General features: G+C 33.4%; 1 protein-coding gene across 1 annotated transcript; it reads left to right on the forward strand.

Moving 5' to 3' along the window:
• Positions 1 to 4,087: 4,087 nt before the first annotated feature.
• On the forward strand, positions 4,088 to 9,282 carry LOC149216724 (L-gulonolactone oxidase 2-like). The gene is made up of 3 exons (XM_089391267.1): positions 4,088 to 4,851; positions 5,882 to 6,137; positions 8,444 to 9,282. Exons 1-3 carry the CDS (start codon positions 4,159 to 4,161, stop codon positions 9,259 to 9,261), a joined length of 1,767 nt encoding a protein of 588 aa, XP_089247393.1. The 5' UTR covers positions 4,088 to 4,158; the 3' UTR covers positions 9,262 to 9,282.
• Positions 9,283 to 72,089: the final 62,807 nt, after the last annotated feature.

Genomic DNA, 72,089 nt, shown 5'->3' on the forward strand with positions numbered 1-72,089 from the left:
AGACCATTGTGGGACACTAGTACCCAATAATGTCCATTGATTTCCATGAGCATGCTATAACTGATATGATGGATTTGAGGCAGGTATATGCCTTGGTTGTTTGATCTTTTGATGTGATGAATCCTTGCCAAGGGATGGATCACGCATGATATGGGATGTCAGGGAACTTGGAAGGTGAGTGATTGCATGAAAGGGGTGACCAGATTGCCCGAGGGACTGTGTAGCAGAGAAGGGAAAGTCGGGGATATATTTGTTTTATTCATGAGCATTTCCAGATGGAATCAGATGTACATTGGGAGTGCACCCTGAAACGATGAGTCGGTAATTGTTCACTGAGAGGACAAGTGGCGCAGGATTATAGCGCTAGATACTGGATCCAGATTGGACTTTGTAGTGGATTTTGAACTTCCTGGGAAGGAGGTGAATCATGGTATTACTTTAAGGGTGGAGGTGTGATCCTTTGGATTCCCTTGTCAATTGATATGAGAATCGTATTCTCTTATTTGTTGGTTTCGCAGATTTGCATATGTGTATATGTGGTTATTGTAAATACGTAATGAGTTGCGTTATAAATCTACAGTATGCGGTATGGTTGTCGTCTAGTCATGTTGTTATGTTTTAGCAGATGGTCATTGTAAATACTGCAACGAGTTGTGTTATAAAGCTCCATGGGCAGTATGTCTTGTTTTCAATGTTCTTATTAGTTATAGGGGTCATTGAACATCGATGGCGATGTTCCCCCAAGGGGGAGGGTTCTGTAACAACCCTGGTGAAAATTCCATGTAATAAAAGTTAAAAACAATAACCACGGTCGATGGGACACATATTCCAAGATGAATGTTGGGAAAGACATCCTAGTGTGGGTGTTCATTTGGTTGTTTATCACTAAGGAAATTGGCAAAGGAAATGGCTAAGGCTTTGGAAAGACATGAGGCATTTATTGGCATTTTATTTATGAAAATAATGGAAATTAGGAGACACGGAGGTGAAAGGTCACAGGTTTCATGTGAGGAGGAAAATGATGGAAAACAAGGGAAAATGAAGAAAATAGAGGCCTCATCCATAAAAAGGCTTTTGCGGATTAGTTGGTACCCTTTTGTCAGTTTAGCTTTGGAGCTCTCTCATTATTCTCTCTTTCTCACACTCTTGGACACTTAGAGTTTCTTGGAGCACTTTGGCATTGGTGCAAGAAAGGCAAAAAAGGCAAGATGAAGCAAAGATTAAGTAGGGAAAGGAAATATCAAGCAGCGACATCGGGTTTCATTGCAGGTATCGACATCGGGATTCATTGCAGGTATCGACTTGCATGTGTATTTTCCTTGCTAGATTTGGCATGCATGGGATTTCATGTGTTTCTTTTCTACCATGGCATGGGTTTTTCCATGTGTGACTATATGTTCATCCCAACCTTGAAATTTCATGATAGCTTTGATGAGATGGGTTCTCTCATACAGTTTATGTGGGATGGTCAGATTGGGTTTGAAGCTGGGTGGGGTGGATATTTGAATTGACAAACACATGGTCTAGTGGTCCCTCAACCAGACTGAGGATCACGAAGTCAGTGGCCTATTAACCCCTGAACTAGACTATTCGTTGCAGTAAAGTCAAATTGTGTGCCTCGGTGGGCCTAGGAATCCTTGTCGGTGAATGGTGAGATATACGGTAAAGCCAAGAGGTGGATTTTCTCTCTGTTGGGCCTAGTGATCCTAGGATGGGATGCATGGTAAAGCTTGGATAGTATGTCTTGGTGTAGGGCCTAGTGATCCCTGGATCAGACTGTGGATGTACGGTAAATCCTGAGAGACTAGGAGGCACTCAAATTCCTCGTGGCGTAGACGGAGAACTCTAGTGGAATCCATGTTGATTGGTGTTTTTGGTGTGTTCTATGGGTCCCACATTCATGCTTGGAATATGACACAGGGGTGATTAGCTAAGGAGAGACTTGGCTTAGCCAATCTATGGTCGGGTGGAAAATGGTAGTCCCATCTCTGGTTGGTTCATTGTATTCATTAATAAGAAATTAATTCCCTTGATTTTCACGTGTAAATGTATTGATGTATATGTAGATTGCATAAAAATTATAACTTACATTGGTCAATGATAAATTAAATAGTAATTCTACACATAAGGGTGGGAAGTAACTAGTGGTAAGTATATTTATTCACAAATTTTTCCATTTTTTATATAAAGACTTCTTAAATTATGGTGGGAAATATTTAATATAGACTCACTTAATATTATGGTGGGAAGTAATTGGTGGTAAATCTTTAATTTACCCGAGTATGGGTCATTTTCAAGGATTTTATTTTTGGATAAGCTTCTTGCAAAGCTTAAGAATAAAAGATCGGTAGACAAATATTTAAAAACCATGCATGAATATTGAAACCGCATCCATAATTAATGGCATAAAATATGTGAGATAGTTATCCACATAGCATTATATTGTGCAAAGGCTGCAATAAGACTTTCTAATTATCATCCAATTAAATTATTACAACAGGTTTTTAATAATATTGAAAAATAAATATATATTTTTCAAAGTTAACCTTAAAGTTATCATCTAATTAAATGATTGGAAAATAGTTTTTCAATAATATTGAAAAATAAATATATATTATCATCCAATTAAATGGTTGAAAAATAGCTTTTCAATAATATTGAAAAATAAATATATATTTTTCAATGTTAAGCATTCTAAATTGTATGACGCAGTACAATGCCAATCAATTCCCATGAAATAAAAAAATAAAATAAAATAAAAATCAATTATTAGTAAAGAAATATATTATCAAAATTTTTGGAATAATAAACATAGTGGGGAATTCTTATTTTATATATTTTTTTAAAGGATTTTAGATTTCATTTTTAATCATGTATATGATGATATTACTACACCTCGAAATGGTAAGATCATATCACTAAATTAATAATTTCAAATATATTATTACTATCTTAGATCCATTTTAATTTTGGATTTACTAAGTGCTAAATCTTTTTTCACTTTAAAAGAGATTTACATTTCAAGAAATTTTGTCCATCTCACTTGGTATATAAGGAATTAAAATAAATGTAATTGGTTTAATTTTCTCTTTTAAATAAACTATATTCCACATTAATACTATAAATCTTTATTTTTAAAAATAATTAAAAAAAATTAAACCTTATACTTTTATTTTTAGCAAACACTACTAAATTCCAAAATCTTTCATTCATAGAACAAAAATTCCTGGCCAGATACTGCTAAATTTAACGCTTTCCCTTTCTTCATAGGCAGCGATCCAAAAAATTCTTGAAAAATCATTTTATGATTTATATAACAAAAAAGTTTCTTTGGCAAACACTGCTAAATTCCAAAACACTCCTATCACTTAAGTAAAAGCAAAGTTTCCTTACCCAACACTCCTTAGTTTATTTTAAAATATCAAGCTTTTCCTTTCTTCATAGCCAGGGATCATAACCTCCACTACGACTATAGATCTTTGGGGGATATTTTAAGAAGCACTATGCTTTTTATTTTTCTTTGTCATGGTCCTCCTCGATCATGAGGCCACTACAGGGTAGGTTGAATCTTCACTAAATGCGGCTATAAATTTCATCAATGTCCATTTAGTTGACATTTTTCAAAGCTCACCCTTTTTCTTGGCCATATCTCTCGATCATGAGCTCCGGTTTGCAGATTGAAGGTTATAAATTATCTGCAGGTCCCCATTTTGTCTGGTGATTTCTTTAAAATCACTCCTCTTCCTTTCACTTCGTCATTGCCATCGATCATGGGCTCCACTACAAGCTGCGTCTTCATAATTCCACAAGTGATGAATTGCATTGCAGACACCGACGGATCCTTGTTGGACTTGGAGGAAAGTGCCTCCACAAGTGGAATTCATTGCAGACACCGACGGATCCTTGTTGGACTTGGAGGAAAGTGCCTACTTTTGGAGTATGGCGGTGCTCAGTAATGGGAGTGGCGTTTTCGTATTAGATAAGCTTCACTGACAACTGAGAACCATGGTGGCCCCAACTATACTAAAAAGACATTGCACTCTTCTCTATTTTCTACACATGATAGACTCATGCAGAGCCAATTTAGTGTTAGAACTTATTCCTGAACCCCATCTAACCAACCAGTGGAACATATTTTGTTTTCTTGGCGCTGAAGTTATGGATTCTATAGTCAGGCGTCATGGATGTTGTTTTTATATTTTTCTTCTTCTATGCTACATTCAGGAAACCGAAATCCGTGTAAGTTGCAGTCCTCCGGGTCCTGTGGTTATCTGTGCCAACGGATCCACCAACTGCACAGTCTCTAACGCGTATGGGGTATTTCCCGATCGAAGCACCTGCAGGGCTGCACAAGTTGTTTTTCCTTCCACCGAAGAGGAGCTTATTGCTTCGGTTGCCAATGCCACCAGCAAAAATCAGAAGATGCGAGTTGTCACCCGATACTCTCACAGTATTCCCAAACTGGTGTGCCCAGGCGGGGATTCGGGTCTCATAATCAGCACTCGGGATCTGAACCGCGTGATTTGGGTGAACGAATCGAGCATGAGAATGCATGTGGACAGTGGTTTGCCTCTCAAGGAACTCATCGACGCCGCTGCCAAAGTGGGGCTGGCGTTGCCTCATTCTCCATACTGGTTGGGTCTTACCGTTGGCGGCATGGTCGCCACCGGAGCTCACGGGAGTTCCCTCTTCCTTAAGGGCAGCGCAGTGCACGAGTACGTGGTTGGTATCAGATTAGTCGTTCCGGCCTCTCCAAGTGAGGGCTACGCTAAAGTTGTAAGTCTTACGGACGCCGACAACGATCTCAATGCGGTCAAAGTTTCTTTGGGAGTTCTCGGCGCCATTTCTCAGGTAACAGACTCACCAAAAATCACTAATGATATGATATAGTTTAATTATGTCTAGACCCAGCTGTCTACCGGACCTAAACTCCTCCCCAAATAAGATACCACAATTTCAAGTTTTCACAAAATTGGTAGTTTTGTCAAGTTTTGACCTAGGGAAGACCTGGGTCCCTAGTCAAATTTAACCGTTACCTTTGTTAATTGTTGGAGGATCTACTCATACTATTTAACAGGCAAAGATGGATCTGATTTTTCAACTTGTCTTGACGATGAACCACACTTGTTGGTTCGAAATGCGTCGACAAATGATTTATCTTGTGATTTATGCTGAAAAATTTCTCTTAAACTTAAGTTTCGCTCTCTCAAACAGTTTGTTCCAACTGTCCATTTTTAGACCACTTTCACACTGAATACCAATGTCTTCATAAGCTGGACATTCCATGATGATGTGCCACTAGGTTTCAACTTTCAACCTTTCTTGTTTTACAAAAAATACAAATTTTTGGTGAGATCGGGTCCTCAGCTGTGCTATTAAAATCTTAGCCTTTCCCTTGATTGCGACACTCAAATAAGTCTTTTCATCATGCAATTGTGACTGGTTGAAATTTTTGACATATAGCTTTTTTTTTTTTTCTTCCAACTTGTTTTTCCTACATAGTAGACCTGAATCGAACACGCAATTTTTTATCTCTTCTTTAGAATTAGGACAATCTTGCCAATTAGTTCTACATTTACTCATCCACTTGTCATTTTGCTTCCTCCAAATTTTCTTCCTACACTTCTCCTGTACAGCAATCATCTTAAGCCAACTTTTTTTCCACTTTTATTAAATAACTTAACAAACAAATGATCGTTGAAGCCTCACTTTTTCTTGGTTTTCCCGTCCTATAATTCTACTTTCCTGACTCTGTTTTATAAAAAAAATAAAACACTCTCCACCCCCTTCTTCTTTTAAATCCTTTAGTTCCCTTTGAATCCTTTTAGTTAAGAATGGCATGCAATGGAATCTAAATCTAAATGGTGTTTGTATGCGGTAGGTCACACTGGAGCTGGAACCGATGTTCAAGCGTTCCATCACAAATATGGAGAAAAATGATTCGGATTTAGAGGATAGAATAGTGCAATTTGGAATGGATCACGAGTTTGGCGATGTGACATGGTATCCTTCGCAGGCGACAGTAATCTACAGAGTGGACGATCGCGTTCCCTTGAACTCGTCTGGAGATGGCATCAATGACTTCATAGGATTTCGTTCCACGTTAACCGCTGTTTTAAGTGCTGTGAGGAGCCGAGGTAAATAATTTTTATGTTTGAAATTTATCTAATTTTATTAATTAGAATTTATTTTTATTTTATTTATTTATTTATATAGAAAAAGTATTTCTATTATATAATTTTATATTTGGTTTGAGGTAAATATATTATATATTACAAAGTTAATTCACTAATTGTTTTTTTTAACGAGAATATATGATTTTCCATAGAGGAGTAATAAAAAATAAAAAAGGAATTTTTTTTAAGTGAATACTTTATAAAAGTATTTTTAACAAAATATATAACATATAATGTTACTAGGGAATTTTTTTTAATAGACTTCATCCACCATTAGAGAATTGTAGTAGGTATGATTTAGGATGGAATATCTTCCTTAATTTTTCTTTTTCTTTTCATGATGTTTTCCATAGATTTCTTCTTTGGGAGAGAGTTTTTTATCAAATGATGTAGAATTAGGAGAGAATCTCCCATAATCATAAGTGTGTTCACTGGATGTTCTTTGGCTAACAAAAGTCCCTATTAAAAATCATATATATTTGCTTGATTATTTGTCATATGACCAAGATCCCATGAGTACTTGAACACTTTGTCCTCCTCTAAACCATAGAGTACTCTTCCCGTCCGGCCACTCCTAATTTATTTTTATTTTGTTAATAATGATAGTGATAGTGGAGATAACTATTGGTATTTAATGAAATCTTTTTTTTTTTTTAAATAATTTTAAATAATTATAATTTTAACTATTTAAAAGGTTAAGAAAATTACTAGAAAAAAAAAGATATTTTTTTAGGAAAAAAATATTTTAGAAAAAACAATATATATATATATAATATGTCACCAAAATGACAATTTTTTTGAAACTTTGTGCTTTAAGAATTTTCCAACTTCATATTTGATTATAAAGTTAGTAAGTGTTGATTTTTATTTTATTTGTATTGAATTTCCAATCAAAACAAAGATATAATTCTATTTTTTAATACCAATCTAGATCTATCTTAACTAGGGATCTACTTAGAAGGATCAACTCTCTTGAGTTAGAGTGAAAAGAGATTCGAACCCCTTCCGAATTTTGATAGATCCAAAGTTATATAAATATATTTTACTAAATAACAATATTTTAATTAATAACTATTTTATTTTATTTTTATATTGATGCAATATCACATAACATCAAATAAGATGATATCACAATGTCTTTTCCATATGCTTGGAAACACCTCTCCTCAAAATTCTAATTAATATCTTACTAATATTTTAATTTTAATTTTTATCCCATCATAATTTATCCATAAATTTACATATAATAATATTTATATATATTATTATTATTTTATAAATAATCTCTTTCTTTATTTAAAAATATTTAATTATAATAATTTTTATAATATAATATACTATTTATTTTTTAATTTAAATATATTTAATTATAATAATTTTTTAATATAATATAATAATTTTTTAATTTAAATACTTAAGTAACATAAAAATACCTAAATTTTTACTATGACACTTATAAATCCATTTCTTAGAATTGAAATTCTTTATATATTTTTTAATATTGTAATGAGTACTTTTATCGTCCTTGCTCACATCAATATATTAATTTCTTATGTTTATTCCAAATATTGTAATTTCTTATGTTTATTCCAAATATGGTAGGTCGAATGTTTTTATTTTTATTATTATATATGTTTGGTAAAGTTGGTTTGAAATTGTTAATATATGTTTGATAATTGTTGTGTGTGTTTTTTCAATTATGTTGATAGATATGTTTAATTCTTTTAATTATGTTGATAGATATGTTTAATGTGGAGAAAAAAAATTTGTTGAGTTTGGTAAATCTTATTTTTTCATTAGTTTATAAAGTAAATTTACACCATATAGATTGGCTAGGTGGCCTCAACTTGCCTAGTGGGAAACCAAACCTGTTGACCACCTATCCACATTGTATGCCATCCAGTAACAAAAGAGTTTCAGTCTTTCTATCCAAACTATATAAGTCTAAGTTTCATGTTCATACTCTAGATATCTACCTATACATATGCTTGCATAAGGAAATGTAAAAGCATTTAATTATTGATAATTATTAGATAGATATTAAAGATTTAAATTATATTAAATATCCATAAAATATTTTTTATAGTAATTTGTTTTTGTAGTAAACAAAATTTCATTAGATTATTCAAAACTTACATAGAGTATAGATATGTGGAGTTTTTTACATAGAGTATAGACATGTGGAGTTTTTAGGGGATTTAGATAGATTAATGATAATTCCATCATTCTTATAGTGTTTTTTAATGTGGGTTTAAATTTGTTTACAGAGGAGAATCAAGAAGCAAGCAAGAATGATAAATGGAAGTGTGTTTCATCAAAATTACAGGTATCGATTCTTGTGGATGTAGGAACGGGATTGAAAAACAATGAATTAGTATTTTCAAGTTACCCAGTGATTGGATATCAATACAAACTTCAAGCTTCTGGATCATGCTTAACAAGCATTGAGGATGCACTCTTGACTACATGTCCTTGGGATCCTCGGGTAAATGGAGAATTCTTCCACCAGACTACAATTAGTATTGGTATATCTAAGATAAGGCATTTTCTCTCAGATGTGAAAAAACTAAGAGACATGGTTCCAACAAGCCTTTGTGGAACTGAGATGTATAGTGGTATTTTGATGCGTTATGTGAAGGCTTCTAATGCTTACTTAGGAAAACAAGAGGATTCAGTGGATGTGGATATTACTTATTACCGTTCTCATGATCCAAACACCCCTCGACTATATGAAGATGTGTTAGAGGAGATTGAGCAGATGGTGTTGCTCAAATATGGAGGCCTCCCCCATTGGGGAAAGAATCGCAATCTTGCATTTGATGGTGTTATGAGTAAGTACAACAACTCTAAGGAGTTTTTAAAAGCAAGAGCCAAATATGATCCCAAGGGACTCTTCTCAAGTGAGTGGACTGATGCTTTTTTGGGAATAGGGAAAGAAGGAGTTGTTATAACAAAAGATGGTTGTGCTTTGGAAGGTCTATGCATATGTTCACAAGATGTTCATTGTGCTCCTACCAAGGGCTACTTTTGTAGATTAGGGAGAGTTTATATTGAAGCACATGTATGTAGAAAGGAAAACACTTAAACTCCTACTTATAGAGTATTAATGGTAATATATGCACATGATGCACTTGAAGTTGTATGAGTTAATGGCTATTAATTTAAAAACAAATGAATAATAATTATTTTATGTTAGAAAATATTAGAAGAAAATCAACTATTGGAATTGTTTCATTATGTCATTAATGAGAATTTGTTTTTATTTAAAGTACATTTTACTTTAAAACGTTTCATAAATGAAAAGAGAAAAAATGATACCAAATTAAAACTAGTGACTAATGTAAGCATGTGTGATATAATTTGATTAAATGTTTAAACTAAAATGTTTACTAAATTTTAAATTAAATAAAAATTTCAATTAAAAATAATGTTTTTGAAAATGGAATCAATGCATTTTAAAATAAGTAAAAAATTTAATTTAAGTGTTGTAGATTTATATCATTGTTCATTCTTGAGCCTCTATTGCCCAAGTTACTATTGTTCAACCACTCTGAGTTGTCATGTCACTTTCATTATCAACAAATATCTAAGTCGTATACTCGTAAAAGTATAGAAGGTCTCCATTGACTTCTTGTTCATAGATATGCTCTTATTGACTTTGACAAATTGGTCTGAGAATAGACCTAGCGTAGCACCTTGGCCCTATTACATTATAGATAGGTGACTTTGTGCCCAACATTGATTTTCATCATTAGTGTTTGACTAGATGGTTTTCATTATGTTTAATGTTAGCTACCATTATTACACATTGGGATTCATGTAGTGCTTTGGGTTCCATTTTTCCCATTGGACAAAATCCTCACCTCTATCAACAACATTCATTATTGGTTTTTATTCAAAAGGGTCTCCTCCTTATGCTATTCCATCTGGTATATGCAAGAGATGTACTCGTTGGTGGTCCATTCAATATTTTCATTTAAGTCCTTCCAAATCATTGTCCTTCTAGTTCCACCATACTACAATCAATATTGGTATATCTAAAATAAGGCATTTTCTCTTAAATGTGAAAAAATGAAGAGACATGGTACAAACAAGCCTCTGTGGCACTGAGTTGTATAATATTTTTTGATGTGTTATATGAAGGTTTCTAATGCTTACTTCAGAAAGTAAAAGGATTCAATGAATGTAGATATTACTTATTACCGTGCCCTTGATCTAGACACCCCTTGATTCTACAAAGATGTATTAGGGGAGATTGAGCAGATGACTTTGCTCGTATATGAAGGCCTCCCCCACTAGGGAAAGAATCACAATCTTACATTTGATAGTGTTATAAGTAAATACAAAATTCTAAAGAAATTAAAAAAAGAGAGTTAAATATGATTGAAGGGACACTTCTCAAGTGAGTGGATTGATGTTTTTACGAGAATAGGGTAAGGAGTTGTTATAAAAAAATATGGTTGTGCTTTGCAAGGTCTACATAAATGTTCACCAAAGGCTATTTTTGTAAATCAAGAAGATTTTATAATTAAACACATCCTAGAAATGAAAATACTTAAACTCTTACCTATAGAGTATTAATGATGATATGCACATGATGATCTTTAAGTTGTATGAGTTAATGCTTAATAATTAAAAAAAATTGTTGTTAAATATTAATTATTTAAGTTGGAAAAACTTAAAAGAAAATCATATTTTACTAACATTATTTTATTATTTATAATAAGAATTTGTTCTTATTTTAAGTTTATTTTACGTTCAAATGTTTTCATAAATGTAAAAAGAAATAAAAACATACAAAATTAAAATGAGTGATTAATCTAAAAACATGGGTGATATAATTTGATTAATGTTGAAAAATATATTTATGAAATATTAAATTAATTTATAGTTTCATTTAAAAATAATGTTTTTGAAATGATTTTTTTTTTCTTTAAGTTTGGTAGGATTACATTTTCATTATATCCAATATATCACCTCGATTGGGGCAAGGAATTGAACAGGTGACTTTACATCAATAAGTGCCTTAACAAAACACCTAATCACCACCTAATCACCGTTTATCCAAAATTATGTGAACATTTTTAAAATAAAATTTTAAAATAATTCAAAATTATAAATTAAAAAGATTTTTGAAATCAATTATTTTATATTTAAAAAAAATATAATTCATTACCTAATTTCTAAAAATAAAAATAAATAATAAATAATATTAATTAATTAATTAAAATTAAATAAATAAAATTAAAAAATGAGAAATCAATAAAAACAAAATAGGGGAATAGGTGAAATTATATCTAATTTTTATAATATTATCCATATAAATTATAAAGTAGATATATGTAAAACTTATAATATTATCAATTTAAATGGTTATAGGAATCTTATAGTTTTATTAATATAGTTTAGTTTGATCGAAAAGTTAGATATATTTGAAACTTTATAATATTATCTATTTAAATTGTTATATGAATCTTATAATTTTATTAAATTAATTGTTATATGAATTTTATAATTTTATTGAAAAGTTTTTTAAGAAAAAAATTGATCACTACTTTAAAAAAAAATAATATTCATTGCAAGCAACTAAATAGATTGATGATTTTTTTTTTTAATATCATAACACTGGTATAATAAATATAAAAATTAAAAATAGCTATCGATATGCTTACTAATCAACACGAATGAGGCATTGCTATATTAAATGTTAAGCCACTTTAACAATAAATAGTAATAAAGATTTTTCACATTTTAATTTTAAAAAATCATTATTTGGTTTGATGTCCAAGTAAATAATCATTCAACATTTTAAAACTTTATAATACTTTTATTTTAAATTTCAATTTGAGGGATATTTTTTCGGGAAAAGCAATTTGGTAATAGGGGATATTTATAATAATGGAAAGAAATATAAATAAAATATTAATATTTATTAATAATGAGTATGAAAATATATATAATTAATTTTAAATATAATAAATTTTATTTTATTTTCAAAATTATTAAAAAAAATAAAAATTAATTAAACAACACAATTTTAAATGAATTTTTGAATATAAAAGTAAAATGAATTTTTGAATATGTCTATGGGCTTTTGATTGATGGTGAATGGGTGCACTGTTAAGGTGCTCCTTGCGATTGGTCACTAGTTCAAATCCCCCGTGGGTGCTTACCTACCAAAAAAAATGAATTTTTGAATATAGAAGTAAAATTTGTCAATATGTTTTAAGTGTATTAAAGATAAAATTCTAAAATGAATTTTCTAATATACTAATAATACATTTTAATGATGTGATGAATTTTAATTTTGGAAATCATAATTATTTAACTATCTTGATTAATATTAAGAAAAAAATGAACATTGTTAAGATAAGAAGTAATTCTCATGAGTTTTATAGTGAAATTAGGTATTGGTATACTCCCAAAAGGCTATGGAAGAAAGAGTTTGTTACTTGTGTAATACTAAGAGGATTGAAGATGAAAAGAACTTTATCTTAGATTGCCCAAATTATAGTCAAATTCATTCTAATATTCAAAATATTTGTCACACTACCAACCTTCTTGACCTATTAAGGCAACAAAACTATGGTGATGTGGGAACACTTCTCTCACTTCTCTTCAAACATAGAGATAATATGTTAAATAATTTTGACTAATTTCCTACCTTCTTAAGGTCCAATAGACCATATTGGTCTTAGTGGACATTCATCATCATCATCAAATTCTAATTTATATAAATAAAAAAATATTATATTGTCATAGCTGAGAATTACACATTATTATCATAATAAATTTGTTTTGTTTTCAATATTTTATATAAGTCGATTTTTAATCAAATAATTGAATATGTGTGTGTTAAATGTGGGTTATCTTAATTGGTTGGGTGGAATGGTTGTTATCTTTTCCACTTGCCTTAGTAATATGAGAAGTTATAATGCCCTGACAAATATTGTCGTATTGACTTCATGCCTATGAATATTGTTATATTGTTTTTTAGCCTTGTGAACTTTATGAATATTGTTATATTGTTTTTTAGCCTTGTGAACTTTATGAATATTGTTATATTGTTTTTTAGCCTTGTGAACTTTATGAATATTGTTATATTGTTTTTTAGCCTTGTGAACTTTTAAGTAAGTATACATGTGGGTAGTCTGAACAACGTCATATTTATTTTCTCGAACAACCTCATTATTATTTTCTTAGAATGTGCGTGTTTGTGTGTGATACCCCTAATAAATTTGTCTCTTTTTATGGATTTTATATTAGACATGTGACTAAAAAGTGAAGTGGTGGAAAGAATATGTTATGGCAATGTAAATATTTGTTTTGATTAATGAAAAGAAAAAATGTTGTGCATTATTATTCTTGAAAATATGTTAAAGGCTGTCATATGTGAGATTAGACTCCTAACTATCAGGAAAACAATTGGAATCAATTATGCCCAAGAAGGGGGGCAGGAACAAAAAGAAAAATCCTCCATTTTTCCATATAATTGAACTGTTGGTTGAAACATACCACTAAATATTTCATGACTAGAAAAAATGTTATGGGAAAAAGTTGTGTAAAGAGGACTGTGGGAGATAAAGGAAGTCGGTCTTAAAAGAAAAGACCATTGGGAGAGAAACATTGGATCTGAACTCAGAAACTAGTAGGATGTTGCTAAAGGGTTAAGGAGGTGAAGCTAAAGAAGAGATCGTATGTTGTTTTCCTAACATGGCTGAGTAGAGCCCAAGGGGAACTACTCAGAAAAGTAGTTCGTGGTTAGGAGGAACATGATAGCCTTCGATCTATTTACAGGAAAAAAAATTAGATAAGTATATGAATGTCTAGAAAAATCTATGTTCAATATGTTACTTTTACTGTCCAGGATTATGAATGAATAATTAGGATCTTTATTATGATTGTAAGTGCCTCTGAGTATATTTAGGGAATGAACAAACCCTACTAACTTTTTGTGAATAAAATATATATTGTTGTATATGTATCTATGTGTTATGTGAAAGAAATTGATAGATACAAGTATGGAGTAAGCTTTCCATTGTTGGAGGAATAGGAGAAGGGAACATCTAGTCAAGAAAAACTAACCCTGGTATTTCCTATATAATTGGATGTGAAAATAGGAATGATAGGGTTAATTAAAACAAGGGTTTAACTAGGTAGAAATAGAAAAGGGAAATTTACAAATAAATGTATTTATACAATAACCTTCTTTATCACATAAAATTTAGTTCATTGTAGAATTTTGTAGAAGAGAACTATTGCAAAATAGTAAAGTAAATTTATGGCCATGTTAGGATACTATAGGCCAAAAGACTAGAATTTTTTTCGACTGGCCATGAGGCAAGCAGTACTGGGAAAGATAGTAATAGGGCCTAAAGAAGAACCTTATTAGACATCCATGACAAGAGTCCACCAGGGCACTATCCTAAGCTTGTGGTTTTCATTTTATTTTTTTAAAGAAGCTAAACAATAACCATATCATTCATGTGAATATGTATGTATAATTAAACAGAAATTGAAATGTACAGAGTCTACAGGGATACCCTGGCATGCATGCACAGAGCAAAAAAGAAAACAAAAATGAACAATACTATAAAGCCCTTGTTGCAATTACTATATCATGAACAATAAAAGAAATAAATTATATGAATTACCCTTCATGAAGTAGAAATAATGATTACATTGTCATGCTACAAGTCAGTTGTAACCCTATATCATAATATAAGAGTATCAAATAACAAGGAGGGGTAAAAACCCTTAATTATAAATCAATATACATGGCTCTATTTTGGTGCCTTTACTTCAACCATAACTTTTAATAAACCCTTAAGAGATTACATGACAATTATCATTGAATAAACCATGGCTAGATAAAGGGTTTTACTTCACACCCCAACTACAACAATTTCCATGTGGCCAACATCAAGCAGAAGCCGAAGTCGAGCTCAAAAACCCTATAAAATGGTACCACTGAATAAGTAACTAAAAGTCATAGCATGAATAAGAAACTTTTGCATGAAGTTAACCCCAAAATAATGCCACTTGACAAAACCCAACTGGATCATAGACTAACCTATGGACACAAGAAAGAAACCACTTAGTTAGGCTTGAAATTATTTAAATTATTTTACAAGAACATTGAAGAATTTTGTGATAATTAGAGTCTCACCTTAAGAAGACAAATGTAGACCTCCACTCCATTTCCCTTTTGCAATGGGAAAAAATATCAATCTCTTATATATAGATATATATATATATATATATAACCCTTTTAGGACGAAAATAAAGCTAGGGTTTAAACTCGGATTGGAATTTTGGTAAGAAAGAACTTACGTAAGAGGAACGCCATGAATGGTGGGTAACACTGTTAGTGGTTTTGAGAAAGAACAAACACCGCGATGGAACCCTTGGAGATAGTGAGCCTAACTTGTAATATAACACGAAACTACAAATTAGTAGACATAAATTACAATAATTTAACCTAAATGCACTGAATATGTATATTATAACAGAGAAACTGGATAAATAAACAAGAAGGTCGATTTCATAACCTGGTATGAAAACTTAGTCTCGGAAAGAAGGTAACCTCCATTTCTTATAAAAACACCAACATGATAATACTTCCAAGGCAGAAAAGAAACTTTGTTATTTTGCCTAAAGATCCATGGGTTGCGAACCTCGGTTCTCAACCTATGCAGAAGGGGGCCGAGTGTATGTAGTTACACTAACAGTGTTTTCATAATCCCCATCTTCGATCTAAACAAGCATATCGTCACTGTCAAAAAAGACACTTGGCTAGGATTCTATCATTCCTCATGGACCCCTTCCACGTAAAATCTCTTCACGTGGATAGCACGCCATCCAATATCCATGTGTATTCTAATGCCACGAGGACCTCAAATTTATTGTATGACCTCCCACGTGGGTTAACCTCTAAAGAGTGTATGTAATATATAATACACACAGACTTAGTGATATTCCAAGGTCGAACGTTATGTTATGTTATATTTTCAAGTTTAGGAAGAATTTGCAATGCAATGGAGAAGTGTGTAATAAAGATTAGTTCAATCTCTTAATATGAATAGGTAAGAGATCTATCCAATAAGAGTTGAAAATGTACTCGAATAGGTTGTCTATTTTCCTGTTCAACTTGAATAAGAATGTGTGGTGAGGTCGATTGGAAGGATGCACATAGAGAAAATGGAAAGAGTTGGGAGCAGGTAGTGACAAGTATGTTACTAAGATTCCAACCATCTCAGGAATGGGAGCTAGTAAAGAGATACAAGGGAACAGAGGAAGGACCCTGAAAGATGAGTTTTACCTATTTATAATAGAAACTTTTTCAACATTGCTATAGATCATGCAAGTTTGAATTATGGAGATTAAAATTAATAAAATGGACCTAAATCCCTCTCCTATTTTGAGTTGCAATATGTAATTATTATTTTGAAACAATCAATTTTGAATTATGGAGATTAGGAATAATAAAATGGACCTAAATCCCTCTCCTATTTTGAATTGCAATATGTAATTATTATTTTGAAACAATGACTAGTTAAAGTCATGGCAGTTCAAAAGGACTTGATTAGAAAGGATTGTTCAAACTACAAACTATGTCCTAGGAAAAAAATCAAAGAGTTGAAATATATCAAAGAAACATGTCAAAGGATTAATCATTATGCACAACTGCATGCCAAAGAATTCAATTTGAAACAAATACAACATCTTTAGGAACCACACACTACCTTCATTTATCTACAAAATATAGAAAGACACATGCAACTATTATTCGAATCACAAAAACTATCTAGGAGATTAAGAAAGTAAAATGAATCACAATTGTATTTTGAGCCATATCTAGTAACATAAACCTCTTCATCCACCAAAATCCACATACGTGGAGTTATAATGTCATCATCCTAGAGCCTGGTGTTATGTATAGTCCAAAAAACATAAAGGATAAAACTTCAACCAATTTTCAAGAACTATTGTTTGGTCAAGACATCAAAGCTTCAAAAGTAGCGAAGTTATCCTATTTTTTAAAGATATTGATATAAGTACAAAAAAGAAAATCAAAACAGTGACAAGTTTAATTCTTTCATAGATGATGCATAGGAACTAATTAAGTATATGACCTATAAGAACATTCAAAGTTGTGGAATCAAAGAATATATTAAAGCTCCAAGTAATAAAACCTATAGCAAGCCCACAAAATATCATGAGAAACAAAATATATTTAATTTAATTAGAGTACCCCTAAGAGGGGTCAATTATATACAAATGATATATTGTAGTTGTTGCACCAAAATTTTCTAGAATTCCTACTTTAAAGAAACCTGTTGTAGCCGCTACAACACCACCCAAATATTTTGGGTATCCCACTGCTTGCCCCAGGCTACTAGGGTTGAGATAAGGCATTCAACCGGTTACTCTCCCTGCGACCTTCCCTATCTAACCCCTTTGATGCGCCCACTCATGGTTCATACATTGCATCAACACATCATGCTTTATCTCATACATAGGCCTTAGGATCGCATTAGGGTTTCGAAGGTTAATAGCTTTATTGATGCATTAAGAGTCTCTCATGATTTTGAAGCTCATCCTCGCATGATATGCATCGCGATTAGTAGATGTCCCATATTTGAACAGGCATGCATTCAAGTTGGCTTCCATTACGATTGAAAATATTAGGGTTTGGGATTAACCCTAGATTGTCAAAAGCATGACCCCCTCCCTATTGTTACCAAATTCACATGCCTCTAGGGGTGCGTTCTCATTGGCATCACTTGGCATCATGGTGAGAGTCATTTCAGAACATTTTCCCCAGGTTCTTGGCAGATCCTTCACCTCAGCATGTGCATTAGGGTTTGTGAGGGTCATGACTTTCCCTTAGCATCTTTGTAACCCTAGGTGCATGTGATTGAAGGTACAAACCTGCTTTGAAATAATCCTCACCCTCTAGGGTTTATGGGAATACATTTTTTCGATGGCATTGCCTCACTATCATCCTCATCCCTTCCAAATGCATTTGGGTTTGTGTATTGTGGTCCCCATCTTGCGCACCTGAAACCCTGATGATCAAATAAAACCATGACCTTGTCTAACATCATCGTATCCTTTAGCTACATTTCCACAAACATGTGTTATCACTGATCGAGCATCATAACATCATCTTGGCATTGTTGGGCCTCATTTCTATGACTGCACTAGGGTGGGAAGGGACTCATTGTTTGGCAATGCAGTCGAAGTCTAAGATGATCCCAGCTTTGTTTCTTGACCATGTGCATCGTGATAGAACAAAAAAATATTGCATTGCTGCCAAAGCATCTTTCGATCGCACTATGGTTTATGAAACTACTCCCCCCCTCTTATGCATCTTTAGAACCCTATTTCATTATGAACAAGGACCCATATCATCGTGGATCAACCCTCACCTTATAAAATGCATACACACAAATGCTTCTAAGATTATGTGTCCATGTTTAGATTGATCTCCCAATTAAATCTTGACTCGCTCAACCCATGCAACCCATAACACCCTAATTTGGATTAATTATGGTTCATGCTTCTTGAATAAATAATTTTAGTATTGTTTGTTTGCTTTCATTCTCTCACATGAAAATGGTTGTTTTTCATGCCCTTAGATGAAAGTGTCAATAGTGTAAGCTAACTTGTTTTCATTACATCCTGTTTTCAAGGAATTAGTTGAAGATTCCCCTTAATGTTGCACCACTAATATTATATAAAGAGGATGGCTTTAATATACCATATGAACCAGGGAGTGGCTTAATGAGAAACATGATAGTGAGGATTATGGCATTGAGTACTCTCTCATGGAACAAAAAAAACAGCGTTTGGAACTAAAGAAAGGATTAACGAAGTACTTGCTCGAAACATGTGATCTGATGTAGGGAACCTAGGTAGCCAGAAATGGGCCATATTTAGTTGTGATCCATTTGCCATATTATTAAAATTATATGTGTGGTGAATATGATATTAGAGTTCACTCACGCCAATCTTCATAAACCCGAATATTGCACCATCGTAGCTCATGATGTTGTCATGTTGCCACTCTTTGAGAAATAGTTCGTGAGTCGAACGCTTTCGATATGATGGTCGACTAAAGCATAAGGAAACAAGAAGAGGTAGTGTAACTAACACTAAAGAGACAACACTATGCCGCAAATATCTAGTTCACGTTGAAAGTGGCTGCAATTCTCCCCACCGGTTTTATCTCGACCATTAAGAGGCGCCCACAAGAACAAAAGGAATAAATATTGTGTCGGTCGATATACATGGCATATCAGCGTGGGAATCTAATGCGATCACACCATCATCGGTCATGAGAAGGGTCAACAGAAAACATGCCATGTCACTACACACAAAACGCTAGCAAATTCAAAACCTGCAGCTACGTGACAATGAATTGAGCATCACAGGCCATGATTCTCATGGCACCTGAGCGTTATAGATATGCCCACGCAGAGGCTGAAATCATGTTCTCATTGGAGGATACTGAACCGCAGATATGTAGAAAGGATGAGAGGAACTGAACATTAATAACGCTTCCAGATCCATATAAAACAAAGGCAATATTTAGTATGAGTTCTCAGAACTCCAATGGAAAAACCGCTCGCATAAATGATTGCCGCTGTCCATACGACACAGGCCATCAGTGCAGTCGCATCATGTCTAGATCAAGGGATGTCAAGACTTCAACCACGTGGAACCACTCAACGAAAATAAAACACTGCCCCTGAGATCCTTAAGGGAGCAAGAAGAAACGTTTCAACACTCTTTCGACGTTTCCAAAGTTGCTGGCAGGATCTTGGCCGCACAATAATGGAATCATGTGCTTCATCTCAAGTCGTCTTCCTGGATCAGGATTGTTTAGATATGGCACATCGACTAGACCAGGCTCAGAAGTGAAGTGTTTTGCTCTGACCAGTCACTAAGTCACACTCCGCACCCTCAGGCAAGCCTCTAAGGAGTGCGACCTTTTCGAAGATGCGACTTTGCGACTACTTCTCAAGGTTAGATCATGGGAAATACATGGAAGAAACGGGCTCTTCCAGTGAATGTAATTAAAACACCGATGCTTCTTGCCAAAAATTTTCAAACTAGTTCAATGAAAATAATAAGAGATTTATCTGCAGACACAGATTGTTAAACAACAACTAAAGAATGAATGTGATTTACATTGACAGTTGCGTCCATCTTCAAAGCAAAGCTCTAATACAATAACAAATGGAAGCTATGATATTGAAGACTTCGAATCAAGTAATTCCAGAGCAAGATCTCAAGTTGAAGATCGGGTTGTGGAAACATTAAAGGTCAATGACTCCTTTGGTTCTAGTTCTTGTGAATCAAATCACGAATTTCCTTGCTTTTCTCCATATTTCAATTCTGGTGTTGATGTCCTAGAGGCATTTCTAAAGGAAAAGGGTCTGAATGTGACATATATACAGTCAGGCAAACAGGAGGTGCAGAATGCGAATGTAGTAAGCGTAGTAGCAATGTGTGGGTTGCAGAGTGATCCTTCGAAGGACCGTTGCAGTCAATGGAGCTTCAACGACCTCTACAAAAAAGTGTGAATGTTATTTCGTTGCATGGGCACATGGATACTTGAAACCTGATAATACGTTGTGCATTGAAGCTCATATGCAATGTTTAAAGACACAGAGGATGGGACCCTTGACAACCAATGCTGCATTGATAAAATTGATCTGTCTGCATCGGAGTTCTGGAGTGTGGTTGGGCAAGTTTGCAGATATCACTCGCAATCCGTAACACTCTCCAGCTAAAATTGACCTGGCCAAATTAACATTTCGTGACCCACATAAGTGCAAATTCGCAGCCTCCAAGTCGTCGCAGTGCAGAGATTCACCCAGTCATGCGACCTAGCGACCCTTGGAGGTCACACAAGTCGCAAAGGCCGCACACATACTGAAATCAGGCCCTGCTACACATGTGACTTCCAATAAGTGAGCCTATGCAACCTCCAATAAGTGAGCCTATGCAACCTCTTATGGGGTAGGCAAGCCGCAGAGTCACGTCTCAAGAAGCAATCACGCTAATCCTGGGTTTCATAAATACATTGTGTGTCCACAAATACTATTTAAAGGTCAAGTAGTGCAAGTTTCGAAGGTTGCAAAGGGTTTTGTTATTCAATGGAAATGGCAAAGGAGTTTTACTTAACACCTTTCCAAATGTTTGAAAAACAACGCAAAGAAACGATTCCCAGCATGCGCGTTGAGGATGAAAAGGCACATGAAAGGTGATATAACAATAATAATCTAATCACTCAAGGAAAGTAACAACTAATGCCACCTTAGTTTCAAGACATGGAGCATATCAATGTACAAATTTATGACCATGATGTTGCAAGCAATTTCGAGGCTAAGAATTATTGCTCATTATTAATTGTGATATTTATTTCTATATTTCATCAAAGTGCATTTTCTTGATGCTTAATCAATAATTGTGTACATTTGTAGAATTGAAATAGAAAAGGAAAATACTTGTCATTTATACAAACACTTGGGCCAAATTGGTTGCTAAAATGACTCAAGGGATCGATGTTGCAGAGATGCATGATCCTGGTCAACAACAAATATCGAAGTCGAGCTAGCTCCAAGGCAGAAGAAAGGTAGCAAGATGTTGGTCTATGCAAAAGATTCAGGATTTATCATGAAGCTTGCATAGCAAGCCAGATGGTCCCTTGCAAGCTCCAAGAACCCCTTAATAAACTCCAAGGCACATCACTAAAGAGTTGATGAATGTGAGTGAAGCATAGTGGCAAGAGAGCAAGGCAGTTCGAGGACTAAGCATTCACATTGTTGCAACATATGGGCAACAAGAATTCTCGGGTTTCTAATAACCCTCTACATCCCTCCCTCTCTCTCCATCATTATAATGTAAATATCGCCCACCATTATATCAACAGCTACAATAGGATTGATATGGGCATGTAACAATCATTTTTGCTTGAGAAGGAAGTGGGGAAGCTGAAGAGTCGGGAGGGTAGCTGAAAGGGCATGAGGGAAGGTCAAGGGTCATGATAGGTGAATGGTCACCTGACCTCTATAAATGTTCCCTCGTGCCTCAGTTGTAAGGGGACTTTGGCACTCGAGTTGAGGCTAGGAATAGATAGATGATTCATGCTTGTGAGATAGAGCCACTCATCTCTTGGCAGCTAGTAGAGTGGATTGGCAATGGGGCTAGGGTTTTGGCATTGGGCAAGGGTATGAGCAGCCCATGTTCCACTATTGGGTTTTGACTAATTGCATGATTTGTATTTGAAGTTGTAGCGACATTAATAAGATTTTATTTATCTTTGGCATTGATTCCCATGCTTACTCATGGTGGTTGTATTATTTTTCTGATACTTCACTATACATGTGTGCGCGCTTTCATACATGCAATATGTTATGGGTTGGTACATAGTGGTTGCATGTATGTTCTACTTTCGAATCTATGTTTACTTGTTCCTCGCCATGTCGATGACCTATTGTGAACTACTTTGCAATTAACTTATGGCATGTTTCCTATTTAGTGTATGTTTGATTGGGTTTTAGCTCACTGATCCCTCTCGTGGCATATTTCTTTTTATTGTTGCTGAGGCTTGTTTGTACCTCTTTGTGAAATTTGTCAATATTGGGCTGATTTTGTTTCAGTGCCTGAGCATTTCATTCTTGTCCCCACTCTAACACTTTCTCATTTGATAACCAAGCATGGAAACAATCATGGTGGCAGTCGGGCCCACATACCAAATGGGGCTCCTATCCCAAACAATGTGAGGTCTAATTGGGACTTCACACTGGGGAGACCCCCTTAGTTGTTGGCAGTACATTTTGGCCCGTCAACAGAACCATAATAGTATAAATGTTTCATGAACTTTAACTAGAACGAAAAACACAATCTTCTAGAAGAAAGGAATTTAACCTTAACATTGGAAAATCGCCAAAGACTTCTGGAAGATAGGACTTTCCGGGTAAGATTTCTAGAATTCTAGAAGGAACACATGGCATTTCTCACACAATCCATGCATTGGAGAGATGATGAGAAGAAACACACATCCATTCTCAATCTCTAAACATAAACATGGGGGCAATGAGGTGAAAATAGAATAATAAATCCATTATAAACATAAATTTATTAGGCTAAAGGTTAAAATGGCATTGTAATTAAGACTTTTGTTTGAATACACAAGTATATGAGGCTTAACAATTAAATATGATGTGCCAAAACTAAAACCAACAAAGTGTAAGTGAGGTAGGAATATTTTACAATATAATTATTAAGCCCTTTATGAATCCCTGTGTAAAGTTCTAAATAGTGAGTTAAATTTTGATTTTTATATTAGTATGGTTGGCTAGACCCTTTAATTGAAATTGTACACTTTGTCTCCTCTCCATGGACACACACTACGGAGATCCAATTTTAGGATGATCTCATCTTGTCTTGTGAATTATTTCATTATAAAAGAAGTTTTCACATTCAAAGTGGATTGTTATTCATTGATTTTTTATCATTTTCAAGGTGTCTGCTTCATAAAATTTGGGATCAAAGCCTATGATCCTAGGGTTTTTCCCATCCATTCAATATATCCTGGCATATTCACTATAGTTTATTTATTTTATTTTAATAGTTTGTTGGGAAGTTTTAGATTGTGAAATTTTGAGTGGCTTGAGGAGAAATATCAAGGTAGAAGTGATAAAATTTCAATTTATGGTTCATTATACTTTCAAATATTTACCCCATGGAAGATAAGGTTTGTGACTAATCGTGAAATCAATTTTAAATGAGTCATCATGGAATTTTTTTCTCTAACTCCTTTTTTGGCAAGTTTTAGAAAGTGAAATTGTGTGGAGACAAGATGAAATATCATTATATTTCTCATAGAAAATTTATGTTTTGGTTCACTTCACTTTAGTATATATAGTCTATGGAAGATAGAGTTTGTGACTAATAATGAAATAAATTTTAAAAGAGTCATCTTGGAATTTTAGCTATCGTTTTCTTGTGGTGAAGTTTCAAACTTTGAAATTTTTAGAATATTGGGAAGACGTAAAGAATTACATGTGAACAAAAATTTAAATGCTTTTATATTTTATGAGATATAACTAGTGGAATTTAGGTTTTTTAACTAGTCCTTAAATTAGTCTTAACCAAATCATTTTGGCACATTTGCTATAAATTTTCAGTGCTGTGAAATTTTTAGGAGTTTTTGAAGTCATATCAAAGTACTAGAGGCCAAAATTTAAGAAGAGCTCAAATTTCATGGATATAACAAGACCAAAGTTAACCATATAGACATTCTCCAAATTAGGTTTTGAAAGGTACATAACTTACAAGTTCATAACTTTTGATTGGAAGATCTATTTTTTTTCATTAAAATTGTGTGATAAAGATGAGTATTATTGTTTTTTTTATATGGAAAAAGGTTCTACAAGAAATATTGTTGGTACTTCCTCATAAAAACTTAAACATGACCTATGAAGAAAGTGGAGGCTTAGAAAACAAGGTAACACAATTATAGAACCAGGTTGATGAAATCAGTGGTAATATGTTGAAGTAAGTGGATTATCATGTTCTAACAAATACATTAAAAAGGAAATGGGATATCAAATGAAAAAAATATGGATGAAATGGAAAAGAAGTTGCATGAAAATAAGGAAGAAATAGAAACATCCATAAATGACAACAAAGAATAAATATAAAAAATACAAAAATCCATGAATAAAAATGGGGAAGGAATACAAAAAATACAAAAATCCATGCATAAAATAAGGCAAAGATACAAAAAATAATAAAATATATTAATTCCATCAAAAAATTTCTCTTACAGAGGCTCCCTAAAAGGGATATGGAGATAAAAGGAAATCATATAAGCAAGGAAAACAATCGTGTTGAGACTCAATCACATATTGGGGTATTTTATCACATTTGGAGAGCACAAATATTGAACCTCATAACCATGATCATTCATCACTCAAAGATCCACATCAACAAGGGTTCAAGTCAACACAAAGGAACTACTTCATTTCAAAGGAGCAATTCTTTAATTTACACCAAGTGTCAACCTTTCAAAAAATAACTATTCCATTCTTATATTTAGAAATTTATCAATATTTATGGTATCAATGGCTTCGGAAATGAAAAAGGGATTGCATTGTCTCTTGGTCCATTTTTACTAATGAATTGATAACACATTGTGAGGATATTAAGAGAAATATATTCTTTAGCCAATATAAATCTTTAGCAAAAAGGTCCAATTGTAAAGTACATTCAATAATTCCAAAAATTAATTCTTAGGGTAAATGACATTCTAGATCTCTTTATGGGAACTTTAATGGAAAGCATCCAACATGAAGTGCATCTCTTTGGACCTAAATCCCCAGAGCATGTTTTTAGCTTGGCAAGGAATGTTTAAAGTAAAAATATGGCTACTAGAAGAGTGGTCACTAAAAAATATAGAGAGAATCATGCTCCCACTCCTAAACTCACTAAATCGACAAGATTGAGACCTCAACAAATGGATGGAAGAAGAGCAAAGGAACTATGCTTCATTTGTAACAACAAGTATAGTAAAGGGGATACATGTGGTAAAAAGAAATTATTCTATATAGGCCACGAAGAGGAAGAAGTTCAAGAATTTGGACCATCATAAGATCTACATATAGAAGAGACTACTCTATTCATATATTTCTAGGAATCAATTAGCATTAGTACTCCACAAACCCTCAAGATGGAAGGAAGTATCAAAATTAAAAGGGTGATATTTTGTATTGATTTGGGTAGTTCCCATGACTTCATCAATTAGAAATTAGCAAAACGTATGAATTGTGTTGTATTTCAAGAACCAAACTTTCAAGTAATGATTATAGATGGAGGTACCATAAAATCTTTAGAGAAGTGCCATATTGTTCAGTTCAATATGGGGGAGTATTTATTGGATAGTCCCATGATTGTAATCCAAATGGCTGGTGTTGATGTTGTATTAGGTTTCCAATGGTTACAATCATTGGGAACAATGGCCCTTAATTTTTAATATATTTTCATGATATTTTCCTCATAAGGTAAAGAAATTGATCTTAGAAGCATTCAAGAGAAATCCTCTAAAGTGATTAACTCTAACAACATGACCAAATTACTCAAAAATTTACACCATGGTGTAATTGCACAATTGTGCTCACTAGATGTTAAAAAATCTATATCCTTTCCTAAAAAAAATTAACAACAATTGTTCCAAGGAATTTGGAGAGATTCTTAAGGGTATTCCACCAATTTGAGATCATGACCATGCTATTCATTTACAACTTGAAATTTACCACCTAACATCAGAACTTACAGGTATCTATATGCATGTAAGAGTGAGGTTGAATGTATGATTTAAGAAATATTAGAGGCTAAAATCATTCTATCTATTCAAATTACTTTCTCTTCACCCAAGGTGATGGTTACAAAAAAATATTGTTCATGGTGTATGTGTCCACATTATAGACAATGAAAAAAAAGTACCATCAAAGATAAGTTTATTGTCCATATCATTGATCAATTATTAAATGTATTGCATGGATCTATTGTTCAATCTACTATAAGTTATAAAACCAACTGGAGGTCTAGGTGGAATAGGAGGGTGGCCACCAATATCCACCTGGATCAATGGTGAAAATGAATTTTACGAATGACATTTTTTTTTAATTTAACTCTTGTCTGGTGCTATCGAATAGAATTTGCATTGGTGCGCCTTATATACGGACAACACCATGGTTTTTATTTGTATAAAAAATAACCCTACATGGTGCATCATTTTATATTAAGCATCGGGGCCTTCGGTTCAATTAACAACATTGGTGTGTATAATATAATTAGCGCACCACAATTTTTAAATTAAAAACCCCACAACGGTTCTCCATATTGTTTATGCGTCAGGGCGTCATGAGAGTATAGCATTGGACTGGGAAAAATTATTTTTATGACCGGAATTTTCTTAAATTTAACCATTTACTCATGTTATCGGTATTATATGCACCAACGTGCATTATTTACTTAGCGCACCATTATTTTTTTATTTTTATAAAAGAAACTCTTCCACGGTGCACCATATGTTATAAAGCATCGATGTGTATAGGTATAGTAATGCATCGATGCGTTAGTGTATTATAGATGCACCATTAAAAAAAAATCCACTAAAACATCCCCCTGTGCAGTTTCGCTAGTGACCTCCGTCAAAAACAAATTTTTGGGCTATTTTAATAGGAGTTTCTGCAAAAACCTCCGCTAGAGGTTCTTTTCCTAGTAGTACAAGCAATGATTCATCTACCACTACTTATGTTGGAGGTTGTTCATAAATATTATGACAATATTTATGTCATCGTGTCGAGCCTTGCTAAGGTGTTCAAGGGTAAGAGTGATGTGTCAAAATAAATTGTTTATATCATTCGAAGGGTGTGGGGGGAGGGGCTCCATAGTCCCAGGTGGCTGAGCAAGAATGGGGTCTACAACATCACCTTGGCCAGGGTCACTTTGCAAGTGCCTACCTTGTAGCCCCCTCTTTCCCATTCCCCTTCTTGCATGCCCACATTGGTAAGGCCTTGCCATCTAGGCAACTCTAGAACTAGTGTAGGCACACCTTTGATTATCCATTCACCCAAGAGAATTTTCAACAACCGTAATTTGACTGATACCTCCAACACAAATAAAAACTCCAAACACAACCTAGCAAACCAAAATATAATGTATTCATTAAACACCATGGGTAAAGTCTTAAGGAAGTCCCATGGTGTTCGGACCAACTACAACAAACTAGCAAGGAGGCAATATGATATCAGTCGTTGAAATATGAATCCAAAGCCCTCGCGGTGTTAAATCCAGCTCTAAAACTACCAATGCTACCCCATAAAATTATAGTAGGAACAAAACCTCCAGAATGACCCAAATATAAGATAAAGAGACTCGATTCCACCTCAAATAAGCTCAAGGACAAACCAACAGAACTTGATGCTCCCTCAACCCCCACCAAAATGCACATAAATACGACTACTCTAAGAACTAAAGAGCTAACTTGGTTGGTTGGGGGAGAGGGCTGGAAAAGTTCCCTCTGACCAAGCCCCTCAACCCCCCAACAAAGCAACAAGACCCCAACAACCCCATATTGACACAAAGAAATAGAACTGACATGAATACCATCCGGAAGCCAACACTTTTGGAGACTTACTTTACAACCATACACCCTAGAAACTATAAGACCACACCAAGGGATAAATCCACAAATCCATATTTTTCTCCTGGCATGGGAATTCCAGGTTGAGTTTTGAAACCACTATAGCATGGAGATGGAATACAAATGAGTTACAAGATCAATTACCCCTCCATAAATCCCCAGGAAATAGCTCCATATGTCAGGATCCCAGTTGAACTTCCACTGAACTGATATTCCCCCATTCTTGTCACCCCAAACTCTAAAGATACCATCCCCAGAAACCACTCTAAGAGTGAGAAAACTATGAGGCCAATGCAATTTAGCTTCCTATTTGATTGAGACAGGCTGAGCTTGAACCACCCTCACACCACCCCCCCCCCCCCCCAAATTGCATACCAGACTTACCACCACGCAACCAACATAACAACTTCACAGCATGTGTTTGCACCTCGACAAAGTTATCCAACATCTCATCCATTAAATTGACCTTACTTCACGAGGTCGCATGGAAAGAGGGTGCCACACCACCTTTCTTAATTGAAAAGAGGGTCGGTGGGGTGACAAGCACCCTCCCTGATACCCATACTCCCTTGTTCTGACACCCTCATCGAGGATTCATGAAAAATAATTTATTTGAATTGTAATTACAAATTATTGCTATGGGATGCATCCATTAAACATATTAATATGTCCATAAAAATGTTTTCATATATTTATGTCGTAAGGCATTCCCTCTGGGATGAACTCTCCTCCCTGCCCTCCTGTCATCTCTCTGCTCTGTCCAGTGAATCGTTAGATGATTGGAGTGTCTCCAGTCATTGATTTAATAATTGAGTTTTAAGGTTTTGATGTGTGAGTGTTGGTGTATGTGTTGGGAATGCATCTTACTGTGAGATTACCATGGTTAACCAACACATCTAGTTGTAACTTCATTACCAGATTCCAGATCAATGACTATGGACAATAGAACCGAATGATGGTACATTATTTTGCAGGGGAAAAGTCGAGCCAAGGCCACCTCCATCTCGTGCCTTTGGGCCATCCAGGAGGACTCGTGGAAGAACCTCTTTCATACAAAATGGCCTTTGTTGGACTTGCAGGCAGTGGTTTCAAGTAGAAATGAAGAATGGTACATGTGTTTGCAGGGGAAACGTCGAGCCAAGGCCACCTCTATCTCGCACCTCTAGGCCATCTAGGAAGACCTGTGGAAGAACCTCTTTCATACAAAGTGGCCTTCATTAGACTTGTAGGCACTGGTTTTTGTCGTGAATGAAGCAAGAATTTACAGGAAACTCGATGCTCGCCTCTCAGATGCATTGATTTTGATGGATATGGTGACTTCTTTTAGAGAAGGTTGTTTCTTCAAATCCTTATTCGAAGTTTTAGTTTGGTTCCATGGCGCTCGTAAGTCCACTGGAGGAAAGGCTCCCAGGAAGCAGAATGCCACCAAGGTTAGTGGTTACCTCCATTTGGGTTCAATTTTATTTATTTTTGCAAAGGATAATAGGGCTTTTGTTCTTGACCTTTAGGGTTTCAACCAATAGATTTTAGGGTTTTAACGTTAGGGATTTTAATGTTTCATGTTGTTTGTAAGTGTGTTCCACTGCCATTGCCTTTTAGCCGTAAAAATGGTTTTGTTTATGATATGGGTGGGTATGGATTGATATAATTGATGGGAATGTATGTATACTAAAGAAGAGGTCCCATGGAGGCGTGTCTTAGCTGCTTCTGAGGGTAGCAGTTCTATTGTAGCTCCACACATGTAAAGGCCACACCCTACTCTTAGTCTTAATGCTCATGGTTTCTTTTATCCAAGTTTGATTTTCCTACTGAGATCAAGGTGATTTAGACCATATTGAAATTAAACCATCTTGATTTTACTTGATAATTGTGCTCCTTTGTATTCAGGTTAAGTATCCTCTGGTTTCCCAAAGCGGCATGCATCAAATCCACATCTTCATCTTTATGTTGGCAATTCTCCATGTTTTATATAACATCTTAATTGTCACACTAGAAAGAATAAAGGTAACTGGAAGAGGAGATCAATTATTTTCTCCAATAATGCCTAGTTGAAAATTTTCCTTGGGTTTTACGGTTTTAATCTTTGCATGCAATTATTTCCTCTGTTATTACTGATATCTACATGTCCTTTTGATTCCTAGATGAGGCGTTGGAAAGAGTGGGAAAGGGAATCACAAACTTTGGATTATATGTTTTCAAATGGTGAGTTATTTTTGTTCTTCTCCCTTAGTTGGGTTGGTGTGGAATTATAGTTACTTTAGTCTTCAGATACTCTTTAAGTTGACAAGTAATAACTAGTTGGAACTTGCAAATAATTCCAAGAAGATAATCCATCTGAGGCACCTGCTATATATGGTTTTTCTTGCGCTGAAGCAAATTTAGGCTGAGAAGTTGTTGGAACAGGAAGTGGAGGCCAAAATTCGAGGTAAATAAATTAATATGTTTCTGAGACAAGTGGGAGTCATAATATTACTTTATACTTTTGGAATTTAACAATCAATCATGTTGTAATTACATTTTTGGTCAGGAGTAGCATCAATAACAAAACTTCTGAGGGCCAAAATCAATCCAGACGAGAGCTTGAATTGGTATGCATATTTTCATTGATTAACTTGTCAAATGAAATATTAATACACACCTATTTTGATCATGATATATATATCTTATCGCATTTATATTTGTATCTTAGATATTATTTATCTTTCTTCATTTATCATTGTCCTGGGAGATCCGTTTTCATCCTCCCTTTGTGCTGACATTGGATTGTACTTTTTAAAGTCCCTTTAACGTAATTTTGTGGTTGGAAATTAATAAAACTAACTTATCTTTTATTTTTGGGAAAATCTTTTTTGTTTAAATCTTTTATATTTTATAATTAGGTATTACCAGAATATACGATCCAGGGGCTTTTTTATGTTAAACTTCTTTTGGAAAATCTTTCTTGTTTGATAACTTAATTAGGTATTGACAAAATCTAGGTCGAGTCCAAATTGATTGTTTATGTCTTGTTTTTATGTGATGAGGTGGTTGTGATATTGTCATATTGTGTGGTGAATTGGTTGTATTTAATGGGCATATTATCATTATATCAACATTATCTTTTAATCCACTCTCTACTTCAATTATATAAAGTCCACTAATGGTTTGGTAATAATGGAAGTTGATTATAATTCTACTATAGTAGATTAAGAAAAATTGTGGTCTTGTTCCGATATCAATTTTTATGAATATTTTTTCAACATAGCTAAGAAAGTAAGGTGTATATATTTTGTGTTATTCACTGCCAGAACAGAATTGTCCCTGTTTTTCTTGATAAGGTATAGAAACCCCTTGTATATTTATTCAGCTCCTTTAAGGAACCATTCATGGACATGTATGCTCGAGATACCTGTAGAGACCACATCACTTAGTCCAAATATAAGAAGATGATACCATAAATGAATTTGTAACACAGAGCACAACATATAAATAAAATGACTGAAAGACATGACAAAACATAAAATAATTTAGATACTTGGTGAAAGAATGAATTTTGCCTCTCGACTGCATTCGTAAGATCATACTCAATCTTATACATTTAAAAATTGTTACATCAAAGTTCCCTGCAACAAAATGACTCAAATCAAGTTCTTGTGGTTCTTCCCGGTAAGAGTATTTCCATATCTCCTTTGTTTGTTTCTGTGAGCTTCTTTGATATATGACTCCACAAAAGAAGCATCCAGTATTCTGCCATATATTTTCTTGCAATCATTTCCATATTGGACTTGCAGACCGCAACTTATGAAAGGAATAAGAATCTGGAATCATACGCTAATGCTTAAAGATTACAATAGAAATGACCCTATCCTACTAGATTAAGCTTGTGACAGTGCCAGATCCATTCACATTCGAGAGGAACAAGAAGTTGGAAAATTACATTGTCGGATTCTATGTGTTCATTAAGTAATGGAAGCCAACACTGCTCATACCTATTCATAACACAAAGAAAACACGTTGAAAAAAAATAAAATCCACAAATTATTTTCTTAATCATTTAGAAACTAAACCATTTTGCTTACTAGAATAGGGAAATCAAACGAAATTTCATATTGTCACACAATTTTATAATTGATACAAAATTCAACAAAAGAATCTTGAGAATCTGCAACAAATTTTGAAATCGACAAAAAATTTGATGATTAATACAAAATTCAGTGGAAGAAACTTCACATGGTCTGGTTGTTACGTAAAGGGAACTTTTTTGCATATTACAACGAGGAAACAAACAAAATTTCATATTGTCTCACTTTAATAATTAATACAAAAATTCAAAAAAGGGAAATTCACACCGTCTGATTTTTATGCTTATGTCATTGTTACCCCATTTAATATCCAAAATTTCATTGGAAAAATATCATAATTTTATACAAATAGAATTTGACCACATATTAGATCGAAAGACATGAAAGATGTTGTGAAAAGCTTAACACTACGAAAAAGGAATTTGTACTTGTAAATGGCTCTCTGTAAAGCTAGTCCATGGTAAAAGGTGGCGATAACGATTGTTGGAACCAAGAAACAAAAGATGTTGTTTTCCTCAATGATTAGATCCGGATCCATGTTGATGCTAATCTCTTGCGATTTTCGCCGTTCCTCTTCATGCACTACATTCATCCTTCCCAGAAAACCTTTCGAAGCTTAAGTCTTGGTTATCAAGACTTCTCATCCAGTATTTCAAACCTTGATATGTTTTCTTACAAATCCTTCATTCCTTCTTCAACCTAGACCTGCCTCTTCGATATCCAGACATGTACTGCCTGAATTGGTTGTGTACTACTAAGCTGACAAACCATATCATATGGAAGAGTAAATATATATATTCCAGATACCTCTAGCCATTATAGTTTCAACTAGGTAAGTCTTGCACATTGTCTAGTAAAGCTCTCTACCTGCTCTAAATTTCTGGTCAATAGGACTTCTAAGAGGTTAGAGATATTTGAAAAGTTTAACAAACCAAAAATAAACACCCACATAAATGTCGCAAAGAATGATTAGACTATATGATCAAAACTTAATTTCAAGTACATAGGTCCAAAATTTGTAGAGATTAATACCATGTTTTCAATCACAATGGACAATAACATAATCACATGACATAAATAAATTGGCTCATAAGGTATCAAAACCAATTTCCACCTTCCCTACACCTATGTTGCCAAAAAACAGATAGAACTCTAAAACTTCTTGCATATGGTGGACCCACTTCAGGAATGAAGGAGGGATAAGTAGCTGGAAAAAAATATACCTTCAACAACTAAACACAACTGCCTACACAATATTCTAAAGGTCATGAGCTACTAGTATCTTACTGTAACAATGACCTAAAAATTATCATATTCATCTAAAAATTGCATGCACTTGTGGTAGAAATCCACACGTTACCAAAATCACTACATTACCAAAATCATATTAACCAAGCCATAGCCACCATAATTCCTAGTATCACCAAAGCAGCCCCTGCCTCGACCGGCCATGCACATTTCACAACTTTTCTTTCAAATACAAATGATGAGAAACAATAAATTCAAAATAACATTGAAATTGTGAATTGTGCAACTCTTACTCTCAAAACATTTGAATAATATGCCCCCATAAAAATCGAAACTTGCCAAAAGAAAATGAGCTTACCACCCATTCCTCATGGAGCAGAATCAAGAGCATTCATACCATTATCATTGAAATTTCCATCATCATATTGTGCATTGCCATCATACCTACCCCTACTATGACTTGGCATTCATAGATAGAATCAAGCATTTTCCATAATAATTGCAGATGCTATTATTAAAATATTTTAGCTTATCGTAAATGAAGTCAGATTATGCCATAAACAGAAGATGCTAACCAAATTATTGTGTTTGTCCATTAAAAACATTCAAGTTGTATGAAGAGAAAAATACCTCTGCCTCGAGGAGTAGGATCCTGGCCACCCATTCCAAAGTCATTATAATTGCCATTATCTTGTTCTACACCACCATAAAAACCTCTAACCCGACCAAAGAAACCATGACCTCTGCCACGACTACATCCACGACCCTGATTTCATCCATTGTGTACAAAATTATAATAACCTGATGTATCTCCATTCTGATAGCTTAGGCAACATTTCCTGTTGCAAATTCACTTACTCAAGTTTTCAATAGCTCAAAATTGAGATTAACATTAAATATAATGGCAATGAAAAATATTAAAATCTAACTTCAAAGCACTTTTTTCACAATATACCTCCTCTGCCAGTCGCCCGTCCACAACCTCTGCCCCTGCTAGCTTGTCGAGAATTTTCAGATAACATCAGGCATTGTGTATGTTAAATACTTAATATCATCAGATATTGAAGAGCTACACCATCCCTTTTATATCAAATACATTCACTAGAAAAAACCATATGTTCCTCATATTCATAATTGGGCATAAACATTACGTGATCAGCTGGTACTGATGGACCGAAGCAACAAAATATTTGCAGAATAGATTTGAATAAATTACACATGATCTTGCTCAAAAGACATAAGTAGCCATATATAACCAAATAATGTATTTTCAAAGAATCGTGATAATATAATTTCTCAAGATCACAACATTAGACTTACCCTACAGATGTTGTGTTGAGTTGCACTTTGGATAGCATAATTGTTATCATTGACACGTGTTGTTGTTTCCAACGTACAAAATAAGAATTGTAAAGTAAGTCACTACTCTCCAAGATCTCACATGAAATAAAGAGAAGTACTGATCCAAAATAAATTGGGGCCAGTGATAAGAAATACAGGAAGGTCAAAGATAAAACATGTCAAACTTATGGCAATAAACCTTCTTCGAGAGGTTCCCACATATAGTTTATATCAACATAACTTATTTCGGTGTTCTGATGAAGGTGAGATATCCTCTATCAAGAAGTGATACCACTAAGGTTAGGGCCAATGTTTTCACAAGGTCTACAGAGCTTAAAACTAATTTTCACAAAACATCTAGTTTAGAAATCCCACTTCTGGGATCCCTTTTAAGATCTATCCTGGTGGTTTCTCTTGAAAGTAAAGAAAACTCCTTTTCACCTTTTGAGATTTTATTTTGGTTAGGTAACATTATTGTCATCCCAAATTCAACTATGCTAAATTCACATGTTTAACCTCTAAAATATATTCACTATGTTATGACCTTAAGTGAATATACTCTATATACTATCTATACTAACCTAAGGCTATAAAACACCAATTTCTTTATCCAAACAATTCTTGAATTTTTTTTTAATAATTCATAATTATAATTTAAATATTCAACTGAATCACATAACATATAACATCATAATTTATCAATGCTACTCTTCCCTATGCCATTGCCTTAGGGAGTTTCCTTTGCAACATGTGGTGCAACTGCTAGTTTAGGTTTAGTATTTATCATTAGCATTTGTAATATATAGGTTCTTAAATTTAGTTTTTTTTTTCATTAAATTTAAATTTTCTAATTGAAAAATTAATTAAAATTTTAAATTTGTATATATAGAAAAAATATTTGACCACATCCTTTAACATTATTTTCAAAAATTTTATCACATGTCACTTATTTGCAAGAAGCTATACAAGACCAAATGACTAACAGTTAGTAAAGTCAATCTTTAATCTTTTCACTAGAAACACTTATCAATGTCTTATTTCATAAGTCTAATCCCTACCATTCAAGCTAGAAATTATGTTTTAGGAAAAACTGCATAAAAAATTATCTTACATTGGTCAATGCTAAATTAAATAGTAATTCTACACATAAGGGTGGGAAGTAACTAGTGGTAATTATATTTATTCACAACCTTTTCCTATGAATATTGCAACTATATCCTAATTGATGGCATAAAATATGTGAGATAGTTATCCACATGGCATTATGTTGTGCAAACGCTGCAATAAGACCCTCTAGTTATCATTGAATTAAATGATTAAAATAGATTTTTTAATAATATTGAAAAATATATATATTATTTTCAAAGTTAAACATTCTAAATTGTATGAGTCACTACCATGCAAATCAATTCTCATGAAATAACAACAATTTTTTTCATAAAATCAATTATTAATAAAGAAAATAAATTATAAATAATAAGATATATTATCAAAATTTAATAAATTATAAATAATAAAATATATTATCAAAATTTTTGGAATAATAAACATAGTAGGGAATTCTTATTTTCTATCTTTTTATAAAAGGATTTTAGATTTCATTTTTAATCATGTATATGATGATATTACTACACTTCTAAATGGTAAAATTATATCACTAGATCAATAACTTTAAATATATTATTACCAATACAGATCCATCTTAATTTTGTATCTACCAAGTGCCTAGAGAGTTCAAATCTCTTTTCACTCTAAAAGAGGTTTGCATCTCAATAGATTTGATCCTTCTGGACTTTTGGTAGATTAGGGGTTAAGATGAATGTGGACCTTTGGTAGATCAGGAGTTAAGACAAATGCATGCTGGTTTAATTCCCCCCTTTTAAATAAGCTATGTTCCACATGAATACTATGGGTCAATACTATGAGCTATTTTTATTTTTTGACTGCCTATTAGTTTGTTTTTGACCAAAAATCTCTGCTGCTTATCCATAGTTTAACATTGGGAATTCATTTTTAATTTTTTTTTTTTAATTTATTTATTTGTAAGGTGATTGGTTGGGGTCTTATTATGGGTTGTTTAGTAACTTTCATTTCTATTAGTTACTAATTTTTTGTTTTTAGTTTTATTTCCTTCTTTTTTTGTTCCATTTTCATGAATGATAGTTTTTTTTCCATATTTTTATTTTTAAGAATACTTATTATTATATTAAAAATATATTTTAATAAATTTAATTATAAAAAATTATATATATATATATATATATATATATATATATATATATAGATATATATATTAATAAAAAACAAAACACACATACATATATGTAATAAACATATATATTAAGTGTATATATGTTAATATAAACAATATTAGTTAATCGTATTTCTTAATTTTTGGTAATGACATTCAACAATATAGTGTTTTATTAGTTCTTTTATTTTTGTGATGAAATCTGTCTTTATTATTATTTAGTTTAATTAAGCTATATTTAAACTAAGCGACCCTTAGTAGATACTATGTAGCTCTTGTTTTATTGTGATTGAGTTAAAAAATTTACATCATATTACATTAATTTTTTTATTATTTTATTTATATAATTTGACTTAATAAAATTTTAAACATTATATATTTCTCCACACAATTAATAATTCCAAGGCCTTTTATTTTTTTTAGAAATTATGTTTTTATGCTTTTAGAATTTTGGGGGATATTTTAAGAAGCACTGGGCTTTTTCTTTTTCTTCGTCATAGTCCTCCTCGATCACCATTGGAAATAATAATCCCAACCACCTTAATAAACAGCCTGACAGCAGCCATACTTGTCAGACGTATTTTTGCAGGTTGCGTCTCTGTTTAAATGTATTTTCATGTTTAAGAAATGAATACTAAGTTTTAGTGTGTTGCTCCAAACCTATCTTGTTATTTTTGTCGTGAGTATTCATTAAGTCTCTAGAATAGTTCCATGGTGTGTGAAATTCAAGTGCGCGAAATCAGCTTCGCGGTGTGCGAAATTAGCTCCGCGGTGCACAAACCTAGCTTCGCGAAAGTCAAAATACCTATGTCCCTCAGCGAAAATTAAATTTACCAAATATTTTTAACATGGTATGGGAGTGGGTTAAATATTGTTATTGTAAAAACAAGTGTTTTTACTAATAGTGAAAATTGTTTTGAGTGCGGATTGTGTTTAGAATATTTACGAGCTGGTAGAAAGTCTTTTTTTACACTCAGAAATGGACACATCAAGCACAAGCTTGACTAATCCTCAAATACCTCAATTTAATGGCAAAAATTATGATTATTGGGATATTACAATGAAGGCAGTGTTTTCTTCTCAAGACATTTGGGATTTGGTGGAGAATGGTTTTCAAGAACCAGCAGATGCAGCAGCATACAATGCCTTATCTCAACAAGAAAAAGATGTGTTAAGGGACAACAAGAAGAAGGATTCAAAAGCCCTGTTTTATATTTTCCAAGTGGTTCATGAAAGTATTTTCCCAAGGGTTGTAGCAACAATGAAGTCCAAGCAAGTATGGGACACCCTCCAGACAGCCTACCAAGGCATGGAAAAAGTCAAGACAACAAAGCTGAAAATGTTGAGGAGATATTTTGAAACACTTTGTATGAAAGAGTATGAGAATATAGACTCGTTTTTTACACATGTAAGTGGGTTGGTTACTCAAATCAGGTCTCATGGTGAGACACTTGAGGAAATAAGAATAGTTGAGAAAGTTTTGAGAAGTTTTCTAGCAAGGTTTGAGGCCATTGTTGTGGCCATAGAAGAGACAAAGGATCTCTCACAGTTCTCAGTGGATGATCTTAATGCATCACTGATTTCTCATGAACATAGACTAAATAGAGCAGCAAGCTCCTCATTGGAGCATGCCTTCAAGACACAAGTATCATTTGGTCAAGGTCGAGGCAGAGGAAGATCATATGCTAGAGGAAGAGGAAGAAGCCCACACAGAGGTGGAAGAAGCAACCCTTCAAGCTCAAATGGAAGATGCAGCAATCAAAATCCAAGTCAAGGCCCAAGCCAAAATCAAGCACAAGGTTAGACATATGATAAATCTCAGGTTCAATGTCATTATTGTAAAAAGTATGGTCATTATGCAAATGAATGTAGAAAGAAGCAATATGACATTAGTAACAAACCAAGTGTAAATTTCACAAGAGAAAATCAGAAACATGATAGCATGTTTTTAGCTTGTAATATAGCACAAGAAAAACAGAGTGATATATGGTATCTATATTCAAGGTGTAGCAACCACATGTCAGGAAACATAGAAATGTTTTCTGATCTAGATGAAAGTGTGAAATCTAAAGTGACATTAGGGACTGATAGCAAAGTCTCTGTCATGGGAAAAGGAAGAGTTAATATCCTAACAAAGAAGGGGGAGAAGAAATACATCTCAGATGTTTACTTTGTCCCTGGTCTGAAACATAATCTCATGAGTGTTGGACAGCTCATGCAGAAAGGCTACAATGTCTTCTTTAAAAATGATGTGTGCACAATTTTGGATAGGCCTCCAAGCAGACAACTGATTGCAAAGGTTCAGATGACAAACAATAGAATGTTTCCCCAAAAAAGGTGCACAAGCACAACTATCTATGAACTCACAAGAAGATGGAAGAAAAAAGGCAGTTGTCACACAAGTAAACTTTCAAGAAGAGGTAAAAGATGAAAATTGGTTATGGCAATTGAGATTTGGACATCTCAACTTTGGAGGTTTGAATTTGTTGCATGGGAAAGACATGGTGAAGGGTTTACCACTCATAGAAAAACTAGACAACATATGTGAATGATGTATCTTGGGCAAGAAACATAGAGAGACATTTCCAGTAGGAAAGTCAGTGAGGGAAAAGGCACCTTTGGAGATTGTCCACTCAGATTTATGTGGGCCAATGCAGACACCATCAATTGGTGGCAATCACTATGTACTGACCTTCATAGATGACTACACAAGGAAGACATGGGTCTTTCTCCTAAAATAGAAAAGTGAAGTGTTTGAGCGCTTTTGCCAATACAAGGATCTTGTTGAAAAGTAAAGTAGACACTACATCAAAGTCCTTAGGACTGACAGAGGTGGAGAATACATCTCAATTGACTTCCTTCGATTTTGCAGGGAGAATGGAATTCATAAGCAATTTGCAACAAGATATACATCGCAGCAAAATAGTGTGGCAGAAAGGAAGAATAGGACCATTATGGAGATGGCAAGGAATATGTTGAAGGCGAAGCATTTGCCAAATGACTATTGGGCTAAAGTTGTCGCTTGTGCAACATATATCTTGAATAGATTTCCAACCAAAAGCGTCCAAAACATTGTTCCTGAAGAGGCATGGAGGGGAAGAAAGCATATTGTCACTCACATGAGAGTTTTTGGATGTGTGGCTTATGCATAGATCCCGGATGAGTTGAGAAAGAATTTGGACAGCAAGGGGGAGAAATGCATATTTGTTGGATACAATGATGAATCCAAGGCATACAAACTCTACAATCCATTAACCAAGAAAGTCATAATCAGCAGAGGTGTGGAGTTCATAGAAGAGGAAGCATGGGATGGAAGTTTAGAAAAGACAGTCAATGTCAAAGCATGCATACCACATAAGGACAAAGAGGAATTAATAACAATAACTAATTCATCAACAGTGACTCCCTCTACTCATATTCAAGCGCAGCAAAGTAGGCAGCAAGCGACACCATCAACAAATAATAGGACAGTTTCACGCAGCCAAGCAAGTGCTTCTCCAAGCACACCACAAAGCGTGACACCAAGTGACATGTCAAGCCCATCTTCAGCAAGCACAAGAAGACCAAAGTTCATAAATTTAAATGAAATTTATGAGCAAGATGAAGTTGATAGTGGCGCAGCTCTGAATTCCTTATTTGCATTATTTTGTCATGTAGATGACCCAATCCACTTTCAAGATGTAGTAAAAGAAGAAAATGGGTTGCGGCAATGGAGGAAGAAATAGAAGCAATAGAAAGGAATGACACATGGGAGTTAGTGAGCCTTCCAAAAGGAAAACATGTAATTGGAGTGAAGTGGGTCTATAAGACCAAAAGCAACATTGAGGAAAGATTGAAAGGCACAAAGCAAGGCTAGTTGTCAAAGGATACAAGCAGCAGCATGGAAGAGATTACGCGAAGACGTTCGTGCCAGTCGCGCGGATGGAGACAGTGCGCGCAGTTGTGGTGATTATCGCGAAACACAAATGGAGAGTGTATCAAATGGACATAAAATCAATGTTCTTGAATGGAGTGTTGAAAGAGGAAGTGTATGCCGCGCAACCGCCTGGTTATGAGATTGAAGGCCAAGAAGACAAAGTGTATCGGTTGAGGAAAGCTCTTTTTGGATTGAAGCAAGCACCGCTCGCATGGTACAACAAGATAGATGCTTACTTGTTGGACAATGGTTTCAACAAATGTGATGGTGAGCCTACTCTCTACATCAAAGAGAGTGGAGGTAAGATTCTAATTGTCGTCTTATATGTAGGTGATTTGATTTTTACAAGCAGTGATGATTTCCTCATCGCTAATTTCAAACAAGTCATGAAGAGTGAATTTGAAATGACTGACTTGGGATTGTTAAGATATTTTTTGGGCATAGAATTGAAGCAAACAGAAAATGGCATTATTATCTCTCAAGTAAAGTATGTGGCAGAAATTTTGGAGAGGTTTAAAATGCAAAACAACAAGTCCGCACCAACTCCAATTGTCATAGGGTTGAAGTTGAGAAAAGAAGATTGCAGCAACAATGTCAATTTGAAATTATACAAAAGCATGATAGGCAGCCTGATGTATTTGACTGCCACTAAACCGGATATAATGTATGCATTAAGTTTGGTGTCAAGGTTCATGGAGACAGCCAAGGAGACACATTGGCAAGCAACGAAAATGATTTTGAGGTATGTCAATGGGACAAAACAATATGGCATTTTACACACAGCAACAAGTGATTTCAGGCTGGTTGGTTACGCTAACAGTGATTGGGTAGGCAGTGTCGATGACAGAAAGAGCACGTCAGGATATGTTCTTCATTTGGGTTCTAGAGCCATTTCATGGGCCTCCAAGAAGTAGCCAATAGTGTCACTGTCAACAGCAGAAGCTGAATATGTCGTAGCAACAGCAGCAGCATGTCAGGTAGTTTGGATGAGAAGGATGTTGAGGGATCTTCGTCATGACCAAGAGGGCGCAACAACTATTTTCTGCGACAACACCTCAGCAATTGCATTATCAAAGAATTATGTCTTCCACAAGAGGACCAAGCATATTGATGCTAAATATCATTTTATTAGAGAGTTGATTAACAATGATGAAATTGTGTTGCAGCACTGCAGGTCACAGGAACAATTTGCTGACATCTTCACAAAGCCATTGACATGTGAAAGTTTTGTTTATCTCAGAAACTATTTGGGAATTGTCAATGGCGGAAATTGTGATTAAGGGGGAGTGTTGGAAATAATAATCCCAACCACTGCAATAAACAACCTGATAGTAACCATACTTGTCAGACGTATTTTTGCAGGTTGCGTCTCTGTTTGAAGATTGAAAGGTTGAAGCCAGATGTGAACCATTTTGAAACGCAGCAAGGAATTTAAAGCAGTCAATGTACTTTGGTAAATAGATATGGGCAAGCATTCATTCAGAGACTATTGCCCACACTCCAAAAACAACTGCGCGATTCTGATCACACTCAATAACAACATCATATTAATTTCGCTCTGTCATGAATTAAATATAAAATTGTATGTTGAGTTATATATGACTGTAAAAAGTCATTTTGTAATGGGTTAGAGAGTGAGAGAAAAAAAAAAGAGTGCAAGTCTCTCTGGAGAAAATGGTGGAGCAAATTTTGGTGGGCGCGTGAAAACAACAAACTCTGTTTCACTGTGTGTTATTCCGCGTAAGTTTAAATCATTGTAAAACTTTTATTTTATTTGGTGAATGAGCCGCAGTCTCATGTAAATGTATTTTCATGTTTAAGAAATGAATACTAAGTTTTAGTGTGTTTCTCCAAGCCTATATTGTTATTTTCGCTGTGAGTATTCATTAAGTCTCTAGAATAGTTGAGCGGTGCGCCAAATTCAAGTGCGCGAATCAGCTTGGCCGTGTGCGAAGATAGGTGCACAAAATCAGCTCCGCAGTGTGCGAACCTAGCTTCGCAAAAGTCAAAATACCTCTGCCCCTCCACGAAAAATAAATTTCCCAAATATTTTTAACAATCACGAGGCCCTGAATCTTCAGAAAATTCGTTTTATTGATGTGTTTTGATTTTTTAAGAAAAATAATTTTAAACCATTATAATTTTAATTAGTTAAAAGATTGAGAAAATTACTAGAAAAACATATATATATATATATATATATATATATATATATATATATATATATATATATATATATTTATTTATTTATTTATTTATTTATTGCCACTAAAATGATAAATTTTTTGAATCTTTGTGCTTTAGGAATTTCCCAATCTCATATTTCATTATAAAGCTAGTAAGTGTTGATTCTTATTTTATTTGTATTGAATTTCCAATCAAAACAAAAATATAATTCTATTTTTTAATACCAACCTAGATCTATCTTAACTTGGGATCTTTGGTAGATCTAGAATTAAATGGATCTAAAATGATAAAAATATATTTTTATATAAAAAAAAAAATTTTGTAAGCTTGGTAGGACTTTCCGATTTTCATGTCCATTACATACCCCACTACGGGGGAAGGGTAGCCCAAGATTTGAACCCAAGACTTCCGGTTCGGTGAGACTTTATTTCCATGACCACTACCACTTGAGCTACCGATGTGGACTATTTTTATATAATTTTTAAATAAAAATATTTTAATTAATAGTTTTTATTTTTATTTTTATTTTTAATGTCACATAACATAAATAAGATGGCGGCCTGGAGTATGCCATAAAACTGCTTCTGCTTGGCTAAGAGCTCGTCTTCCTCGGACATAAGGAAACAGGTTAACGGCCCAAGACCCAGAGGCATCTGGCAGGAGTGAAAGCCTGCTCCCTTACGGACCACCAGCGGGTTATTACAGGTGGCGTGGTTTTCCTTGATAACAGTGATGAGTCAAACCGACATTCGCGGATAGCAGCCAGAGATGGCTGTCCTCACTGTTGGTTTGACACCTGAGTTTGATAGGTTTTGCCACCTTCGGAAAAAAAAAAAAAAAAACATAAATAAGATGACATTACAATGTCTCTTCCATTTTCTATAATAAGCTTCAGCTCTCTTCACAATTTTGATTAATATCTTACTAAAATTTTAATTTCTTTTTTATCTTTTAATTTTTATCCTATCATAATTTATCCACAAATTTATATATAATAATATTTTTATATATTATTATTATTTTATAAATAATCTCTTTATTAATTTAAAATATTTAATTATAATATTTTTATAATATAATATAATATATTTTTTTAATTTAAATATATTTAATTATAATAATTTTTAATTTAAATACTTAAATTTTTAAAGTAACATAAAAAAATACCTACATTTTTACTATGACACTTATAAATCCATTTCTTAGAATTGAAACTCTTTATATATTTTTTAATAGTGTAACGAGTACTTTTATCGTTCTTGCTCACGGCATTATATTAATTCTTTATGTTTATTCCAAATATTGTAGGTCGAATGATATACGTTTTGTAAAGTTGGCTTGAAATTGTTAATATGTGTTTGATGGTTGTTGTGTTTTTTTTTAATTATGTCGGTAGATATGTTTAATGTGGAGGAAAAAATTAAAATTTTTATTTAATTATTGATAATTATTAGGTAGATATTAACGATTTAAATATTATTAAATATTTTTTTTTTGTAGTAAATAAAATTCAGTAGATTATTTAAAATTTATATAGAGTATAGACATGTGGAGTTTTTGAGGGACCTTTTTGGATTAAACATATTTAAAAAAATAAAAATGCTTGTCTAACATGGAACCTATGTGCCCGTAGATGGGAAATCATATGGCCTCCCTGAATGTCATGAAACCGGTTTATAACAACAAAAAACCAAACTAACATGCAAAGAAGCAATAGCGATTGAAAAAGCATTTTCTGATTCCTAATAGCATTCATAGTCATACTGAGAATTAACCAAAAGCATCATCCATGATGGTCTTTCTCACTCAATTAGTGTCCCACCAGTGTTGGTGTTTGCATCGTGTCGTGGTTCTCTTCCATGGGTTGGTCTTTCATTGTTGCCTTATTGCTAGTGGCCTTCTCCATATTTTTAATAATAATTGGATAGAAGGTTGATTTTTTATTTTTATTTTTTTAAACAGTAATGAGAATATTTGTATTCATTGCAAATTTGTCCCTGGATCATAGTGGTACATTGGGAGTTACATTATGATTTTCTTCCATCTTCAACATCATTTATAGATTCCTAGACTAAAATTATCCTTTGACTAGGAATATAATTGATACTAAGAAGATACCAGATGAATACCTTCCAATAGAGCCCCAAAGTTAAACAAAACTTGTACTGCATATAGCCTACTTCAAAATATAATCCTTGATTACAACATATATTTCCCCAAATTCACATTGACTAGTAGCCCCCCCGTTTAAAAAAATAAATAAATAAATAAAAAATAAAAATTGATATTTTAACATAGGATTCATGCTTAATCCGCTAAGAGATGGAAGATGGTCTTAATTGTCCATTAGCCATCAACTCTCAAAACTTCAAATGAAAACATTGGTTGGCACATTGATCTACTTCCTATTTATTATCCCTTAGAATGTGTTTGAAACCCATCTTTGGGATATCTTTTGATACCTTCTTAATTTGATTTAGGAGATTATTCAAAACTGTCTCTAGGGGAAGATCCTTTGACCAAATACTGAATTATTAAAAGGGGGTCAACCAATACAATGAGAGAAGAGAGCTAAAATTCTTTGGTGAGAAGAATGCCTTGGAGTAAACCATAGGCTTCTGCCTCATTATTTGTCATATTTCCCAAGCCCCATGAATAATCTAAAACTTTGATTTCTTAGGGGCCATAATGGAAGGGTTGAAATCTATGTCAAAAGTAGTTATATCCTTTTAAAACACATTTGTTAATTTTTTAAAATATTTTTATTAGAGTTCGTTTATACTTTTCCATATATGTTTGATCAATTTTCTTATTACATCAATAGGGGTGTCTATTTTGGAATAAGACTTAGATAATTTTAATTTAATTATTGATAATTATTAGGTAGATGGAAGGGATTTTTCCTTGATAATATATTCATATAATATTTTTGATATTATAGGATATAATATTTTTAATAATATATTTATTTTGTAAAATCATTTCTTCCTTTATCCCTCTTAATGGTCTAGCCAAGAATGGACATCCTTATGCCATCCCGACTTAAGTTGAAGGTGGTTTTGGCTAGAGTATGGAGTAATTTAAGGAAGCCCCTTGTCCTCAATGTTGTTTAACCCCTTCTTATGCAATAGATATCTGGTCATAGACATCCTCTCAATGGGGGAAAGACTTGCTTTTATGAGGAGGATATGATATAGTGTATTTCTTTTACTTTTGAGATTATAGATTATAAATTGCTTTTGAAAATATCATATCTTTCTTCACAACTCCCTTGAAACATTACATCCTCAAACCTCACATCCATATAAAATAAAAAGAGTAACAAAAATATCAAAGATGAGTTTGTTTTTAATCTCATATCCAAAAATCTATTGATTTACAATTGTTTTCAAGCCTGTAGGTTTTAGGGGATTTAGATAGATTAATGATAATTCCATCATTCTTATAGTGTTTTTTAATGTGGGTTTGAATTTGTTTATAGAGGAGAATCAAGAAGGAAGCAAGAATGATAAATGGAAGTGTGTTTCATCAAAATTACAGGTATCGATTCTTGTGGATGCAGAAACGGGATTGAAAAACAATGAATTAGTATTTTCAAGTTACCCGATGATTGGATATCAATACAAACTTCAAGCTTCTGGATCATGCTTAACAAGCATTGACCATGCACTCTTGATTGCATGTCCTTGGGATCCTCGGGTAAATGGAGAATTCTTCCATGAGACTACAATTAATATTGGTATGTCTAAGATAAGGAATTTTCTCTCAGATGTGAAAAAACTAAGAGACATGGTTCCAACAAGCCTTTGTGGCACTGAGATGTATAGTGGTATTTTGATGCATTATGTGAAGGTTTCTAATGCTTACTTAGGAAAACAAGAGGATTCAATGCATGTAGATATTACTTATTATCGTTCTCATGATCCAAACACCCCTTGACTATATGAAGATGTTTCTGTATTCAAGCTTATGTGATCCACAATGAATTAAACAAAGTCTTTTGGTAGAAATCACATGAGAGATTTTTTTGGCTGATGCGTTTTGAATCAACAAGTGTGGTTCATCATCAGGACTAGATGGTTTAGAGGAGATTGAGCATATGGCTTTGCTGAAATATGGAGGCCTCCCCCATTGGGGAAATAATCACAATCTTGTGTTTGATGGTGTTATGAGCAAGTACAACAATTCTAAGGAGTTTTTAAAAGCAAGAGTCAAATATGATCCCAAGGGACTCTTCTCAAGTGAGTGCACTGATGCTTTTTTGGGAATAAGGAAAGAAGGTGTTGTTATAACAAAAGATGGTTGTGATTTGGAAGGTCTATGCATATGTTCACAAGATGCTCATTGCTCTCCTACCAAGGGCTACTTTTGTAGATCATGGAGAGTTTATATTGAAGCACATGTATGTAGAAAGGAAAACACTTGAACTCCTACTTATAGAGTGATGCACATGATGCTCTTGAAGTTGTATGAGTTAATGGTTATTAATTTTTTAAAAAATGAATAATAATTATTTTACATTAGAAAATATTAGAAGAAAATCAACTATTGGAATTGTTTCATTATGTCATTAATGAGAATTTGTTTTTATTTTAAGTTCATTTTACTTTAAAATGTTTCATAAATGAAAAGAGAAAAAATGATACCAAATTAAAAAATGTAAGCATGTGTGATATAATTTGATTAAATGTTTGAAGTAAAATGTTTACTAAATTTTAAATTAAATAAAAATTTCAATTAAAAAGAATGTTGTTGAAAATGGAATCAATGCATTTTAAAATAAGTAAAAAATAAAAATTTCAATTAAAAGTAATGTTTTTGAAAATGGAATCAATGCATTTTAAAATAGGTACAAAAATTAATTTACGTGTTGTAGATTTATATCATTGTTCATTCTTGAGCCTTTATTGCCCAAGTTACTATTGTTCATCCACTCCCAGTTTTTAAGTCACTTTTAGTATCAACAAATATCTAAGTCCTATACTCGTAAAAGTATAGGAGGTCTCCATTGACTTCTTGTTGATAGGTATGCTCTTATTGACTCTAACAAATTGGGCTGAGAATAGACTTAGAGTAGCACCTTGGCCTTGTTACATTATGGATAGCTGACTCTATGCCCAACATTGATTTTCGTCATTGGTGTTTGACTAGATGGTTTTCCTTATGTTCAATGTTAGCTTTCATTATCAGACGTTGGGATTCATGTAGTTCTTAGGGTTCCATTTTTCCCATTGGAAAAAATCGTCACCTGTGTCAATAACATTCATTATTGGTTTTTATTCAAAAGGGTCTCCTCCTTATGCTATTCCATCTGGTATATGCAAGAGATGTACTCATTGGTGGTCCATTCAATATTTTCATTCAAGTCCATCCAAATCATTGTCTAGTTCCACCATACTACAATCAATATTGATATTATAAGATAAGGCATTTTCTCTTAAATGTGAAAAAATTGTTTTATTATTTATAATAAGAATTTGTTCTTTTTTTTAAGTTTATTTTACTTTCAAATGTTTTCATAAATGTAAAAAGAAAAAAGAAAAAACATATAAAATTAAAATTAGTGATTAATGTAAAACCATGTGTGATATCATTTGATTAATTTTGAAAAAAATATTTATGAAATATTAAATTAATTTAAAATTTCAATTAAAAAGAATGTCTTTGAGATGATTTTTTTTTTCTTTAAGTTTGGCAAGATTACATTTTCATTATGTCTAATATATCATCTAGATTGGAGTAGGGAATTGAAGGTGTGATTTTACATTAAGAAGTGCCTTAACACAATCTAATTGCCATCTATCCAAAACCCTAAGAATATTTTTAAAATAATCCTAAATAAAAAATTAAAAAAATTTCTGAAATCAATTATTTTGTATTAAGATATTATATATATATATATATATATATATATATATATTATTAGTCAATTTTTTAAAAAATAAAAAATAAAAAATAATAATTAATTAAAATAATTGAAAAAATAAATAAATAAAATTAAAAAAGAAATCAATAAAAATATATATAACAAAATAGGGGAATAGGTGAAATTATATCATTTTTTATAATATTATCCATATAAATTATAAAGTAGATATATGTAAAAGATATAATATTATTAATTTAAATTGTTATATGAATCTTATAGTTTCACTAATTTAATTTTGTTTTATTGAAAAGTTTTTTAAAGAAAAATTTGAACACTACTTAGAAAAATAATATTCATTGCAAAGCAATTAAATAAATAGTTGATTTTTTTTAAATATCATGACACTTTTATAATAAAGATAAAAATTAAAAATAGCCATCGATATGCTTCCTAATCAACGCGAATGAGACATTGCTGTATTAAATGTTAGGTAAGCCACTTTTACAATAAACATTAAAGAAGATTTTTCCCATTTTCATTTTAAATACTCATTATTTGGTTTGACGTCCAGTTAAATAATCGTTCAAAATTTTATAACTTTATAATACTTATTTTAAATTTCAATTTGAGGGATATTTTTTCAGGAAAAGCAATTTGGTAATAGGGGATTGAAAGAAATATAAATATTTACAATAAGGATACTAATAAAAATATTAATATTTATTAATAATGATTATTAAAATATATATAATTAATTTTAAATATAATAAATTTATTTTTCTCTTAACAATTATTAAAAAATAAAATAAAAATTAATTAAACAACACAAGTTTAAATGAATTCTGGAATATAGAAGTAAATTTTGTATTATGTGTATTAAAGATAAAATTTTAAAATAAAATTTTTAAGGTATTAATAATATATTTTAATGATGTGATGAATCTTAATCTTGGAAATCAAAATTATTTAACTATCTTGACTAATATTAAGAAAAAAATGAATATTGTTAAGAATAGAACTAATTTTAATGAGTTTTATAGTGAAATTAGGCATTGGTCTACTTCCAAAAGGCTATGGGAAAAAAGAACTTTATCTTAGATTGCCCAAGTTATAATCAAATTCATTCTATTTTTCAGATTATCTATCACACTACCAACCTTCTTGACCTATTAAGGCAACAAAACTCTGGTGATATGGGAACACTTCTCTCACTTCTCTCCAAGCATAATATGTTAAATAATTTCCATTAATTTTCAACCTTCTTAAGGTCCAATAGGGCATATTGGTCTTATGGACATTCCTTGTCATCATCAAATTCTAGTTTATATAAATAAAAAAAAAAAAAATTATTATATTGTCATAGTGAGAATTACACATTATTATCATAATAAATTTGTTTTGTTTTCAATATTTTATATAAGTTGATTTTTAATCAAATAATTCAATATGTGTGTGTTAAATGTGGGTTATCTTAATTGGTTGGGTGGTACGATTATTATCTTTTCCACTCTCATTTGATTTTTTGCTAGTAACATGATGAATTATAATACCTTGACAAATATTGTTGTAATGACTTCATGCTTGTGAATATTGTTATATTGTATTTGAGCCTTATGAACTTTATGAATATTGTTATATTTTTTAAGCCTTGTGAAATTTTAAGTAAGTATACCTGTGGGTAGTTTTAACAACCTCATATTTATTTTCTCAGAATGTGCGTGTTTTTGTGTGATACCCCTAATAAATTTGTCTCTTTTTAGGGATTTTATATTGGACATGTGATTGAAAAGTCAAGTGGTGGAAAGAATATGTTATGGCAATGTAAATATTATTTTTTATTAATGAAAAGAAAAAAATGTTTTGTGTCGGGAAAACAATTGGAATTAGTTATGCCCAAGAAGGGGGGTAGGAACAAAAAGAAAAATCCTCCATTTTTCGAGACAATTGAACTGTTGGTTGAAACATACCACCAAATATTTCGTGACTGGAAAAAAATGTTATGGGAAAAGGTTGTTTAAAGAGGACTATGGGAGATAAAGGAAGTCGATCTTAAAAGAAAAGACCATTGTGAGAGAAAGATTGGATCTGAACTCAAAAACTAGTAGGATGTTGCTAAAGGGCTAAGGAGGTGAGGCTAACGAAGAGATCCTATGTTGTTTTCCTGACAGGGAGGAGTAGGGCTTGAGGGGAACTACTGAGAAAAGTAGTCCGTGGTTGGGAGGAACGTGGCAGCCTTTGATCTATTTTCAGGAAAAAAATTAGATAACTATATAAATGTCTAGAAAAATCTATGTTCAATATGTTAATTAGGACTTTTATTATGATTGTAAGTGCCTCTGAGTATATTTAGGAAATGAACAAACCCTACTAATTTTTTGGGAATAAAATATGTATTGTTGTATATGTATCTATGTGTTATGTGCAAGAAAACACGGGAGCTTCACTAGGGGAGAAATATCATACCACGTGGGTTCATATTGGGGGATATATATTGAAGAAAAAATGACATAATATATTGGGGGATATATAGGGGGTAAAGGGTTTTTATATTGGAAAATATAAAAAATGGAGCTCAAAGTTATTGAAAAAATATATAGGGGTATGAAAAATGTTAATGAAAAAATGAATACCCACAATATCTAGTGAAAGTAGGGGTTTTCTAAATTGTGAAGATATATTGGGTTCATATTGGTATGGGGTTAAATAATGTGATTTTAGAGGGATTTCCCGATACGTAGTCAAATTAAGGGTATTGTTTAATATGCCACGAATGCATGTGATATGTTAGAGGTTCACTACATGAATCCCCCATGCAAGAAAATTGATGGATACAAGCATGGAGTAAGCTTTCCATTGTTGGAGGAATAAGAGAAGGGAACATCTAGTTAAGAAAAGCTAACCTTGGTATTTCTTATATAAGTGTATGTGAAAAGAGGGATGATAGGGTTAACTAAAACAAGGGTTTAACTAGGTAGAAATAGAAAAGGTAAATTTACAAATAAATGTGTTTATGCAGTAACCTTCTTTATCACATAACATTTAGTTCAATGTAGAATTTTGTAGAAGAGAACTATTGCAAAATAGTAAAGTAAATTTATGGCCAGGTTAGCATGCTATAGGTCAAAAGACTAGAATTTTGTCAACTGGCCATGAGACAAGCAGTCCTAGGAAAGATAGTAATAGGGCCTAAGGAAGAACCTTAGTAGACACCCATGACAAGAGTCTACTAGGGCACTAGCCTAGGCTTGTGGTTTTATTTTTCTTTTTTTAAAGGAGATAAACAACAACCATATAATTCATGTGAATATGTGTGTATAATTAAACAAAAATCAAAATGTACAGAGCCTACAGGAATGCCTTGGCATGCATGCATGGAGCAGAAACAATAAAATAAAATAAAATTAACAATATTATAAAGCCCTTGTTGCAATTACTATATCATGAACAATAAAAGAAATAAACTATATAAATCACCCTTAATGAAGTAGAAATAATGATTACTTTGTCATGTTGCAAGTCAATTGTAACCATATATCAAAATATAAGAGTCTCGAATAACAAGGAGGGGTAAAAACCCTTAATGATAAATCAATAAACATGGCTTTATTTTGGTTCCCTTCCTTCAACCATAACTTTCAATAAACCCTTAAAATATTAGATGACAATTATCATTGAACCCTAGCTAGATAAAGGGTTTTTCTTCATACCCCAACTATAACAATTTCCATGTGGCCAACATCAAGTAGAAGCCCAAGTCAGGATCAAAAACCCTATAAAATGGTAGCAGTGAATAAGTAACTAAAATTCGTAGCGTGAATAAGAAAATTTTACATGAAGTTGACCCCAAAATAATGCCACTGGACAAAACCCAGTGAGGTCATAGACTAACCTATGGACACAAGAAAGAAACCACTTAGTCATGTTTGAAATTACTTAAATTATTTTGCAAGAACACTAGAGAATTTTGTGGTAATTAGAGTCTCACCTTAAGAAGACAAATGTAGATGGTGTGTGCGTGTGTGTGTGTGTGTGTGTGTGTGTATATATATATATATATATATATATATAACCCTTCTAGGATGAAATTCGAGTTAGGGTTTAATCTTGGGTTGAAATTTTGGAGAGGCAAAGATTACCTAAGAGGAACACCATGAAGGTTGTGTAGCACTGTTAGAGGTTTTGACAAAGAAAAAATGCCACGATGGAACCCTTGGAGATATCCAGAGCCTAAATTGTAACATAACACCAAACCAGAAATTAGTAGACATAAATTACAGTAATTTAACCCAAATGAACTGAATATGTATATTACAACAGAGAAATTGGATAAATAAACAAGAAGGTCGATTTCATAACCTAGTATGCCAATTTAGTCATAGCAAGAAGGTAACCTCCATTTCTTATAAAAACACCAACATGATAATTCAACCATGGGTCTAATACTTCGAAGGCGAAAAAGAAACTTTGTTATTTGACTTAAATATCCATGGGTTGCAAAGCTCAGCTCTCAACCTATGCAAAGTGCAAATGAGACTAACATGGAAGGGCACCAAGTGTATGTAGTTACACTAACAGTGTTGTCTTAGTCCCCACCGTCGATCTAAACAAGCAAATTGTCACCATCAAACAAGACACTTGGCTAAGATTCTATCAGTCTTCATGGACCCCTTTCCGTGTAAAATCTCTTCACGTGGACAACAACCCAACAAATATCCATGTGTATTCTAATGCCATGAGGGCCTCAAGGTCTAGAACCTTCATCATACAACATTTAGTGCATGATTGCCCACAGGGGTTAACCTATAAAGAGTGTATGTAATATATATTACACATGGACTTAGTGATAGTCCAAGGTAGAACATTATGTTATGTTATATTTTCAAACTTAGGAAGACTTTTCGATGCAATGGAGAAGTGTGTAATAAATATTAATTTAATCTCTTAATATGAGTCGGTAAGAGATCCATCCAATAAGAGTTGAACATGATAAGATGAGTTTTACCTATTCATAATAGATTTTTTTTTTAACATTAGTATAGATAATGCAAGCTTGAATTATGGAGATTAGGAATAATAAAATGGACCTAAATCTCTCTCCTATTTTGAACTACAATACATTATCATTATTTTTAAACATGGACTAGTTAAAGTCATGGCAGTTTAAAAGGACTTGACTAGAAAGGATTGTGCAAACTGCAAACTATGTCCTAGGAAAAAAATCAAAGAGTTTAAATATATCAAAGAGACATCTTAAAGGATTAATAATTATGCACAACTGCATGCCAAAGAATTCAATTTGAAACAAATACAACATCTTAGGAACCACACACTACCTTCATTTATCTACAAATTATAGAAAGACACATGCAACTATTATTTGAATCACAAAAACTATCTAGGAGCTAAGAAAGTAAAATGTATAAAAATTGTATTTTGAACAATATCTAATAACATGAACCTCTTCATCCACCAAAATCTACGTACATGGAGTTAAAATGTCATCATACTAGAGCCTGGTGTTATGTCTAGTCCCAAAAACATAAAGGATAAAACTTCAACCAATTTCAAGAACTATTGTTTGGTCAAGACATCAAAGCTTCGAAAGACTTAGGGAAGTTATCCTATTTTTTATAAAATCAAAATAGTAACAAGGTTAAGTCTTTCATAGATGATGCATAGGAACTAATTAAGCATATGACTTAGAAGAACATTCAAAGTTGTGGAATAAAAGAATATATTCAAGATAAAAGTAATAAAACTTATAGCAAGCCTACAGAATATCATGAGAAACAAAAAATATTTAATTTAATTAGAGTACCCATAAGAGGGGTCAGTTATATACAAATGATATATTGTAGCCATTGCACCAAAATTTTCCAGAATTCCTACTTTAAAGGAACCATAATAGTATAAATGCTTAATGAACTTTAATTAGAATGAAAAACACAATCTTCTAGAAGAAAGTAATTTAACCTTAACATTGGAAAATTGCCAAAGACTTCTAGAAGATAGGACTTTCCAAGTAAGCTTTCTATAATTCTAGAAGGAACACATGGAATTTCTCACAATCGAGGCATTGGAGAGATGATGAGAAGAAACACACATCCATTCTCACACTCTAAGCATAGGGGCGATGATGTCAAAATAGAATAATAAATCCATTATAATCATAAATTTATTAGGCTAAAGGTTAAAATGGCATTGTAATTAAGACTTTTGTTTGAATGCACAAGTATATGAGGCTTAAAAATAAAATATGATGTGCCAAAACTAAAACCAACAAAGTGTAAGTAAGTGTTGATGCCTCGAAAATTGGTGCATCAACATCAAGGAAAACCACCCGGTCCGGACCTTAAAGCAGCTCCTTTTCCGTTTGGTGTGGTGGCTCCGACTGGATATAATGGGACCAGTTTCCCAATGATATATGGGTTGGATGTGTGATTGGTTTATAGTATCTAACGGGAATGATAAGTGTTCTATTCTAAGATGCAAGAAATATAAAAGTAATTAATCTATCCCGGGAATTCTTTCTCTTAGTGCAATTCTTGGTTGTTCTTATTGACAAGTAAACATGAATATGACTTACTCATAAATAAAAATATTCATTCATATGATAATTACTTTGTTCAAGTAGTTGAACAAAGTAATAATTAAAACGTTATCGCACTAACCATAATATATCACTGACACACACACACACACACACACACACACACACACACACACACACACATATATATATATATATATATATATATATATGAAAGATTACAATTCCAGAAACATTCAATAGTGAAAGATTAAAGAATTGTTGTAGAAACATATACACATCAATAATAGCAAAGTTTTAATAAATGCTTAATTCACACAGAAACATAAAGCAAAAACATAGATAGTAGTACCGTATGCATTTGGGTCTCCTCCAATGTGAATCGCATTCAAATCCTACCTTCTAATTTGAGAAAACTTTCATAGGAAGCAAAAGTGCATATCACATAAAAGCCTTCTGTATCAAAACTTAGAATTCTGGTCCAGTCTTTTATAAAAATAAATATATCGAAAGCATAGTAGTGCAACTTCTGATTCAAGTCTTAATACAAAAATTTGAGGACCCTTTCTAAAAACATGAAAGGGTCTATAAATACTACAAAAATAATAAACTATGAAAGAAATATGCTATGCATTGGTATAACCAAATCACAAAAATGTGGAAATCATCTTGAAATAGGAATGTGCAGTCGGTCAAAAATGGTTCACTGTATTAGCTGATCATCTTATGATCGGAGCTGACAAATAGCAAGCATCAGCTCGACTTCTGGCGGATGATTCATACATGAGTGTAACTGAGCTGTATATGTGGCATCGGTAAGCTTGGGGATCATGTGGCTAATAGCATCAGTGAGACATTTCATCGTTGTTTGCTGACTATGAGGTTTCACAAGGAAGAACCAAAAGGTTTCCCATGTTAAGTTGTGAATGCCTACGATCAATTTTTCCCTTTGTTCAAGCTCCTGTTTCCACTGTTGTTCTAATGATTTTACTTGTGGGAGTTTGCCTGGAGAACATTCCGTTATTAAATTTGATAAATGTAGACTGTTGTTGATTAATTCAACCAGGTTACTTGTTGTTGATCTGCATCTGGATGTTGCTCTCTTGGCCTTCATTAGCTGAGACTCCCATTCAGTAAACAGAATTTCCTTATGCGATTCTTGGATTTGTGGGAGATTAGCAGTTTTTCCCTCTTTCGAATCTTGCCAAGACAGAAAATTTGTTAATTTTTCATCCGTTTGTTCCAACTCTAGTCTCGCATCCACTGATTTTTCAATCATGGATGTTGTGATATCGCATAGAGGAACTGCCAATGAAATATTGTAACATAGTAGGTTCAACTATTGAGACAATGCCCTAGTAATTTCTAGGGCCTCAATTCTAAATTCTCCTACTTGAGGATATTCCTTGAATCGCTCCATCTGAACTGTCATTTGAGCGATTTGCTCTTCTTTTGATTTACTCATCTGTTCATTTAATAGTTGTAACTTGCTCAATGCTTGAGACAATTCCCACTACTTATGAATACCTTGCTCATCAACTCTTTGCTTTTCTTTGACCAATTGATCATTCAACTGCTTATTAAGCTATTTCTGTGCTGCTAACTGTTGTTCCAGTTGTTCTATCTTCTGTTGTTTTTCCTGTGACTGTGCCTCTAGCAGACTGATTGCTTGGTCCTTTTCTTTCAATAAGTTACTGACCTCCAATGCCTTATCCATTGTTGCTGCTGATTTTTGTACCATGGACACCTCTGGTGTAGTGAATCCTTGGATATTCTCAGTATTACTGATGATAGAATCAAATTATTGCCATTCCTTGATTATTTTACGGTCAACATAGATGTATGAATCAAGGGGTCCGCTACATGGTTCTTGCCTCTGCTCCTGTTCTGGTGTCTTCTCCTTTTCAGGAACTTTTTCCACTTCAGGAGTATTCTTAACAATTTCTTGTTCACTCTAGCCTTGTGGTTGAACCGTTGAGGTTGTAGCTAACAAATCCAAAGGCAGGGTTTCCAATCTCTGGGCCCTAAGCCTATTGAATTTTTCTAATCCTTCTGTTCCCAATTTAGTCATAGCCAATCCTTTAACCCAGAAAAATAGTTCTGCTGAAGAAAACAATTCATCAAAGATATCTTCTTCATGATCAAATCTGGTGAGTTTAGCCTGAGAAGTAACATTATAGGCAATCTTTTTAGGGTCATACTGCCTCCTTGGAATAGTTGCGAGATTTAGCATTTGAATTTTCTCGGCCTCTTCCTCTGCATGTTTATAATCATGTAAGGTAAAAATGCTACACCGAAGGGGAAATGTAGGCCACATGTGTTTCTTGGAATCCTTAAGGGTCTTTGACATTCCCACCACTGTTATCTAATATGTTAATTCTCGGGCTAATAATTTATCGGGAACATACAGGGGAAGAACATGAGAATCAGTGAGATTTCCAAAAAGTCTTACATAGGTGAATTTCTCTTCTCCAAACCAACTTCCTACTGCTGTTAGGTCAATTGCTGCTTCCTCAGATATCCTCGGGGGAGGCTTGTTGAATATAGAATAATATATAGGTAGAACAAAACCATTACAAATTCTATACATATGATTCTTATAATGGGCCTTCCATAGCTCTTTGTGATAGATATGGATAGGATTGGGATCCTGGGAAGTCCATTTCCATCCGAGAATGGGGTATTCAGAATTAAAACAAATGATGTCGAGAATATAGGCACTATAGTAAAAAGGAGGAATGACCCGGGCAGTTGCAAACATCTGTCTTCTATATTCCAGTATCTCAGTGGCTATTCTATTAGAGAGAATATTTGCCCAATCCATAACATAACCATGAATTGCAGCTTTCATTAATGGGACCATATCTATAGAGAACTTGGCAGAATCATGGATTCCCCACAGTCTACACATCATAGCGCCAACATAGCAATAAGGAGAGGCTAATGAATCAACAGAATACATACCCGATGACTCATGCTTATGTTTATTTGGGAAATGCCTCCAGTGTCTGATTGGGTCCAACTCGATGTCATTTTCTTTTGTGAATGCTTCCAGAAATTCCTTGTTGTATCGCTTTTCCAGCTGAGGTAGATGATACATTTGTTTGAGATCCTTTGGGAATATTTTTCCATCGGCTGTGGAAAATGTTTTGTCTGTGGTTGGAATTTTTTCCACAACCCATCTAACCACATCAGTATATGGCAAAACTTTGGCTCGCGCTGCTATTCTGTGTAAGTATGAACAGGCCAACTCTTTCAGAGTTCCTTCTGATTTGTTTTTGGAATCAGCCATAGCTTCTTCTTCCAGTTCTTTAGGTTCTTCCGCTTCTATTAAGTTATAGATACTCTCCCAACTTGTGTTTCCTAGCCCGAGGCACGTCGTATCTGATATTAATCCCTTCTTATTGAGCTCTGGTTCTTTAACTGCGGCAGGGGCCTTGGCTTTCTTTGATTTCTTTCCCATCTTCTCTGGATTCATGAGTTCAGAGCAATTCTGCACAGAAAATTGAAAACGTAACAGAGAGATATTTCCGTTGAAAGCTAATACGGAAAAGAAAATAGTTAAGGCAATTCAGATATGATAAACCAGATGTAAGTAAGAATTACCGCGGGTGAAATCCTCGAAGGATTCACCCTTAACTGTGAAATTAATAACTGTCATAGCCTCCAATTATGGAAAATAAATGTCATAATTACCCGTTGCATCGGCCATATGCTTAATGATTCTTTCAAGCATGTCTTTGGATTTCCCCGATTAGCGACCAACGATAAATCGCAATGGGGAGATCTACTGGGTAGGACTTTAACATTTCAGACTAAAAGATCCGACTGCGATAAAGTAAAATTATAATAAGGCAGAGGTATGCTTTTAAGGGACCTGGTTTAATTTATTATTTTTAAAAGATTAATGCATATAAACCAAATCTCTTAACGATTTATCGTTGAAATGTGCACCTTATTTATGATACCTTTGACTGCTGATTGCGATTACGTTTATCGGATCGGAGGTTTTGATGAGGACTTTTTATGTGAATCCCTTTAATCTTTGCGATACGCGATCTTCGATCGCTTTATCACATCAGAGAGTTTCTTATGATGCTTTTTCAAAAAGAAATTCATATTTTATCAAAAGTTTTTTAGATAGGAGTTCTATTGAATTGGGTCTTTTGATAAGGTTTTTCACGTGTTATATGGTTAATGCTACACAAGCAATTTTATTGAAACATTAACTTACTAAGTTTGTTAAAAAGGGACCCATTTCTAATTAAAGTTTTTTGGGTAAAAATTTAGAAATGGGGGGGTTGTTGTACAACACAACAGTAAGGTAGGAATATTTCACAATATAATTATTAAGCTCTTTATTAATCCCTGTGTAAAGTCCTAAATAGCAAGTTAAATTTTGATTTTTATATTATTATGGTTGGCTAGACCCTTTAATTGCAATTGTACACTTTATCTTCTCTCCATGGACACACACACTAAGGAGATCCAATTTTAGGATGATCTCATCTCATCTTGTGCATTATATCATTATAAAAGAAGGTTTCCCCTTCAAAGTGGATTGTTATTCATTGCGTTTTTATCATTTTCAAGATGTTTTCTTCATAAAATTTGGGATCAAAGCCTATGATCCTAGGGTTTTTCCCATCCATTCAAGACATCCTCGCATATTCACTATGGTTTATTTATTTTATTTTATTAGTTTGTTGGGAAGTTTTAGATTGTGAAATTTTGAGTGGGTTGAGGAGAAATATCAAGGTAGAAGTGATACAATTTCAATTTATAGTTTATGGTTCATTATACTTTCAAATATTTACCCTATAGAAGATAAGGTTTGTGACTAATCTTGAAATCAATTTTAAATGAGTCATCGTGAAATTTTCTCTCTAACTCCTTTTTTTGGCAAGTTTTAGAAAGTGAAATTGTGTGGAGACAAGCTGAAATATCATTATATTTCTTGTAGAAATTTTAGGTTTTGGTTCACTTCACTTTAGTATATATAGTCTATGGATGATAGAGTTTGTGACTAATAATGATATCAATTATAAAAGAGAAATCTTGGAATCTTAGCTATAGTTTTCTTTTGGTCAAGTTTCAAACATTGAAATTTTTAGAATCTTAGGAAGATGTAAAGAATTACATGTGAACAAATTTTAAATGCTTTTACTCATTATACTTTACGAGATATAACTTGTTGAATTTAGGATTTTTGACTAGTCCTTAAATTAGTCTTAAACAAAACATTTTGGCACATTTTCTATAAATTTTTCAGTGAAGTTTTAAGCTATGAATTTTTTAGGTCATATCAAAGTACTAGAGGCCAAAATTTAAGAAGAGCTCAAATTTCATGGATATAACAAGACAAAATTTAACCATCGAAACATTCTCGAAATTAGGTTTTGAAAGGTACATAATTGACAAGTTCATAACTTTTGATTGGAAGATCTATTTTTTTTAATTAAAAATGTGTGATAAACATGAGTATCACTGTTTTTTTTAAATGGCAAAAGGTTCTACAAGAAATATTGTTGGTACCTCCTCATAAAAACTTAAACATGACATATGAAGAAAGTGAAGGTTTAGAAAACAAGGTAACACAATTATAGAACGAGGTTGATGAAATGAGTGGTAATATATTGAAGCAAGTGGATTATCATGTTCTCAAGAATACATTAAAAAGGAAATGGGATATCGAATGAAAAAAAAAATGGATGAAATGGAAAAGAAGTTGCATGAAAATAAGGAAGAATAAAAACATCCACAAATGAAAACAAGGACGAAATATAAAAAATTCAAAAATCCATGAATAAAAATGGGGAAGAAATACAAAAAATACAAAAATCCATGCATAAAATAAGGAAGAGATACAAAAAATACAAAAATATATGAATTCCATCAAAATATTTCTCTTACATAGGCTCCATAAAAGGGACATGGAGATCAAAGTAAATCATGAAAATAAGGAGAACAATTGTGTTGAGACTCAATCACATATTGGGATATTTTATCACGTTTGGAGAGCACAAATGTTAGGTCCCTATAATACTAGTGATTCCCCCATTACTATTGTCATTGTATCCCTTATTGTTATTATTGTGCCCCTATTGTCCCCATATTGTTATTATTGTGCCCCATAGAATCCCACTATTGCTATTTTTGTGCCTTTATATTATTATTGTTAGGTTGGCTTGGTTATATTGTGTCCCCTTAGACTCCTATATATAGAAAGGAGGTTTTGTCATTTGAATCATCCAAGAATTATTCATTTGTGTAATGTAAAGGAGGTTTCCCCCTTGAAGAGGCTTATTTCTAAGGCGTTGATCTATCTTTTCTATCTTTTCGTGAGCTGGTTTCATAACATTTGGTATCAGATCTTTGGATTCTAGGGTTTTGCTGCTCCAAACAGGTCATCATGGCATTTTCGCTATAACTTTTTTTCTGCGATGTTTCAGAAGCGAAAAAAACCCATTTGAGACGAAATTGTGTTGAACCTCAGGTCCAAATTTCTGAGATTGTCTTGCTATAGTTTCGGAGATATGATCTGAGGAAGTTAGGGTTTTTGCAAGCTCCAGAATTTAAGCTAAAACAGGGCATCGTGGGATTTTCGCTATAACGCTTTCACTACAAAGTTTCAGAAGCTAAAACAAAAACTCATTTGAGAAGAAATCGGTTTGAACCTCAGCTCAGAATTTCAAATCCTGTCTCGCTATATTTTCGAAGATATAGTCTAAGGACGTTAGGGTTTTTGCAGACCCCTGAATTACATTCAAAATAGGTCACCGTGGGAAAATCATCGTAACTATCTCTCTGAGCATCAGATTGAAATTTCGTAAGAATTTACAAAAATAGGATGGACTGTAGTTTCTTGTATATATTTTTCAGATCCAAAGGTAAAAACAGTGACACGTGGCACTTCATACAAGTTCTCTCTTTTGAAAAGGTATATAATCAGGTCACCATGGGAGATTTGGCATAACTCTTCCTTGGAGAATCCAATTTTGATCAGACTGGTGGCATTGGAAAGAGGACGCAGAGGGCTACTGCAGGTCACAATTTCAGAATTGGGAGATCCAAAATTACAGAGGTACATCAGATTCAATATCGATCTCCTACAAAGTGAAAAAAAGGTGTGTATTTTTTTTAATTTTTTGCATAGGCTTGGTTTGAAAAATTAGTTTGAAGGAATTCAAAGGACATAGTGAAGCATTATTATTGGTAATTGGTGCCCCGAAGAAAGAAAATGGAAACACCTAGCAAGCAACCTAAAAACTCTAGCATGACTCATGAAGAAGAGGAAGAAATGCAACATGATATATCAATATTACGAAACCAAGTGCAACAAATTTCACTCGCACAAAAGGTAACAAAAAATAAGATGGATGATTCAAAGAAAGACGTAGAAGCTAAGATGGATGGTTTAAAGAAAGGCATAGAATCTAAGATGAATGACTTAGAAGCTAAGATGGATGGCATGGAAACTAAGATGGATGATTTGAAGACAGATTTGAAGACATGCATGGAAGATTTGAAGACAGATTTGACAAAGTTTTTATAAGAAATGCTTACTAATGGCGAAAGGGTAGTAAAGGAAACTCATGATGAGAACAAAATAAATGTTAATCATGATTTCATAGACTCTAACATTGGATCGGAGAACCACCATGTTCCATACATCGATATGAGGAAGTTTGATGGAAAGGATCCCTGAACATGGATACTACAGATGGAGCAATTTTTTGATCTCCATAATGTGAAAAACACACGAAAGGTACGCATTGCAACTTTATATTTGGAACCAAATCAGTTTGTATGGTATCGATGGCTTTGCTCTCGTAAACAAATTGTCACTTGGGCTATTTTTATGGATGAAATGATAGCACATTATGAGGATACAAAAAGCAACACTTTTCTTAGCCAATTGATGAATCTCAAACAAAAGGGTTTAATGTTGGAGCACATTAAGGACTTCCAAAATTTGAATATAAGGGTAAAAGATATTCCAGAGGAGCATAGGATTTGTATGTTCATAGGGACTTTAAAAGATAACATCCAACATGAGGTTCGCCTTTGGGAACCAGATTCATTGGAGAAGGCTTTCAGGTTGGCAAGAAAAATGGAAAGCAAAATTATGGCAACAAGGAAGCCTACCACTCACAATCATGAAGATGGAAGTGTTGCTGCCCTTAGCCATCCACAACTTACAAGGTTGACACCACATCAATTGGAAGAAAAAAGAGAAAAAGGGCTTTGTTAAAGTTGTGATAGCAAATATAGTAAAGGTCATAAGTGTGTCGAGAAGAAATTATTTTACATAGATTGTGAAGAGGAGGAAGAAAAGGAACAAGAAATGTCAAAAGAAGAGGATATACACCAGGAAAAAACCCTAGAAAAGAAGAAATGAATCTGACTATATCTTGTAATGCATTGGCTAGAATTACCACTCCTCAAACTATCAAGATAGAAGGGCATATCAAGAAGAAAAAGGTAATAGTGTTGATTGATTCGGGAAGTACCCATAATTTTATTCATTATAAGATAGCCAAAGAATTGAATTGCTTCCTATATCTAGCACCAAAGTGTCAAGTGATGGTTGCAAGTGGAGGAACCATAAATTGCTCAGGAAAGTGCCATAATATCAAGCTATCCATGGGAGAATATGTATTGAATAGCCCAATGCTTTCCATTCCAATGGGTGGTGCTGATGTTGTACTAGGAGTCCAATGGCTACAATCCTTGGGTACAATAGCTTTTAATTTTCAAGAACTTTTCATGAAATTCTCTTCAGAAGGAAAGGAAATTGAATTAAGGGGTATCGCAGGGAAGCCGGGAAAGATAATCAGCTTTAATGGAATAAAAAAGCTTCTAAAGAAAGAACAACGAGGCATAATTGCACAATTATGTTCACTAGAGGTTCCCACGTCGAAATCATCCATTTCTCCATATCTCCAAAAAGTCTTGGACAATCATTCCAAGGTATTTGAGACTCCCAAAGGCCTCCCACCTATTCATGATCATGATCATGCTATCAATTTGATTTCAGGAAGTGTTCCTCCAAACATCAAGCCTTACAGATATCCCTATGTCCAAAAGAGTGAAATTGAACATATGGTTGCAAAAATGCTAGAGGCTGGTATAATTCAACCTAGTCAAAGTTCTTTCTCTGCTCCAATAGTATTGGTTCACAAAAAGGATGGATCATGGTGCATGTGTCTAGATTATAGGGAACTCAACAAGCTCACTATTAAAGATAAATTTCCCATTCCTATCATTGATGAATTATTGGATGAATTGCATGGATCAATTTACTTCACCAAGTTGGATCTTCGTTCAGGATATCATCAAATCAGAATGAAGACTGAAGACATTCCAAAAACAAAATTTAGAACTCATGAGGGTCATTATGAATTTTTGGTCATGCCTTTTGGCCTTACTAATGCAGCTTCTACATTTCAAGGTTTGATGAATTCCATTTTCAAACCCTTCCTTAGAAAATTTGTGTTATTATTTTTTGATGATATACTAATCTACAAAAAGTCTTGGAAGGATCATGTCCAACATGTTGACATGGTACTCAAACTATGGGAGGAGAAACAATTCTATGCAAAAATGTCCAAATGTTTCTTTGGAGTACAAGAGGTGGAATATTTGGGTCATATTGTATCTCATGAAGGTGTTAAGGTAGACCCTAGAAAAATTAAAACCATTAAGGAATGGAAAATCCGCACATCCATAAAGCATCTATGAGGATTTCTCGGGTTGACAGGGTATTATCGCAATTTTGTTAAGAATTATGGGAGAATAGCAGCACCTCTAACAACATTATTGAAGAAAGATGCATTCTCATGGACTTCAAAAGCAACAAAGGCCTTTGAACATATTAAAGAGGCAATGTGCCAAGCACTAGGCTTAGCTACACCAGACTTCACAAAAACCTTTATTGTGGAATGTGATGCCTCAGGAAATGGAATTGGTGTTGTTTTAGTGCAAGAACAAAGACCCATTGCTTTCGAAAGTCATCTAATCAAAGGAAAGTATTTACACAAAGCTATTTATGAGAAGGAAATGCTGGTAATACTACATGCACTTAAGAAATGGAGACCCTACCTAATGGGAAGATACTTCAAGGTAAAAACAGATCATGATAGTCTTAAATACCTTTTGGAACAAAGATTATCTTCAGAAGAGAAGAAAAAATGGGTCACAAAAATGTTGGGATATGACTTTGAAATCATATACAAAAAAGGGAAACAAAATGTTGTGGCAGATGCACTCTCAAGAAAGGATGAGGATGTGGAAGCAATTCTTTGCGCCATTTCTAGTATCCAACCAGATTGGATAAACGAAGCAAGGGATGAATGGAAGAATGACGAGGAAGTGTGGGCACTCATTCAAAAGATACAACAAGATCCCAATACATATGATACATTTAGCTAGAAAAATGATTCGTTATGGTACAAGGATCGGTTATACCTATGTAAGAATTCCCAACTCAAACAAAAGATTCTTAGGGAATTTCACACCTCTCCCTTAAGAGGGCACTCAGTATTTATAAAAACCTACCACAGGGTTAAGAAGGATTTTTTGGGATGGCCTTAAATCAAATATTAAAAAGTTTGTGGCGGAATGTTTGGTTTGCCAACAAAATAAATTTGAAACAATTAAAACCCCAGGACTATTACAACCCTTATTCGTTCCAAGCCAATTTTGGGAGGAGGTTTCAATGGATTTTATCACAGGTTTACCCAAGTCCGAAAGAAAGAGTGTTATCATGGTGGTAGTTGATAGACTTACCAAGTATGCACACTTTTGTGCATTATATCATCCATTTAAAGCAAGTACAGTTTCTATTGCATTTATGGAAACAATTCAAAAGCTACATGGAAATTCAAAGATTATTGTAAGCGACAAAGATCCCATTTTCACTGGAAATTTTTGGACATAATTATTTTCTTGTCTTGGGACTCAGTTAGCTCATAGCTCATCTCATCATCCCCAATCTGATGGGCAAACTGAGATATTAAACAAATTTTTGGAAGGATATCTTCGTTGCTTTGTATCTGATAAACAGACACAATGGGTCAAATGGTTGCCTCTGGCTGAATGGTGGTATAACACTTCCTTCCATACTGCAACAAAAGTGACCCCATTTATGGCACTTTATGGATATCATCCACCATCCATCACATCATATTTAAGAGAAAATTCTAAGGTTCAAGTAGTGGAAGATCACATTGAGCATCAGCAACAAGTTCCGCAACTCTTAAAGGATAACCTTACCTTGGCACAGAATAGAATGAAACAGCAGGCAGATCAACATCGCAGTGAAAGAAGTTTTGATGTAGGTGATTGGGTATTCCTATGGCTACAACCATATAAACAAATGTCCCTCAAGCAAACTAAGAAGGATAATAAATTATCACCAAAGTATTATGGTCTGCACAAGGTGTTGCAAAAGATAGGTACTATGGCATACAAATTGGAACTTCCTGCAGCTTCCCGAGTGCACCCAGTTTTCCATGTTTCATGCATAAAGAAGGTTATACGTGACAAGATTCCATTTCAAACAATATTTCCAAAACTTGATGAGGAAGGAAAAATCATATTGGAACCTGAAGCAGTCAAAGAAACAAGAACTCGATAGCTATGAAATCGATCAATTTCAGAGTATCTCATCAAGTGGAAGAGCTTACCCGTCGATGATTCCACATGGGAGTATGAGAATTTTATACAGAAGCACCCAAAACTACTCAAGCGTTGAGGACAACACTTTTTTGAAGGAGAGGGGCATGTTAGGTCCCTATAATACTAGTGATTCCACCATTACTATTGTCATTGTATCCCTTATTGTTATTGTTGTGCCCCCATTGTCCCCATATTGTTATTATTGTGCCCCATAGAATCCCACTATTGTTATTTTTGTGCCTTTATATTATTATTGTTAGGTCGGCTAGGTTATATTGTGTCCCCTTAGAATCCTATATATAGAAAGGAGGTTTTGTCATTTGAATCATCCAAGAATTATTCATTTGTGTAATGTAAAGGAGGTTGCCCCCTCGAAGAGGCTTATTTCTAAGGCGTTGATCTATCTTTTCTATCTTTTTGTGAGCTGGTTTCATAACAACAAATATTGAACCTCATAAAAATGATCATTCATCATTGAAATATCAACATCATCAAGGCTTCAAGTCAACACAAAGGAAATACTTCATTTCAAAGGTTGGTATGAGGAAGTTTGATGGTAAATATCCTATAACACGAATGCTCCAAATGGATCAATTCTTTAATTTACACCAAGTGTCAACCTTTCAAAAAATAAATATTCCATTCTTATGTTTAGAAATTGAATAATATTTATGGCATCAATGGCTTTGGAAATGAAAAAAAGATTTCATTGTCTCTTGGTCAATTTTTACTAATGAATTGATAACACATTGTGAGGATATTAAGAGGAATACATTCTTTAGCAATGATAAATCTTTAGCAAAAAGGTTCGATTGTAAAGTGAATTCAACAATTCCAAAAATTATTTCTTAGGGTAAAGGACATTCTAGATCTCTTTATGGGAACTTTAATGGACATCCAACATGAAGTGCATATCTTTGGACCTAAATACCCAAAGCATGTTTTTAACTTGGCAAAGAATGTTTAAAGTGAAAAATATGTCTACTAGAAGAGTCGTCACTAATAGCTATAGAGAACATCATGTTCCCACTCCTAAACTCACTAAATAAACAAGATTGACACCTCAACAAATGGATGAAAGAAGAGAAAAGGAACTATGTTTCATTTGTAACAACAAGTATAGTAAATGGAATACATGTGGTGAAACAATTTATTCTATATAGGCTATGAAGAGGAAGAAGTTCAAGAATTTGAATCATCATAAGATCTAAAGATAGAAGAGACTATTCTATTGATATATTTCTAGGCATCAATTAGCATTAGTACTTAACAAACCCTCAATATAGGAGGATGTATCAAAATTAAAAGGGTGATATTCTGTATTGAATTGGGTAGTGTGCATAACTTCATCAATTAGAAATTAGCAAAACTTCTCAATTGTGTTGTATTTCAAGAACCAAACTTTCAAGTAATGGTTGTAGATGGAGGCACCATAAACTCCTTAGAGAAGTGCCATATTATTCAGATCAATATGGAGGAGTATTTATTTGATAGTCCCATGATTGTAATCCAAATGGGTGGTGTTGATGTTGTACTAGGTTTCCAATGGTTACAAACATGGGAACAATGGCCCTTAATTTTTAATATATTTTCATGATATTTTCCTCATAAGGCAAGGAAATTGATCTTAGAGTCATTCAAGAGAAATCCTCTAAAGTGATTAGCTCTATGAACATGACCAAATTACTCAAAAAATTTACACCACGGTGTAATTACACAATTGTGCTCACTAGATGTTCAAAAATCTATATCCTTTTCTCAAAAAATTGTTCCAAGGAATTTGGAGAGATGCCTAAGGTTATTCCACCCATTTGATATCATGACCATTCTATTCATTTACAACTTGAAATTTACCACCTAACATTAGGAATTACAGGTTTCTATATGCACGTAAGAGTGAGGTTGAATGTATGATTTAAGAAATATTTTAGGCTAACGTCCTTTTATCTATTCAAAGTACTTTCCCTTCACCCAAGGTGATGGTTACAAAAAGATGGTTCATGGTGTATGTGTCCACATTATAGAAAATTAAACAAATTTACCATCAAAGATAAGTTTCTTGTTCCTATCATTGATCAATTATTAAATGTATTGCATGGATCTCTTTTCTTTACTTATTTGGATCTCCATTTGGGATATCATCAAATCAAAATGAGGTAATAAAACATTCCCAAAATAGCCTTCAAAAGACATGAAGATGATTATGAGTTTTTGGTTATAACATGTGGACTTACTAATGCACCTTCAACATTTCCGTTGAGAAATCAAGTGCAGTGTAAAACAGACACTTACTTTCTCTTCTTGATAATTATTTTTGAATATTAGATGTATTCTTGTTATTTATTATGTTTTATTCATCAATAAGTTATACAAATGTTCAATCTTTCAGGAAAATATAGAGACAAGAGACACCAAAATTAGGTTGTTAGCCAAGGAAAAACCCACAAGGGAAAAACCCAAAAATCCTTCTATTATAGAATCAAATAAAAAAGAGAGATTTCCAAAACTAAGACCAAAACCAAACTACCACAAAGATACCAATTCAAACCCTCCTCTAAGTCTCCTCCAAAAATAGTCAACATTGGTCATACTTCTTCAAAATCTGGTCAAACTTAGAATTTTGGCCCTACAGTAGAGGCCAAATTTTGGCTTACAATTACCTTAGAAATTCGGCCCTGTTCCACAAAAAATTCCATCACACATGTGAGTTGCAGTAGGGTAGAAAATTTTATTTTCTTCTTGTGTCTTAACTACCTTCTCTCTCCTTTGACTTCGACCTCCTTCTTCTTTGTTTTTGGTGCAGAATATACTAAATAATGTGATGGTTGAATGTTCTTTAAGTAGGACGAACTATCTGATATCATATATAGTTGTTCAAGATGATCAGATGGGTGTCACTCTAGAGAGCCAAGATGACTTGTCTAAGGAGGGACAACTTGGTCATCTTATGGACTAATGACTCAACATAAAATTCAAAATCCTTTTTCTTATAAATGTCCAAATGGGACATGACTCAAAATAAATTATTTTTAACTCTTTTTTACTCTAAGTATGAAGAACATGCTTTTGAAAAAAATATAATAAATACATCAATGATAAATTTATATTATGAAGATCGAACCTAGTTACAACTTCAACACTCCCTCTTAACTAGGGAGGGACCTTTTGTAAGCTCTACCTCTCCACTAGATCATAGCACAATGTTGGGAGTCATTCAATAGGACACCACAATTCGCCTCTTGAGGTACATACTCCACCTAGGTTCACCAAAGTATATCCTCCACACGACCATTTCCTAATCGGTTGTCATAATACTTGATACAAGGAGATGTTGGTCCTTTTGACCTTTCTTATACCATATCAATGTAATTGAATTATGATTATTAGTCCTGGTCACAGTACATGTCTCAAGAATGTCGATCCATGATGCTTATCCAATCTACCATTCTTCCTATCCATGTTCATGTACTTGACTCACGGTTGTTAGTCCTAGCCACGATACATCACACATGGAGAAAAAGGTGTCCATCCTCACTCCCTCTCAACCTGGGAGGAGTAATCCACAAGCCCAAGCTTGTCTCTGAAGTACCCATAATTCCCTTACATCACCTACCTGTTCATTTGTGGAGATTTGTTGTATCTTCTCGACTCATATCTGCACCATATTCTCAAATCATGAAGCGCTTTGATCTTCCATGAAAAAATAGGTTCTCTAAAAATTTTTAGAGTATCACGATCGAATCCAGCACATCTTCAAACATTTTATGAAGCCAAATTGTTTCACAACTAATTTTACAAATTGTCATATATTTTTCCTTTGCAGTGCAACAAAATCCTGCTTCAGACCATACCAAAGCCCAATCATCAGTAGCATCTTTACTCATCATTAGCACTTCCAACCCAATTGATATATCCTCAAGTCCCAAGTTGTAAGATCCTTCATATCAAATTCTTCTTCCTGCTCCCTTTGAAGTCAATATTTCTTCCTTTGGCTCAAGAATCATTCTTTCCCAAAGTATAAGTTCTTCTACAATAATGAGGCTTCTTCAAAATTCTAGGGTAACTCTTCTAACTAAGGAAACCATCTTAGCATGATCCTCTTCCTTTTACTGGGGAAACCTTCTTCTTCCATGTTGCTATTTGGTGCATGCTATATTTTTTACTTTTCTCTTTCTGTATTTACATTCTTCCATAATTCAAGAAATTATCTGTGCTTTGCTACCTTCTTCCCATTCTTTCATCTACTGTCAAGTCTTTGGCAACTCTTATTATCAACCTGCAAACTTTATTAAGAGCCTATGAAAGAACAAATATAATTAAGAAAAGTACGATGACAATAACAACAATAGTAATCAAGTATAGGAGATGTAGAGTACTTATCCTTTTTATAAAAGTGAGCTCCATCTTAATATTGGACCTTTTGTATTTTTCACCATCCTTGTCCTTGCATCAACGTGATGTCATTTTTGTTACTTCCAAGAGCTAGGGCTCCTCTTGTCAGTGAAAATGATTAGTCCTAGGGTTTATCCATAAAGTTTTCTAATTCAATCCTTTGCTATGGTTTACAAACCCTAGATACT

This window comes from Pinus tabuliformis, chromosome 1_1 (assembly GCF_031772625.1).
Source record: "Pinus tabuliformis cultivar Carrire ecotype Pingquan chromosome 1_1, CPIR1, whole genome shotgun sequence".
Lineage (NCBI taxonomy): Eukaryota > Viridiplantae > Streptophyta > Pinopsida > Pinales > Pinaceae > Pinus > Pinus tabuliformis.

What these genes read in the sequence shown, in the direction of transcription:
- LOC149216724 (XM_089391267.1), top strand. Translation starts at nt 4,159, where the DNA reads ATGGATTCTATAGTCAGGCGTCATGGATGTTGTTTTTATATTTTTCTT. An exon ending in TTCTCGGCGCCATTTCTCAG is followed by an intron (nt 4,852 to 5,881) that starts GTAACAGACTCA and finishes TGTATGCGGTAG; the next exon opens with GTCACACTGGAGCTGGAACC. An exon ending in AAGTGCTGTGAGGAGCCGAG is followed by an intron (nt 6,138 to 8,443) that starts GTAAATAATTTT and finishes ATTTGTTTACAG; the next exon opens with AGGAGAATCAAGAAGCAAGC.